This window comes from Homarus americanus, unplaced genomic scaffold (assembly GCF_018991925.1).
Source record: "Homarus americanus isolate GMGI-L3 unplaced genomic scaffold, GMGI_Hamer_2.0 scaffold26351, whole genome shotgun sequence".
NCBI lineage: Eukaryota > Metazoa > Arthropoda > Malacostraca > Decapoda > Nephropidae > Homarus > Homarus americanus.
Window position 1 is genome coordinate 5531217 of NW_024724368.1, and position 51834 is coordinate 5583050.

General features: G+C 41.3%; 1 protein-coding gene and 1 long non-coding RNA gene across 2 annotated transcripts; both read right to left on the minus strand.

Moving 5' to 3' along the window:
* Positions 1–251: 251 nt before the first annotated feature.
* Positions 252–13796, minus strand: LOC121864220. The gene is made up of 3 exons (XR_006088567.1): positions 13161–13796; positions 7065–7117; positions 252–666 (listed from the first exon to the last, which is right to left on the minus strand). It is a non-coding gene; the product is annotated as an uncharacterized LOC121864220 (long non-coding RNA).
* A 12-nt stretch (positions 13797–13808) lies between these two features.
* LOC121864279 (lectin-B-like) lies at positions 13809–14617 on the minus strand. The gene is made up of 2 exons (XM_042363366.1): positions 14541–14617; positions 13809–14250 (listed from the first exon to the last, which is right to left on the minus strand). Exons 1-2 carry the CDS (start codon positions 14615–14617, stop codon positions 13809–13811), a joined length of 519 nt encoding a protein of 172 aa, XP_042219300.1.
* Between the last annotated feature and the right edge of the window lie 37217 nt (positions 14618–51834).

A 51834-nucleotide genomic window follows, 5' to 3' on the forward strand; every position in this document is an offset into this window, starting at 1 on the left:
GGGGATGAGGGTCTGAGGTCGACCGCAATCCGGGATGAATTTGCCTCCGGACTGGACACACAAGTCGGCGCAGAGGCCGCCCTTGAAGTGGTCGTGGTACATGATCTTACACTGGGCACAGTTCTTGATACAGACGGAGACCTTGTTGGCAGCGGCGGCGGCAGACGGAAGCAGCAGCAACGCCATCAGCATCACGCTCAGCACCAGCAGGACCGACACAACGACCTTTCTGGAGCCAACCATTCTGCCAGCCACCACACCACAGGAAGGAAGACATATGTGTTATCTTGGTAAGCGCATACTATAACACATGCCTCGGTAATAGTTCGTAGATAGTAATTATATATTACAGAACTTCTTGTCATATATGTATTTAATAAGTTGGTACCTAATATATATCGACACTAGAAATATACTTCTACCTGTTGATTATTAACTTCTCTTGCCACTGAACCACTCATACAATGGCCGATAAAAAGTGAATGCTGATCACTTTCGTTAATTTACTAATATATTTTAAGAGGGAACATTATATACCAGGTGGAGGGAGGCGTGAGCCAGGCTACACGTTGTTAAGTAACCCACGTTAGCGGTCACCGACTCAACAACAACAAAATATTTATACTTATCTTCGAGAGGCTGGTCGTTACCTCCACTTTGACTCACCTGAAAAAAGAAAACCAAGAGTTTGTTATCAGAGACGTGGGAAAAACTCAACAGGGCCGCGTCTGTCACGTGCTCAGGTAACAAGGAACGTTTTAGTAAATGTTTGTTGTGCCAAGTACTGTGTGTGATAGACCGACACACCTGTTCACACGCGACACATTGTGCTGATTAATTAAGAATTTGACCTAAATAATCACATGTGATGCTGATAGATAATGATCATATTAATAATGATAAAATCCCTGTTTTTCCTTAAGATAAGAAATTTCACAGGTCATTGTCGAAGGAGTAGACGTGCAGCCTGGGCTCCCACCTGGCTCTCTGTTGTCATACTTATACAAGAAGTAAGAACTGCTAAACGACGGTTCTGATTGGCTCATTAAATTAGATCTTGTGATAGAATATAAATGTCCAGATAGTATTTTAAGCTGTATAATATCCACAAAGACTTATATTGAAAAACGTATTGTAAGAACGCAATATGTTTATGTGCGTGAGTGAGCATCTCACTGGCTGAAGTACAAATGATTTATTAACCTGGTGCATACATGAATAATTAATCTATAAGTAAGGCAGTAAAATTAATGAATTAATTATATGATTTCCATATATGAATAACAGCACTTAGTTTGTTTCACATCGACTGGTATCACAATGAAATATTGTACACTCCAGCATGTAGTTTACCCCTGCCTCTCTGATTAGTGGAGCAGCCAATCAGATGCCATCTTTTACTAGTGATTACTGGTACCTGCTGTCATTGAACAACAGGACACCAGCCTAGAAGGCGTCCAGTGTCACTGGCACAAAGTCAAGTAGTATTTCTACCACCAATTATGTTGTCAGTAGTCATTATAGTGAAGGTTCTGTATGTATGAATCACATTATGTCAGGTGTATTCTTAAGACTAACATGTATGAGAGTTGATGACAAGAAATATTCTTCATTTCTTACAATTATCGAAGACTGCCATAACACCATAACCACTACAGTACTACGAGGGTTCTAACTAACACACCTACAACCTAAGGAAACATTGGTTCACTCTTTCTGAAAACAACACATTATATCTTGCCGGCTACTAAGCTATTAATACTGCAGTAATTTGCATATCAGGTTGAGATAAACCTAACAAGGTGTCACACAGCCGCCCGTCCTGGTTCACTAAGCATAGGTTGGATTTATTTCACCCGGAGCGTCTTCGATAGGCTGTACCATCTTGATGTCAAGCCTAGCACGACCAGAGGCTGATAGTGGATGTATGCGGCGGCGACAGTCACTTCCCGAGCTTTGAAATACTGTGCACTGTAAATAATACCCACTATTAATACTAATATGAAGAAAAAATATCTCAGCGAGCCACATCACATGTTCGAAAACTCATGCATATAATTGAGGTCATCACACTCTGCTGCTTAAAATTCATAGATTACTGGATAAGAAGCCGCTTATCGTGTGTTAATCTATTCGTGGGAGAAAATAGCTGGGAGGACGTGAAGGTGGCAGGACTCGCAGGTTAAACCGATGCAGGTAATAGTAGGAACTCCTGCCTCAGTATATAAACATTACCTTCCTATCTATTACTTTTGCTAAATATTTATTATTACTTACTACTTATATCATCACTACGACAGGGAAACCTGCTGCTTACTCTTCCCAAATTGCATATAAGAAAAAGTAACCTTGGCCCTTGGCGTGAGGCCTCTCTCAATAATATTAAGCACAGACACATTATATAATATATATATATATATATATATATATATATATATATATATATATATATATATATATATATATATATATATATATATATATATATATATATATATATATATATATATATATATATACCTACTAGCTGAGGTATCCGGCCTCACCCCAGTTATTACTGAAACAAATTCCCGGACAACACACAGACAATATTTCTTATATATACAGGACACATATATGCAGTACGTCTGTGTGTGTGTAAAGGGGGCATCAGTAGTAGTGGTGTCAGTGTTAATACAGTATAGTACTATTGTCTGTTGCTCAGGTGACGTGCACCATTGTGACGCCATCACCCAACGTCCAGCCTCCTGGTGCTACGTTCTCCTCATAATAATTTTATAACCGTAAACATAACTAACACAATGCTAACAAAAGGCCAGCGCTAAACATGTCTTTGTCATTTGTTTGTACATGAATACATGCCTAGTTATTAACTGATGAGGAGAATTCCTCCACAAACATTGTAGTAAGTAAATAACTTGTAAGTTTTCCAACACTCTGCATTACAATGTGCTTGTCAGTGGCGCCGGATGATACCAGGACGTTGACTATCGGTACAAGAATCCAACAACCCTTGTAAATGATCGTAATGTGTTTCGTGTTTATGTAGATAATAACACCCTGCGTGGGGGGGGGGGGACTTGGGGCCAGGGTCATGTGTACCGCCGGGACGCCACCCACCAGTCACAGGAGACAGGGATTTAAGAAGAAATTAAGTCGCCGTTGTGTATCCAAGAAAAGCAGAAAACAAACAACATTGGTCAACAAACAAAGTGGATTTTCTTAGTCAAATTGGTGTAAATGAATGACACAAAAAATATGAATGTGATAGTTGGTGTTGCTTCAGGGCAGACTCTCAACATTAGCAGAAGAGTTAATATAGCAGCATCTTAATCACAGTCTAACCTCCATATCTGCAAGTTCTTCAAAATATTTTAGAAAATGCTCTCACGATCCATCATCATCTAAGAGCAGTCTCTTTAAGGCATCACGATTTGAGTTCACAAAGAACAACTCATGCTAAACAAATAAGCTCACATTTTCTTAAAAAGTAACACATTGCATTGACGTGGGGTACCCAGGTCATATACTGTCTTTGTTTTCTCTAATCCTTCTATAAAATTCATCGTGCAATAATATTTATGAAAATTCAAGCTCTTTGCAGCACTAGTAAAATATTGGAAAGGATGAAACATTGGCTCAAAGACAGGAATCAGGAATAGTTCTCAACTAAATAGAATCAGGCTGAAAAAGTTCTGAGTGGAGTACCGCAGGGATCCAGCTTGAGACCTTCCTTCTTTGGGATCTACAACAACTATTGACGAAAATATCTCCAGCGTCACCATGAAGTTACTGACAATGCCAAGATTATTGAAAAGTTATTAAGTCATGAAGACCTTACATAAATTCCAAATGTTTGAATGAATTCTTAAAATGGTCGATTCATTGGCAAATGCCATTAAAATAATAAAATGTACAATATAGTCAAAAGTATAACCACTCTGCTGATAGTATTTTCCTGACGTCTGCACTTACGGCAAGGGACCTGCGCGTCGTTGTCGAGAACAGCAACAAATGGGGGACCGGTGAAAAATAAAGAACGCCTCTCTGAGAATATTTGTTTGCACAGGAAAATAATCGATTGGCTCTGTATATTCTTTGGGTTGCTACATATAGAGGCCACACCTACTGCAATACTGGTGAAATACTATACCTCAGTGACTATAAATATTCCTCTAATTAGACGCTTTGATTATTTAAATAAGCTAAAGACTTCAGGAGTGAAGACTCTTCAAACAAGTCACGACTGATCTCGTATAAGAACATTTGAGGTCCTAAACAAAATCTAAAACACAAAATCTATTTCTTCAAGCTGTCGAAGGTAACCGAAACAAGCGGCCATAGATGCAAGACGTGATACGGAACACATGAAAGACAGTTCATCTTCACTATGGAGCAGCCAATCTAGTAAGATGTTTAGGAACAAAAATTCTGTTAACTTTTGTATTAACTTAGATAAAATCATTGGGTAAATGGGTCGAAAATAAATAAATCAGAGTTCTAATAAGGATTCCACATCAGATTTCTGGACTAAAAAGTGGTGTATGTAGACGGTCTGGCGGGTGTGTTTTAAAAGATATTAACTCGCAAGTCCGAACACGAATTCTAATTTCCCATTTGAATACTAAAGACACATATGAGCAATAATATATTTTCGAAATATAAATATTTTTGGTTAACGTTATGGCTTTCTTCCCTCCCTGACGTATGAATAGGAGGAAAGTGAAAGTATGTCAGATCTTCGCCGTTAGGAAATCCAAAAATAATTGACGACTAAACCCTCAGGCAGCTGGTGTGGGACGGACTCAAGAGTTGATGTCAGTCAGTATCGATCCCGCCAACACCAGGTCAAGTCGCACCTTGTTACTCTCTGAACCCCCGAGACTTGTGAGCTAATTCTCGTTTAATGAGGAGGTGTATAAGGGACATGACTCTAAGCTCCAAGAACTAATGAACACTCTAATTAAATGTTAGTTAATTACTGTATAGTGAAGCAAACTTAATAGGAAATCGTTCGATACTTTAGAATGTGTCTTATTTTTTGTTCACGTACAGTGTATTTGATTACATGACGTTAATAAAAAAGATGGCTGAAAAAATAGCATCAGATATTAGAGCGAACTTCAACAGTCAAAAACTAAATCATTCTACTGAGAAATTGATTTGCATTAAATCCCATTTAATAAAATTTTTACCTATCAATTTTTGTGGGATAAATTAGTTCTCGAAGTGTCATCTAAATCTACTCAAGTTATCGTAATATATTTTGAATAGTTAAGGATAATCTCTCTCTCTCTCTGAGTTACTATTCCTGCCATATATATCAACTTAAATAACCTCCAAGGATCAACTTATCACACATTCACCTTTTTTATATAGGTACTTTACATCCCGAAGAAAGACGTAGCTCTCCACATATCGCTACAGAAGGCCACATATTGATACGCAAGGCCATATAAACAGAAGCGATATGGAAGTCACATAAAAAAGGTTGCAATGAGAAGCCACATACAAGACCCACAAAGAATAGGTCACAAGAACGCCACCACTCAAACAGATAGTGGACCAAAGCTGAGGCCACATAGAATCACTTAAGGAGGCCGAATAAGGAAAAGCCACATCATAGAGGCCACACTTAAAAAACACAAAAAGAGGCCATACGAAGCCATTTAATGAAGCGCCGTAATGAATCCACATTATGATGGCCACAGTAGGAGGGAGGCCACGTATAAACACTCTTACCGTCGAACACTAGAGGCTACTACTCCCTGTTAAACCATCCGTCTCTCGTAGGCTCATGCTGGTGATGCCCCTGTCTTCTGCAGTAGTTGGGAGGAAAGAGGGATATGACCTAAGTAGATTATTCACGATGAAGACAGAGAAAAGAAGAGGAACAAGAGTATAAGACTGAGATAGATGATGAAGGGGTCAGAGAAACAGAGAGATAGGGGTTTGGGTGTAGTGAATTGGAAGTGGTGAATGTTTGTGTTTACGTTTGGGCGGGAAAAGGATTAATTTTAGGTGTTTTAGGATAAATTAAAAAGGGATTTGAAGGGAATCAAGCTCGTGAGTATTCTGAGGAAATTTAAGTTACTTTAAATCTTCTGTTTTAGGTATCTCTGGGAAGGATTTTAAATTAATGCTAAAAAAGAGGAGGTAAGATTTATGAGGATTGTGAATGAGGTGGTAAGGTTGTGTGTGTGCGTAAGGAAGGAGAGGGTTTGAAGGGTGACACGTCGACCTTAGAATATTGACAGTAACGAGGAAATGGATTATCAACTTCCTGAAGAGAAATATAAACAAAGTTTCTCTCTTCCTTAATATTCGGATGTTTAGGACAGGACACAACTCAGAGAGAGGTGATGAAGAACAAGAGAAACATGAAGAGAGGTGATACAGTAAGGGGAATAGGGGAAGAAGATAACAAACTAATACAGACAAAGGAAGATAGCAAATGAAGAAAAAAAATTTAATAATACACCAAAAAGGAATGAAAGAACATGAACAAACAGAAAACAGGAGAAAATCATGACAGACTGAGAAAGATGTGACTCTAGACACACAAAACTGGAGACAGATGAAGGTAGAGTCACCAGGTGTCTGTCAGTGAGGACCTGCAGGAAAAAAACACAGAATATGTTAGTCAGGTCGTGTAATATACGAACTAGTAAGACCAAAATAGCTTATGTGACTATATTACCAATTAGAAGAAAAAAAGAGGACAGAAGGTAAAAAGAATATCCTATTATGAAATACGAACACTTTTGTCTCCAAGTTCCCTGTGAATTTTGTTTGTGGTATTTAATTTCAACATCTGTTTACATTAATTTCTGTCATGACTTACCGTGTATACAGTTACCAGTCTGTGTACAGCTAGTGAAAATGGCTCTCCTCTCCTCTCTCTCTCCCTACCTAACTAAGATTCAGGTGTATGTCGGAATGCAGTAAGTTAAGAGTGTCTGCTATCCAATATAACTTACATTTCATAAAAAAAAAATCTACCTCACTTGCGGAACAGATAATGGAGCCTCATCTGTTGGAAGGGCAGGTAATAAAAGACTCACCTGTAGAGCGTGTTAGCGAGGATTTCCCGTCAAGTAGAGCGTCGCCAGTGGACCTGCCAGGGAGAGAAAGAGCAAAGTGAACCAACCAGTAATAACCTGTTGATGAACCACCCTACTAATGATCCATCTTAGCCAATTATTTTTGCCAACAAGATGAATAAGTTAAGTGAACAAAATAAACGTCTTTTTAACAACTGTAATTACTTGTATAAACAGGCACAACAACCATTGCTGTTTACTTGAAAAAAAAAATTGTAAAACTCTTCTACAGGTTAAAACACTTGTAAATCAGGCATTAAATTAGATTGGATCTGAAGGTTAGATAATATTTCTTAAGTTAAAAGCCATTACCTTCACTCTTTAAGGTCTATCCATAAATCAACAACTTAAATTTGCATGCTAATGAAAACGGACCGACTATAAATATTTACTTTGTTCTGGCCCTGTAGTGTACCCCACAGTGGCCATGTCCGTATTTACTCTTTATATTGTGCTTGATCAAAGAGGCAGAGAGAAATAAATGCTTTATTTTATCATTAAAGAATATGAATTTATGGCCAATATACTACACTACACTACACCACACTACACCACACTACACTACACTACACTACACTACACTACACTACACTACACTACACTACACTACACTACACACACTACACTACACCACACTACACACACTACACTACACCACACTACACTACACCACACTACACTACACTACACTACACTACACCACACTACACTACACTACACTACACTACACCACACTACACTACACCACACTACACTACACTACACTATCAAAGAACCAACTTGTATGTCACACATTTCATCACATTACCAGCACACGAACTTTGAATCAACTTGGTCTATGTACTTAATAAAGTGTCATACGTCTTCATGCTTAGTATATCATGACCATATATGTTCGACAAAACACACACACACACACACACACACACGGTTAATCAAATAACTTGCTAAACTTTACAATACACAAACAGACACACATATGCACACAAACAGCCTCCCTCCCTCCCCCCACACGCACAGTAACTAAATGACTAGTCAATATTTCACAACAAACTTCCTCGGTGAAGAAACCAGACGTCATCGAATCAAACCAATCAGGGTCTTAGGTGACGGTCTCTGATTGGCTACAGAAGGAAAACCTCCTTTTGTAACCAATCAGTGACCGTCACCTGAGACCCTGATTGGTTGATTCGATGACGTTGGAAACAGGAAGTTATTTAAAGCGAGGTACTGAGCGCGTCTTACACTCACTATACCTTGAGGTGTCAGTTACGTGTTTTAAGACTTAATAATTATAGCCGCAACCTTGACAACACAGTACCTCTATGTAATGTAAATTAGTTAAGGATTTTTTTACCCAGGTTAAGGTTTTTTTTTCAGAATAAGAACACAAAAGCAAATAAGCTAAGACAACGAAAATAATGAGATACACAACCTAAAAAACACATAATTCAAACCAATAACACAAAATTCAACACAAAACCACAAAAGAGACTGACCAACACATATCACAATAATGTAACACACGGCATAATTCAAAGCATCATATACAACAATTCAAAGCAACACAGATCACTAAGTAATGTAACACACACATGATTGCAACACATTACACGAAACAATGCAACACAATAAAAACCAACACAAATATATTACATAACTCATCTCGCATCACAACACAAAATACAACTTTATCAACAAACACAAGCAATACACATAATAACGCAACACAAAACGGAAAGAATGTAGCAAAGAAACACAAAAAGAATTCCATACACAATGAAGAGGGCTAACACACGTCAAAAGCCACAGTGCAACACAAAAATTAACAAAACATAAAACACTGCAATACACACATCCCAGAGCAACATACAATACAAATGATGACATAAGCCAATGCAACACAAAACACGGCGCAATGCAACAGAATACAAAACAATACACTTCACAAAACAACGCACCTCACAATACAAAGGAAAACAACACAAACACTATATAATGCACTCAGCAACACAGTACAACACAGAAAACATATTATAAACTTCCCTTTTCATACCACAACACAAGACACTGTAACACACAACACTAACGACTCAAATACTACAACACAAGTATAATACACCCCACAACACACAACACATAATACACATTGCAATACACTGAGCCATACAAGGTAGTCTGCAACACCAAGAAATGTACATCACAAAACACTATGCAGCAAACTATGCATAACTATGTAGTTGACAAAGCAAAACAAAGGACAAACTGCACTCGACAGTTCGCCTCTCCCTGCATACGACGACATTCACTACAGACTAAAATAATGAACTTCCTATAATACATAACTTAATCCTGGTCGTCCCTCGAGGTCGTGCATGTCCGGTCGTTGATGTGGTGGTGTAACCCTCGACGTGGATTGATTCACTTAGAGTGTAGGAGCTGCCACCAATAAAACAACCACGATGTGAGTTAGGGATGTGTGTAGCCCTGTGTCTTGGTGTAGCAGCTGCCACCCAAAAAAACTGACAGACTCTTAGTTAGCAAGGCGTAAACCCAGGAAGATCGAACGGCTTGCTAATCGTGCTGGCTGATTACTACCCGGGGAACACAATCATATAATCGATATGAACCCAGGTCCCCAGTCACAGCTGGGTCCAAGACACAAAGGGACAAAGCCTACCCAAAGTACCGTCCTGGTAATTGATGCTGGGACCACTCACCTACGGGGAGTGTTACACCACAAAATAATTCACCAAGAATAATAAAAGAATTCACTTATCCAAAAATAAATCGACACAAAAAAACACCACAGAAAACGTAGAATTTAATGTATTCAATAACACACCCCTCACCACAAAGTATTACGCAACACACGAGATAAAACATAACTAAACACAAAAGAACACAATACACTAGAAGATAACACGCACCAAACACACAATATACAGGGAGAGGGCGACCCAGCAAGTTGTTGGTGACCCCCTGATGAGATTTGTAGGCACTAGCTTGACCGAAAGCACCGACTGATTCAATAATGTCCAGCCAGGTCGACATTTCTCTCTTCTTGTCTGTCTCCCGCCTCTCTCTCGCAGTGGCAGACGATGCCTTTCTTCTGCAGTACTCACAGAACTAGTGTGAGTGATAGACATGAAGATTTTATTTTTTCTGGTTACGGTGGTGGAATGGTTGTCGTATTGGGTTGGCAGTCTATTCGTCTCGGGTTCGATTCTACATTGAGGAGGCAGTGTGAGCTACTTATATCTGGTGTGGGAGTCAGAGACGGTATAACTATATCACTATCAGTTGGTAGTAAGCACTCAATAAGTTCACAAACTTCTAGTCTATAGTTGGAGATTTACCTATCATGTCTCGACCTGTCTTTGATAAGTGACGCCAGGCCCGCATGATGACACAGGTGGCGAACAACAGGTGACATAGGTGAGGAATAACAGGTGAAACAGGTAAACAATAGCAGGTGACACGGGTGAGCAATAACAGGTGACACAGGTAAGGAATAACAGATGGCACAGGTGAGTAATAACAGGTGACACAGGTGAGGAATAACAGGTGACACAGGTGAGGAATAACAGGTGACACAGATGAGGAATAACAGGTGACACATATAAGGAATAACAGGTGACAGGTGAGGAATTACAGGTGACAGACGTGAGGAATTACAGGTGACACAGGTAAGGAATAACGGGAGACTCATCAATATATCATGGTGCACTAGACCAGCCTGGCTTGAGTACAGGTCATACGTCCTGGACACACCCTCATATGTACCTCCTTCAGTCCATAACAAGGTGAAATAAATAATTAAGTGTTGTGGTGGGAATTTTTCGAACTATAAAAAACAATTCACTGTCCACGTGTTATTCATTAATTAATGGCTAATACGTCCTGAGCTGAGTGTCAAACATCCTTTCCATCACGACTCGGGTTGTATAGTTTAGTGTGGAAAAGTCAAAATAGACTCGTTAAGTCTGGGAAATTACAGGTATAATTGGTGGAACTGTGAGTCAGTGTGGTTTGGCGGCAATTACCATGAGTCATCCACAATAAAACATTCAACATTACAGGCTCACGTCTCACCCCAGGCCGCCGCTGTCGCCGTTATTAATTAAAGAATGTCTATCGGCGTTAATAATCCCTCACACAGTGATGTCAGTCCACCAGCATGTTTGATCTCAATCATGTTCAGGTATAACAATAATTTGATGAGGACATAACTGGATGTGTTGTACGAGAACTGAGTAAATGTCCATTACCCTGAGGACCCCTGGGCTTAGGACGCTGAAGTTAGTTGAACTTTATTTTCACAGCAGAAGATTGTGCATTCGAGGATCAGCGTGATCTTCAAATTTTACGAGTGAGCTGAACGTTTTGGTAAATAACGCCATTGCCTGAAAGAGTTCTAATCTTACATCGCCAGGTAACACGTCCGGACCCAACATTAACCTGTTGCATGTTTACTGTATTCGGTCCCGTCTAAGCAATGGGTGAGTTTTTGTTAATCTTTCGCCAGTGGAAGAAGTCTTATCAGAATAATATGGGCGAGATAATAGCCATATTTATTCTCAGAAGTGACGCTTATTGTGATAAAATTATGCTTAATAAATAACCAAACATACCACATTACCCCCTATACGTATTCGCACAACGCCTCTGCCGGGCATCACACAATAGATGCCAGGGATCGCCAGCTCTTGCTTCCCTCAGTAGCCATGAACTTCTCCATGCTGTAGATGCCAACAATGTTTTTATCTCGTATTACCTGCACCGTAACGGTATTCTTTGTTGTCGTGCATTGTCGTGTGGCACAGCACCACAGCGGTCACCTACACGATGACTGCAGTATGTTTATAATGGAGCTTAAAAGACAAAATTGTACAATATTTGATAAAAAATGATTGACAAGTGAAGGGGATGGAAGACGTGTCACCTGTTATTCCTCACCTGTGTCACTTGTTATTCCTCACCTGTGTCACCTATTATTCCTCACCTGTGTCACTTGTTATTCCTCACCTGTGTCACCTATTATTCCTCACCTGTGTCACTTGTTATTCCTCACCTGTGTCACCTGTTATTCCTTCCCTGTGTCACTTGTTATTCCTCACCTGTGTCACCTGTTATTTATCACCTCTACCACCTGTTATTCCTCACCTGTGTCATCTGTTACACCTCATCTGTGTCATCTGTTATTCCTCATCTGTGTCACCTGTCGATCCTCACCTGTGTCATCTGAACTATGCTGTTAAGTTTCTACATTGTATGACAACCATATCCCATGGTCGACCCAAGACGTAAACAGATGGTACCCATTAAATGCACTTTGTCTTTATATATCACGTGGTTCTATTTAATTCACATGGGTCTTGTTTACATCACATGAGTCTTGTTTGTGTTAAATAGTTGTCTCTGCGTCAAATTGTTGTTGGGGTGAAGGTGGGTAAGATACTCCCACGGTTACTGTAATAATTCTGTCGTCAGTATGGGTTGGGTCATGGTATCCACAAGTAGAATTCATTGTTTTTTGTAGAATGCGGGGTTGACTCAGCATCTTTGTCCGAAAAGGAAGAGTTCAAATTCTTTTTAGCCATAAAAGGTATAATTGGACGCCTCACTCCAGCATCCGACCCACCTAACCACTTCACTAGCCTGGCCCACCGCGGGGTTACCGAGGGGGTCAAGATGGGGCCTCTCACCAGTATAATAACACACACCCGCATCAGTAGTCATTATTAAGGCGTTCCCGGTATTACGATGAGTGAGTTGGGACCCCGGAACACTATCACCCATGGCGTACGTGTTCGAGGGGCGTTGGATGTGGCAAAACAACACAGCAGTTGATAATGTTAATAAACAGTTTGGATCAGTATCGAAGGTGAGGTGAGGCGAGCATCACCACAGTCTGCAATGGCCAGGTTTCTCACCGGCATCGAAAGTAGTAAGTGGGACAGGTAATAAAGTGAGGCACTCTATTATTACGACTCCAGGACGACCATCACGATTCATAGACTACCAGTAGAGTAGCAGGGTGAGGTGAAAACGTACCTAAGGCGCTGAGACCAGGGGGGCCAGTGATGGAGCGGAGAACAACACTCACAGACACACTCGACTTGGCAGTAACTGGAAAGTCAGGCTCTTGCGTCACTGTAGCTCCATCTTACGTGTGCTAAGACCCCCAAGTGTGGTAAACTTGTCTTAAAGAAAACGCTGGCGGTGTCTACTATTTATATACTGTAATGTATGTTGCTCACCATGAAGTCTTGAGAACTGTTTATCTGGTTCAGTGGTAAATACTCGACTCTTAAGTTCAGTGTCTGGAGCTGCACCGCGAATCTTGAAGGTGAAAGTGCGGTCACTGACATGGGGCACCGTAGTCATGTTACTCTGTCGTTTGTTACACAACCACAGTGATCTGTTACACTACCACAGTGATCTGTTACACAACCACAGTGATCTGTTACACTACCACAGTGATCTGTTACACAACCACAGTGATCTGTTACACTACCACAGTGATCTGTTACACTACCACAGTGATCTGTTACACTACCACAGTGATCTGTTACACTACCACAGTGATCTGTTACACTACCACAGTGATCTGTTACACTACCACAGTGATCTGTTACACTACCACAGTGATCTGTTACACTACCACAGTGATCTGTTACACTACCACAGTGATCTGTTACACTACCCACTACCACAGTGATCTGTTACACTACCACAGTGATCTGTTACACTACCACAGTGATCTGTTACACTACCACAGTGATCTGTTGCACTACCACAGTGATCTGTTACACTACCACAGTGATCTGTTACACTACCACAGTGATCTGTTACACTACCACAGTGATCTGTTACACTACCACAGTGATCTGTTACACTGCCACAGTGATCAGTTACACTACCACAGTGATCTGTTACACTACCACAGTGATCTGTTACACTACCACAGTGATCTGTTACACTACCACAGTGATCTGTTACACTACCACAATGATCTGTTACACTACCACAGTGATCTGTTACACTACCACAGTGATCTGTTACACTACCACAGTGATCTGTTACACTACCACAGTGATCTGTTACACTACCACAGTGATCTGTTGCACTGGATCTGTTACACCTTTAGCAGAAGGATTGAGGTAGTGAGAGAGTATTGAAAGAGGCGGGATAGGATAAGAGCGAGACGGTTGCTGTGGTTGGAGCAGAGGAGGGACACAAGAGATACGGGCAGTGTGAAGATGATGACAGGGGTAGTACGGTACCTTACGGTGGGGAGCGGCGAGGGAGGCGTGGTGGTGACTGGCGCTGAGAGTGCAGGGCGCCGCCTCTTAGCTTCGCTTCCGTCACCCGCGGCTCCCAGCTGTCCTTATCCTCACCACCTGGGTCTTCCGGCTTCCTTGTAATACCCACTCTGCCTCGCACTCAGCCACTCCCCCTACTCCTTCTGATGCAGTTGATTCTGGTGCTGTTGCTGGTAAGAAGCACATGCGGGCTCCTCTCCACAACGAAATATTGTGATGAAATAGATGCTTCTCCTTACATTACCTGCTGCCCTCTATGACAATACCTTCCTGTTATTATTTCTGATGCATTACACAACGTGGTGACAGGTTTGTGTTGTCCTTTCATTATGTCTTATCAGATTGTAACGAGTTCCTTAAAGGTCATTTAACGTTTCCTTATGACATCCAATATTACGGTTGACTTACTCTCTTCCTGTCAAACAACACCTCATCTTTCAAACAGAAGGTGTAACGTAGAGATGTCTCAGCCAGACCAAGACTGTGAGGCCATAATGGAGGTGGAGTCAGGTGTTATTTCTGTTATATCCTGACTTGTTCACTCAGTGGTCCTCCTGCTCTAGCCACCACCTCGAGCCGGATGTTATATACACAGTAGCACGTGGGTACACGGGTTATGATACTGACTGGCAACCAAGAGATGAAGTCTTCGATTACCTAGCAATGCATTTGATATAGTATTCCTAGAGTGAAGATGGACCAAAATATCTAACAAAGAAATACTGGGCTTCATCTGTCATTTTTTTAAATGTTTTCATGTAAAGAAGCGTATTACCTGATGTTACCCTTTCTTCTTTGGCCCGACTCACTTCCTTCCCTCACTCTTACTACCATACAAACAATAACAACAACTTCCCTCACTCTTACTACCACACAAAGAACAACATGACCACCATTGCTGGGAGGTTATGGCGCCCTTGGCCAAGACAGTGGCCAAGGTGTCCATATGAACAAATGGTACGAAAAATCCCCAGCCATAACATTAAGGAAGTTAGGTATCTCGGAGGTAGCAGCAGGCCAGTGCTCTAAATGCATAGTAGATAGGAAGCAGAAATATTTCAAGCAAACGTCAAAACAATACAGCAAATTGTACAAATGAAAAAATTGTAAATCTCCATAACAGAATAGTGAACCCTTGAGATATACAAAACACCTCACTGCCCCAAGGACTGAGCCAATTTTAATGTAACTGGGCATTTGAAACACTTGATTTGAAGTGAAAGTATTTCCCTGTCCTAAAGATGACTTAGCTCTTAAATACGATGACTTAATCTCCTGAGTATGACGACTTAATCCTTGAGTATGATTACTCTCACCCTTGAGTACAATAACTTAATCCCTTGAATATAAAGACTTCAAACCTTTAATTACAATGTCATTGTACTCATTCCAGAATGGATCACAGGACTGAGACGCTGGAAAAGAAAGCTATTTACCCTTGAGGTGTTGCTATTAACCTGGAATATACACGATGAGAGTAACACACCAGTTGGACACTTTACTGTGAAGTTAAGAGCGATGTATGAGTAGTGAATTGACACATTTGGCCACACTACCACCAATGGAGCAGGGAAGTGTGACCTCCTTTGATCCCGGACAAACTCCTGACAACGACGAGGCAAAGTCCTGATGATGCCTAACACGCCATGATGTGTGGTGGGCGTGGCTTCGCTGCCACTCCTCTAAATACTCCAAACATATTCTGTTGGACTAAGGTTTGGTGTCTTCATATTAACAAAGACGTATTATGTTGATTCTAAAATCCAGAACCTTACGTTTTAGTAAGTGATAAAACAAGATATATTAAGCCGCCCCAAACAATGATCCCTACCTGTTTAGTCTAAACCTTCAATAATAGCAATAATAGAATAACTGAGGCTATTCCACTTGAAAGTGCACTCACAAGCTCGCAAGGTGGGGTCCGATGGATGTCAAAATAAGCACTGAGACTCCTGTTGTCTCGATAGGATTGTCAAATCCTTCCTCCGCTGTGTCATATTGTCTAGTAAAAAAAATTGCAGATGCTTTTTGTAGCGACTGTACTGTACATCTATGCCCTTATCTTTTCAGGTATGATAATGGCCTCTAACTTGTTGAACGATTCTCAGAAGATATGATTTGTAGATCGCATTCGAGCAGTGACTTTTCGAGAAGTTCGTGACGTTGGTGTTGCGTTTGTTTCACGTACTTAGGTTGTTGTGCGCCTTGGAAGGTCGGAGGACTTTGTGAAAAGAAATTGACGAAAGCCAAATGAAAAGTGTGAGACCGAGTTCCGCGGCTGCAGTCCCGAGGCTCACTCTCAGGAATCGAAGAACATCATCCTGGATGGGTCACGCAGCTAAAAGAAGAGCTGCGGGGCTTTGGCCAAGGAGATTCATCTCTGACGCCGGATGACAGTACGCCGTGAGACGAATCGACATTTTCGCACCCAGCAGGGTCTAAAGGCCTAGCATGAGCTGGCGAAGCCTCGGAAAACCGTAATGATCATTGACGACAGGCTGTGGTTCGCGGATTATTTCAGTGAATAGGACAGGTGCAATTTCCGCTATGTCAGCGACAAGTTTTCTCTCACGTGACCAAGAAACCAAATTCTCAAAATAACAGAATATGGTCAAAGACTACCGATGACATCCCTGACTAAGGGCACTACTGGGAGTTACTCAAAACTCCTGACTGCGTGGGCGTGTCTGTCCTTTTCACCGGCCTCCACAAGATGTGGGTTATGAAGCACCGCGGCCAGGGCTGGGACGGAACGTATTTCAGCCAAGAGATCCTCGCCCAATGCATCATTCCGTTCTTGAAGGACCCTGCGAATTTTCTAGACATCGAAGATTCCTGCACTACAAAGCCCCCTGCATGAAGACTCTTCTAATATTGTAGCTGTTACGCGACAACAGGGTAATTCAACAGAGTAATTCACCAGACTTGAACGTGTGTAAACGTGTGGGAACCATCCTGAAGGATCCGGTGGAAACCCTGATGTTGAACCCTCAGCCACGCGATTCTGCCGTTGGCCCAAGGAGCAACACATCGAAACAATCCTACAAAATCTCGAATACAACACCGACCATCTTAAAGTCTCTCCTCACCTCCTACCCTTGTCGACGAGTAGCAGTCAGCCAATTACAAGGAAGAAACACCAACTAGTGAGTGGTTTTGTTTAGACGTAGCATTAAATTGTCTGAAAGATGCCTTATTTATTTTTTTATACCTCTATCAGTTTCATCTGTGCAGTGGCAGAAGGCAACATTATTTGTGCCATCGCGAATATTTGTACTTACAGACTGCTGAAGCCCGGCAAAGCTATGAGGTACAGGTACAAACACCCTCACTTAATCTGGCCTTTAGACTCATCACTCGTCAGCTGTTAAACCCAAATATACCACGACAGGGAATGGAAATAGCTCATCTTTCTTAAGCTGTCCCTTTGTCTTCAGGTGTGGGTTGTATGGACACTAATAAGTTAATTTAGATTAATTTTATCACAATGTGGCCCTTTAGTTACTATTGTTGTTCAGTAGATATATTTCATCTGTCCTCAGTAGACAGAGGTGTCATCATCTGTTATCATTGTATTTTAATTACGTACTGAACTCTAGATACAATTGACGGAAACCTTACAGTGTCTTTGTAGTTTGTTGATGATAATAGAGTTAGTTCTATCTCAGTCTAGGACGAATTGAATAAAGTAGTGCAGAATACTCCACACTGTAATGTTTCAGTGTACGCATGTTCCATCTCTCGTACTTTATATCCGGGTCCCGTGACAGCTGCCGAGCACGTCTGTCCTCCTGTCGCATCCGGGCTTTGACATCACACTGTAAGTCAGTAAGTGTCGTATTTACCTTACGCAAGTTCTTCCTCACGATATTTATTGTGTAGAATATACAGCTTTTTTATTCTTGTTAGCTACGTCAATAAGGTTTTCATTATACTTTTTACAATGTTCTCAAGTGTACAGGGTATGTAGTTATTGAGGGGCTTGTGGTGGGGATGGTCAGACCTAACCACGTATAGTTATGCTGGAAGGACAAGTCACGAGATATCTCGGTATTAATACAATAGTCAGCTGAGATATCCCCAGTCTAGTAAACAGTTATTTTGTTCAAGCAATGATGACTTTTAACATCATTAATTAACGTTTAACACAAAAAAATTCTTGTCACTAACACTAAATAATGAGGAGACGACGCTGAGTTTACGTTTGGAAAGTTGTCACTCTCTCACCTCCTGGCGTGATGGTTCTTGCTTCAAGAAACGCCAGAGAGCCTCATCAGACCAAAACAAACAAACGCGGTTAATGAAACTCGAGACAGAATTAAATCTTCCTGAAAAAAACATTCGTATTTAATCGTGTATAAGGAAATATAATTTATTGTTTAAGTCTAGTTTCAGGTGTTTAATTAATAACGATTCTAAAATTCTGAAGCCTAAATCACTTAATGCCTGACATAATATAGCATTTGAAAATCGTCTGATTACAAGGAGAGAAGCACTTCGGTTAAATATCAAACTGAATTAAAGCTACATACATTATGCATGAGATAATGAACGGAAGTAGAAGTAAGTAGCCATGTTGTAAGAAAAAACATGAAAAGTGAACTAAGAGAACGCTTGGCCAGTTCGCACAAGATATTACAAAAACGAAAGACGATAAAAATCAACAGAGTAAGAATGAATGCACTCGAGGGTTCTTAAGGTAGATGACTTGTGAAAATCCAAAAGCGGAGTGACACAGGCTGTTGATACACACACACACAGACTCACATACGCACATACTTGTAAGGGCTTGAACATGAAAGTCATGCTCTTTGTACATAGTACATTGAAGAACTCAGGATATTATATTTTAGGGTAATTTCCCACAAAACATTCACACAATAACAATTTATATGTAACATCCGCCTGTACACCTGCTCGTTTATGAATAAATTTAAATATTTGTGTACATGTAATTTTTTGTTTGTTTGCTTTGTGTTCAACTTTGTCATGTCACTCAGTGTGTGTGTGTGTGTGTGTGTGTGTGTGCACGTACAAGGTGGTTGAACGGGTGCTGGTCTCCTGGTTCTTACCCCTCAGCAGTTGATGAGTTAGTGGGTACTCCACTCACCCACCTCCTCGGCAGGATGCTTCTACCTAAGAGTTGTTCTACCACCTGACTAGCGCATTCAACAATATAAAGAGAGGGAACCCAATCCCCCAATCAGGTTAGGAATCAAACTCGTGTGACTTTTCGCCTGTAAAGTTAGGTACCCATTCGCAGCTGGGTGAACTGAGAGATCCCTGGACGATTAACAGTGAATCCTCAAGACGTCAGACGAGCGCTGTATCTATTGTAACACTCTACCACAGTCGTACAAAATAAAACTGAATGATGTGAACACTTTTATATATAAATATATTTTTTTATGTTTCTACCGTAACTAGAAACAGTTTCCTCCCCAGATACAAGAAATAATGAATTAGCGCATCAACTTTATAAATCAGCACTCCCCTTCCCCCTCACCTCGCCCCCTAGCTTTCCGTGTTGAGTTTGCGTGGCGACTGTCGCTTCCTTATACAGAAATAGGAGTGAAACCGGAAGACTCTACCTGTGTTTAATTGTATTGTGTTAGTGAGGCCGCCTACAGAACACAGTTTCCTCGTCAGTCACCAGGTGTGTTATATAAGACACACACACCTGTTATCAGTATCCAGGTGTGTTATATAAGACACACACACCTGTTATCAGTATCCAGGTGTGTTATATAAGACACACACTCCTGTCATCAATCATCAGGTGTGTTATATAAGATTAAATCACAATTTACCACCCAGAAGTCGAGAAAAAAAATTGCGTTTCCTCATTGGTCAATATTGCAGTTTAAGGAGGAGAGGCTACCATCACCTGCAACACTTCCTTTGTGATTTATTGTAAGTAATAACTTTTTAGAAAATACAGTCTTGTTATTGGAAGGTAATTTGTTGCCTCTGTAGTGTTGCTTTCCAAGAAATTTGTTTGGGTAAGAGACTCCTTTCCTGTCAAGTCAACTGAGTTACAGCACACACACACACACACAACACACACACACACACACACACACACACACACACACACACACACACACACACACAACACACACACACACACACACACACACACACACACACACACACACACACACACACACACACACAACACACACACACACACACACACACACACACACACACACACACACACACACACAACACACACACACACACAACACACGCGCGCACACACACACACACAGGGTAATCACTAGCAGCAAGTGGTGGTGGGGTGAGAGACGTATGACCCTCAAGGCTGGCTGCTTGTTCCTCTGACATTCGAGGTGTTGTTGTTGTGTGAGTGAGGGGGGGGGAGGAGGAGGGGGCTCTTAACTGTTCTGGTTGACACAGATAATACCTTACCTCTCAGCGAGTCGAAAACATAATCAAGAGACACTTCCTAACACCCAGAAACTGATAGACTTCCACACGAGGTTTACGAAGGTCAAAGCTTACATGTGAGATTCCAGAAGACCTGTGTATAGTCAAGGTGTTACGAGTTCCTATAATAAAGTATTTCTGAAGGTGGACCACACATGTTGTCTGTGTGGTTTTATTCTACAGCGGCGCCAGGAAGGGTGTAGTAACTCCTACTTCCTGACTTTACGCAGTGAGAGTTGTCATAATTAACAGACTTATTTCTCATGTAATCTTATTCGAATATCTTAGTTGTCGTCCAATCCAGTGGTCACTAGTCTCTCTCAGCTGAATCTTTTTGTTTCTAGAGATACATATATTTGGGCAACACTACATAATATACACAAAGATGCAATCACTACGGGTTCAGCTTCACGAGTCATGTGTGCACGGTGAGGCTTGTACTCTCACTGAACGATAGGAGTTGTTGGAGCCCCAGTCACCTGACCTGTACATTATGGAAAGGATGTTGAAGAGTTGTAACGTCAAACAATAATGGACTGGACCTGTAGGAGAGATTTATGTCTATTGTACTTAACTATTACTATGGGAGGTGTCATCTAATATGTCTTTAATATACGTACACATGCGTTGACAAATGAACACATCCTGTAATTAAGGACATCCAGCGTTTTCCACTTTATCAGCATCTCACACTATTACATAACAATGAATATTCGTCTGAGTGAGATAGAAGGAAAATATATCCCAGTTTAATACCTTGTTGTTATCATGGATCTAATATTTACTACCCAATATAAACAATAGCTGTTCCAGGTTACCAAGACGACCACTGTACTTTTCGGTAATTACATAATACATGAAACAGTCCACAACATGACGTCTTGCCAACTAAAGAGACACCAGTCAGTGTTAGTGACCCGTCAGCTTATAGTCAAACCTTCCTAAACATCCAACATTAATTGGATTATAAAATGTCATTGCTATTTCGTTACTACAGAGCAATTCTCACAACATTAACTCCAAGCTATCGACGTATTTGACGTTTACTTAATGACATCAGTCTTTTGTCTTTGAACAATTTCAACGAATTATGCTCAAGTGTAGAGAAGTTAATACACAACAGGAATCACAGTGATGAAACAAGACCTCGAGTTATATCCTAGAACCGGGTTGCTTGACTCTACAGTACACAACCTCAGCCATACTTCAAAGAACATTGGAAAGCAGATTCATATTTCTTTCTTTTCCTAGGCTAAGTAATACACTTGTACTGTTGATACACACAGTGAACACTAATATTAACTTTCGTTGTCAACTATGAAAGATGGAGTCTGGAGACTTTCTTGACGGTAACATCCCAGGAAGATAAAGTTTTCACCTCATTGCTGTTTTCTAGGGCAATATAGGATAAACGATTATATAGACGCGAAATGAAACTAAAAAGTAGGATTTGTAACTAAACTTGATACACTCAAGTTAAATGCGTTTTACCTATTTTATGTAGTGAGGAGCTACACTATTATACTCACTTCTACAGTGTTGGTGTTAGTGGTACAGTCTCTAGTCTTGTCTGTTTACTTCTGCCATCTCTTGCGCCTGTGTATAAGACAACAATAGAACGATTTCCCTTCAACTTCCTCTAGTTTGTAAGTTTGTCCATCCGATATAGAACATAATTGAAGCTTCTTGATTAGTATTTCACTGTATTTACTCACGAGAGATCGTTTGTTATTTAAAGCCAGAGATGTGTACATGATAGTGCTTGTATGTCTGCCTCCTCGTTATGTATACGTGAGAAAACGCGAACAGTAAGTAAATCAATATGGAGGTGGAGTACCTCTATCTCACACTCAGGGGTTGTTGTGTTCAAGGAATGAACCAACGTCAGTACTGTAAAGTGATCCTTGGTGCAGTGAGTCCTGGTTCATCTGCTGAAGGTTCAGAATCTTCATTCAAGCGTGAAGATGACTTGACGGTAAGAGAAGAAACAAAATCTAATTCTTATATGAATGCAGCCAAAGTTTCTGACTACGAAATATTGTGGGACTTACCAAGTGCTGACTGAGAATTGTTGATAAATTGCTGCCATAATATTTTTCATAATTTATGAGAGACTGACTTAGGCTCACTGAGACTCAGTCTCATCCTCATTTTGGAGACGTGTCCACATAGGAAATTTATTTTATACAACCACCAATTTATAAACGGTAAGCTTACAAGCAACAACCTACATAATGAAACTGGAGAACGAAAGGCAGGTTTATAGTCACCCCATGACTACAAACACATGTGAGGTGTGAGGAGGAACCACACGAATGAATAGTGAGGAAAAGCCACACGTGTGAGGTGTGTGGAGGAGCCACACGTGTGAGGAGGGCCAAGTACCGTGTTAGTTCCCGGGTCAACAACAGAGGTAGGAAGCCGCCGGCGGGTCTCCTCCTGCAAAACATAACTTCTCTCCAATCACGACTACCACCTTAACTTCCGGGTCCTAGCTGGTCTTTGTCCGCTGCTGCCGTCCCGTTCCTCTTTGTTTAAGCATCGCCTCACATTTCCGCATGATACGATATCTGTCGTGCGAGTTCTTGTGGAAGACAGTACGTTTCCGCGTCGTATAATAACGGCGTTAAGGAGTCCTCTTCGGCGTGGAAGAGCATAAACTTGAAGATTTTATGTGTTGTGTGGAAAATATGTGTTTTTATTTTTCGTATGATGGGGGTGAGGATACTGTAGCCACACGGGGAGCAGCTATGGCCATATTAGGGTGTGGTGTTGAGGCAGTCAGCCCAGTAAGCCATCTTGGGTGGGTTGCATCATACTCGACCCACATTTACAGACACTATTACTATTTCCAGTTTGTGAGTTATTCGCTCTAGGCTTGGTTTCAACTGTACACTGCGGTCTGTTTTTTAATTGCTCAAACTTATCGGAGTTATTTACACCATTATGGAAACGTATTCTCCGGATCTTAACATCTCGAGAAAAAAATGGAGAAATATTCACAAGGATAAGGAAATAAAGAAGAGGAGGAGAAAAGGGCGGAACAAGAAGACTCGGCACAAGGAAGGAAAATAGACGAGACCCACAAAAAAAACAAAAGAACATCATGAGACTATAAAACTCCTCCATGAACCACAACACTCGCTGCCATGAGCCTTAGCAACAGCTCATCATGATAATACCAGAGACATAAAATTACTCGATAAAATGATGAAGATCCCTCCTTCTTCCTGGCGACCTTAACACACACACACACACACACACACACACACACACACACACACCCCGTCCAACCACTTCGATACGCTCTCTTTACCCTAACCTAAATCACTTATCAAACAATACAATATTATTCCTACACTCGAAAACAAAGTAAAAAGAAAAAGCATTTATTTTTTATATCGTTTTTAATAGTCTTGTAGATGGCACCATTAAGCCGTGAGGTTGAGAGGTACATTATGTGTGAGCGTCATAGATAACTGCAATGTTGAAAGGGCAAGTTTTTCTACCAAGGTCACGAAATGTAAAGGGTAATGTGGAGGGTACCGGTGTAGTGTGGAGGGTACTGGTTTAGTGTGGAGAGTACTGGTGTAGTGTGGAGGGTACTGGTGTAGTGTGGAGGGTACTTGTGTGTGGGGAGGCACTTGGTTTAGTGTGGAGAGCATTGGTGTAGTGGAGGGTACTGGGTGTAGTGTGGAGGGTACTGGTGTAGTGTGGAGGCAAATGGTGTAGTGTGGAGGGTACTGGTGTAGTGTGGAGGGTACTGTGTAGTGTGGAGGTACTTCTGTAGTGTGGAGGGTACTGGTGTAGTGTGGAGGGCAATGGTTTAGTGGAGAGTACTGGTGTAGTGTGTGGAGGGTACTGGTTTAGTGTGGAGGGTACTGGTGTAGTGTGGAGGGTACTGATGGTGGAGGGTACTGGTTTAGGTGTGGAGGGTACTGCTTATGTGGAGGGTACTGGTTTAGGTGTGGAGGGTACTCGGGTGTAGTGTGGAGGGTATTGGTTTAGGTGTGGAGGGTACTGGGTGTAGTGGAGGGTACTGGTGTAGTGTGGAGGGTACTGGCTTAGTGTGGAGGGTACTGGTGTAGTGTGGAGGTACTGGTGGGTAGGTGAGAGTACTGGTGTAATGTGGAGGGTACTGTGTAGTGTGTGGAGGTACTGGTGTAGTGGTGGAGAGTACTGGTGTAGTGTGGAGGGCACTGGGTGTAATGTGGAGGGTACTGGTGTATTGGGAGTGGTACTGGTTTGAAGGTGGAGGTACTGGTGTAGTGTGGAGGGCACTGGTGTAGTGTGGAGGGTACTGGTAGTGTGTGGAGGGTACTAAATTGTGGAGGGTACTGGTTTAGTGGAGGGTACTGGTTTAGTGTGGAGGGTACTGGCTTAGTGTGGAGAGTACTGGGCATTGTGGAGGTACTGGTAGTGGAGGGTACTGTGTAGTGTGAGAGTACTGGTGGTAATGTGGAGGGTACTGTGTAGTGTGTGAGGGTACTGGTGTAGTGTGGAGAGTACTGGTGTAGGAGGGCACTGGTGTAATGTGGAGGGTACCGGTGTAGTGGAGGGCACTGTGTAGTGTGGAGGGTACTGGTTTAGTGGAGAGTACTGGTGGAAGTGTGGAGGGTACCTGTAGGTGTGTGGAGGGTACTGGTGTAGTGTGGAGGGTACTTGGTTTAGAGTGTGGAGAGTACTGGTGTATTGTGGGAGGGTACTGGTAGTGTGGAGAGTATTGTTTAGTGTGGAGGGTACCGGTGTAGTGTGGGAGGGTACTGGTTTAGGTGGAGAGTACTGGTGTATTGTGGAGGGTACTGGTGTAGTGCGTGAGGGTACCGGTGTAATGTGAGGGTACCAGTGTAATGTGGAGGGTACTGTGTAATGTGAGGGTACCGGTGTTGTGTGGAGGGTACTGGTTTAGTGTGGAGAGTACTGCTGGTTTAGTGTGGGAGGGTACTGGTGTAGTGTGGAGGGGTACTGGTTTAGTGTGAAGAGTACTGGTTTAGGTGTGGAGGGTACTGGTGTAGTGTGGAGGGTACTGGTTTAGTGGAGAGTACTGGTTTAGTATGTGGGAGGGTACCGGTGTAGTGTGGAGGGTAATGGTGTAATGTGGAGGGTACTTGGTGTAGTGGAGGGTACTGTGTAGTGTGGAGGGTACTGGTTTAGTGTGGAGATACTGGTGTAGTGTGGAGGGTACTGGTAATGGAGGGTACCTGGTGTTAGTGGAGGGTACTGGTTTAGTGTGGAGAGTACTGGTTTGTGAAGGTACTGGGGTATTGTGGAGGGTACTGGTAGTGTGTAGGGTACTGGGGTATTGTAGAGGGTACTGGGGTAGTGTGGAGGGTACTGGTGTAGTGTGGAGGGTACTAGGGTCGTGTGGAGGGTACTGGTGTAGTGTGGAGGATAATTCCATATACCCTCTTTTGGATATAAGTTCTTTCAAGCGAGAGTTTCATAAGGAAGAGATGAGATGATTACTGTGAGGAAGCGCCAAGGAAAGTGTTTCAAAAGACTCAATGAATTTGTGTCACCCGGCGTCCATACTAGTGTCGGGACGCCTGCATCCTATCCAGACGGTTGAAGGAACATTATAATACAGTACATACAGTATATATTCCTGTATGCTTCAACGAAAATCCTAATGACATGTAAATTTGTACCCCATCGGTTATATGGAAGGTCATGGGTTGTGCATTGCAATGGTTTCTTTGTCACAAGCAGCCGCAGGGTTAGGTCAGAGAGGAGCTACGTAGGCTGTCTAGCGAGTACAATATGACAGAAATTTCGTACATGCATAACCTAAGGAAGCCCCTTCTGGTTCCATTAGCTGTTTCCTACAAGGCCACTCCCTCTCCTACTCAACCCCTACGACCAGCCTTGCTTTTTATCCTGCCTTAAATTCAGTGGGAGCCTCCGTCATCTGAATGGAAAATCGCTCAAACTGACCCATGACAACCATTTTGCAACTCAGATGATATTATCATAGCGTCACTTGATTCCAACAACCACCTCACGCCTCGTTATGAGGTAACTAGCTATCTTCACCACCACAATCTTAATCCCTGGATGACAAAGGTAATCGTGTACTTGTGAAACACCAACAAAATCTTTTAAGTCTAGTCAACTATTTTGGCAACTGATTCCTAAATGTAACACTGGAACCAAACCATTTACATCGGTCCTCGGGTAAATTAATATATGGAAGACTGAGCATGTGAACACCGTCGTGTGTCGTGCCAGCTGCCTCTGACCCCAGAAAAGGGACACCTTATCGCCTCCTATCTTGACTCTCCCTGATTCTTTTCATTCCGCTGAATTATTCATTTTCAAAGACGTTGTCGCCGGTGTCTATACAGGTATGTCCCAGAGAGAAGAAGGAGAAGACCTGGTTATCAGATACTACAGCAAAACGCTCGAGGAAACACAACTAAGGAATTCGCTAAGAGACAATGAACTAGAGCCAGTGAGAATGGCTTCCCAACATTTTAATGAATATATCCTAGGACGACAGTTTCATCTATCCTTATTATCTTTATATCGTCTCCAGATGCAGGATGGTCTGGTAAACAGTATCCTTTCAGAGCTACTCTCTTTCACCCTTGTAGTTACTCCTCGTCATGGTAAGCAACACAAAATGCAGGTTACTTATCGTGTCTGACCAATAACTTGAAAATCAACTTACAAACCTACTGTAGTTATCTAAAATGTCAACGTAATTGATGGATCCGTCATTTTATTACGAGTAATCAAGATGAATAAAAACGCAGCCTTCAGATATAACCCTTGACATTATTCAGCCGATAAACTCCCAAGATGGTGAGAATATAATTAATATCACTTGGCTAAACCTGCTTCAATAAAGTCATCATCTCTGACATACCTTCTCTGACCAAGTCTATCTCGAAGACCTTATAATTTGTAAATGTCTGATGATATCTCTCCCTTGACGCCTGAACACGTTCTCCACCTCACACAAGACTTCCATGTCTGACTGAACAACACATACCCGGCGCTCCTACAGGTTTTTAGATTCCCAAGGCAGAATAAAAAAAATATTAGAATGGCCGCCTACCGAGGAAGGGAGTTATGGCATCCAGTCAGTTAAGGTAGACAATGAACCGCGACCTGAGATGAGATTCTCTTAACTCGTCTGGTTATGGAACAAGTTAGAGGAAACCTGACTCTGGGGAGGACTCTTCAGAGGGTGTGGCAAGGCAGAGTTTATTGCCCAAACCAGTATTACCGGCGTGTAAATATTATGCCTAAATGACTCATCAATATACAGTGCTGCCAACATCAACAAGGCTATTATTACAACCCCTGTCATCAACAACATTATTATTATTATTATTATTATTATTATTATTATTATTACAACACAATAATCATCAACAATCTAATAAAATCTACAACAACATCAACAACAAAACAAACAACAACAACAACAACAACAACAACAACAACAACAACAACAACAACAACCCAACAACATCTACAACAACAACAACAACAACAACAACCCAACAACATCTACAACATGTTCAACAATATAAGAAATATTAAAAATAACAAAACAACAACACTAATAATAAAAATAACATCAACAACACAAGTAAGAAAAACAATAACAAAACAAGCAGCAACATCAGAAACAACACCAATAACAACACCAAAACAACAACACAAATAACAACGACAAATACAAACAACTACGCGAACATCAACAACAACACAAAAATAACAACAACAACAAGTACACAGTATGAGGGCCATCAATAGTGCAACTAACATCGATGACAGAAGCAGGATGAGGAGGAGGAAGAGAGGGCATGAGGGAGGAGGAGGAGAGGGCATGAGGGAGGAGGAAGAGAAGGCATGAGGGGAGGAGGAAGAGAAGGCATGAGGGGAGGAGAAGAAGGATAGAGGGGTAGGGAGGGAGAAGGATAGAGGGGGGAGGGAGAAGGAAGAGAGGGGTAGGGAGGGAGGAGGAAGAAGGATAGAGGGGTAGGAGGGAGAAGGAAGAGAGGCTGAGGGAGGAGGAAGAGAGGAGGAGGGAGGAGGAAGAGAAGGCAGGAGGGGAGGAGGAAGAGAGGGTATGAGGGAGGAGGAAGAAGGATAGAGGGGTAGGGGAGAGGAGAGGCATGAGGGAGGAGGAAGAGGGCATGAGGGAGGAGAAAGAGAAGGGATGAGGAGAGGAAGAGGGCATGAGGAGGAGGAAGAAGGAAGGGGGAGGAGAGAAGGGAGGGTAGGAGGGAGAAGGATAGAGGGGTAGGGAGGGAAAAGGAAGAGGGGCATGAGGGAGGAGGGAAGAAGGATAGAGGGTGGAGGGAGAAGGAAGGAGGGCATGAGGGAGGAGGAAGAAGGTTAGAGGAAGGAGGGAGAAGGAAGAGAGGCATGAGGAGGAGGGAAAGAGGGGCATGAGGGAGGAGGAAGAGAGGGCATGAGGGGAGGAGGAAGAGAGGGCATGAGGGAGGAGGAAGAAGGTTAGAGGGGTAGGAGGGAGAAGGAAGAGAGGGCATGAGGGAGAAGGAAGAGAGGGCATGAGGGAGAAGGAAGAGAGGGCATGAGGGAGAAGGAAGAGAGGGCATGAGGGAGGAGGAAGAAGGATAGAGAGTAGGAGGGAGGGAGGAGGTCGATCACCTTGGTGGGCAGGTGCCGGAGAACCATCATGTAATTATAGGGTGAAGCTCAACCTCCGGCACACACACTGCGTTCCTGCTTCATACATCATCGTCATCAACACCATCCACGTGGCTGTCTCCACTTCCTAGCTTACAGCTTCCTCACGCGTCAACTCTCTCTCTCTCTCTCTCTCTCTCTCTCTTTATCCCGCTGCGCTTTTTTTTTTTTTACTTTCTTGTTTTTTCTTTCTTTTCTCTGTTTGCTGATTTCCTGTTTTTCGTGTTTTTTTTTACTTTCTTTTGTTTTTCTTACTTTCACGTTTTTTCTTTCTGTCGTTTTTCCTTACTCTCCTGTTTTCTTACTTTCTTGTGCGTTTCTTACTTTCCTGTTTTTTTTTCACTTTCCTGTGTTTTTCATGTTTGTGTTCAAGATGTGTAAGGGGTATGTAACGTTACCCCTGTAGTACATCCTTACGTTACGGGTGTTTGGTCATGTTTACCTCTGTTCTATTGACCATATTGTACACGAAGCCTGCTACAGCGTCACGTCAACAGTTGGTCACCGAAGTCATTAATTTCAACATTCATTTTTACTAGGTGTATATTTTTAAATAACCTTGGTGTTAAATTACTATTGGTCGTTAATCATTTGCGTTTAACATATTGGAAGTTAATCTTATATGTTTAACTTACCACCGAAGGTTAATATTTGTGGTTAACTCATCATAGGAGGTTAGTCTTTGTGTTTAATTCAACTCCAGGTGGTTAACCTTTGAGATTAATTCAATTTAGGAGATGGTTAACCTTTTGTGATCAGCGTACACAACGGGGAATCCCAGGTCTTAGAGCAATCCAGTTCTTGTACTCTTTCAGTTCTCATATTTGCTGGATGTTTAATTTGTCTCTTCCCACGATATTTCTCTCAGTTTCTCTGTTTCCTTTCTTCGTTCGCTTCTCTTCTATTTTATTTCCTCATGCCATACATACCTTTCCTAGAAACGGATAAAAACTTTGACCGTATAAGTGTGGTAAAAAATGGTAAGGGCGAGGTGGGGGTGATAAGAATGACCACATCCCTGAAGGGTTTAGTTACGGTCACCTCTACAGATGCTTCCCTGGACACTGAGAACATACTGGTACACAAATAAAATCCTAAATGTTTTGCTAGTTCATCTATTAATAGATGCACAATACAGTTGCATTTTAGTGGGAATATAGGCATGTGCAACATTAACTAACAGAATAATCACCTCCCAACGCATACATTTAGTTAGTGATGCAGACCAGTCATTATCCTGAAGGCTACGAGGCGTAGGGCAACCTGTTGTAACATTCTCAGAATTCAAGAAACTCTCTGAGTGAAATGAATACCCTTGTTCCATTACGTGTACACGCTCATGTACACACTGACGATTATCACTAAAACTTATCATATATATATATATATATATATATATATATATATATATATATATATATATATATATATATATATATATATATATATATATATATATCGCTGTAGGTGCGAGTGATCCGTGTGTATGATATATAAACTCTCCAGCCACTCTCGGGCGACTCCTCCCCCAGTGCTGAGATGAGTTTCCTAATTGGAATGGTGTGGTAAACTACTGTAGGTCCGACTGCCGAGTACCAATTTCAGTCATGCAGGTGCTGACTGCTGTATTTTTGGAGCCGATACCGAGTATACGGTATGAGGGTCGGCTTTACGTCTGGGAGTGTTAAAGTCCTTAGGGGTGTCCCTGTGCAATGCATGGACTGGAAAATTCTGGTTCGTGAAGCCTGTTAGCGCTTTTATTAATGTGAGCATACTTGTAGGGCAAGGGTTATTAGCCAATGTTGTGCTCCCTTGATGAGTCTGTGCTCTGTCGGGTAATGGATGACCGAGTCTCTCAACACTCTGTGGAACAGGTCGCTTATGTATGAAGTTAGACAGATTGCTCAGGAATTGTCTGCTGCTCTTCTACTATCAATCTTGAAGGTCAGGGTGACATTTACTGATTTCCAGTCTTGAGATATTTTTTCCTTGGTCCAGAATGATCATCATTATCGAGCACAGACAAGGACTGGAGGTAGGAGGATTCAATTACACCCGACCAAACGTGTCAAGACTGAGAATCTTGGGATATAAGGATTGTTTCCCCTTTATTACTTGATTGGGGGAACTTTGCCCAGTGGTGAAAATTTGTCCGGCGGGGTTTGTAGGCATGCCTCATGCAGGAGTGTGGACATAATCACTTGGTCAAGGTGGGTAACACAAACACGCCACAGTATGCGCCAAAACTTGTTTCCAGCACACGTTTTAGGACATAATAAATGATGTCCTTGTCCACATATGATTATTTTAATGGTTCTTGTTAACTCTGAATGTCTCAACGTGAGTCGGGTTAGTGTGAGAAGGTTAAGCAAAATTAGTTATTTAGGTTAGTTAGGCTGACTAGATTAGGTTACCAGACTGTTATTGGTTATGTTAGCTTTTTAGGTCGATTGAAGAAAGTTACATTGGTTAGCTTGGGTAGGTTAAGTAATGGATCGATACATTAGTTTCAGTGGTCAAGTTAGTTTAGCAAACGTCCAGGGTCTCACCCTTACATTACAGATTCTTGATTGAGCTGTAAACACATGAGGTTTTCAAGTCCATTAAGCTCGTGTAGAAAATGAAAGTCCCATTGGCCACAAGACCCGTTCAGGGAAGCATGATTATTGCGCACTATATACAAAGCCTTCAATACAAAAGGAGGCAGTTAGGTTAGCACTGCACTAGATCCTCTCCCCCCCCCTTCACATCCCTAATAGTAAAGACAGGTACCCATTCGCAGTTGGGTGGATTGGTAGTGCCCCGTACGTGAACCACCAAACCTCAGGACAGGAAGCGAGTGTTGTAACCAACTCAACCACCAGTACTGTATACTCAAGTTGTGCTGAAGATATCAAATTAGTGCGTGAAAAAGCTTAAGTTCTACACAGGAGGGTAAGTCGTCCTTGTAAAGGTCTAAATCGTCCTACGAAAAGTTTTGAGTCGCCTTAACGAAGGATTAAGTAGTCCTACTAAAAAGTTAAGTTGCCTTAATAAAGGATTAAGTTCTTTTAATCAGGAATTAAAGTCGTCCTACTAAAGGGTAAAGTCGTCCTACTAAAGGGTAAAGTCGCCCTACTAAAGGGTAAAGTCGTCCTCCTAAAAAAGGTTTAGGAAACAGCAATAAAACGAACATAATATTGGCTCATATTATTTATTATATTTTAAAGTGTACAGGAGCCCCTTGTTCTCTCAACACTGTTTTTTCCCATAATAATATTTTTTCTTCAGCTAAATTTGCTCTCAGAGTGCAGCCATTAAGAGAAGAAGCATATAAACTCGTAATATACATGTGTCAGAGTGTGTCATCTGGTCTACCCCTCACGACACTTACAGTTAACACCATCAGTGGTTCATTATGTAAACAATCTCCTCATCAGTTCTCTTTATACTAAACGTAGTGACCAGCCTTCACTATAGAGTCAAAAATTATGCAGCTCATTCAGAAGTAACATTGACCTAAGGGAAGGTTATGAAAAATATGAAAGGCGGGGAAAATACATTCAAGTGGTATTAATTGCAGGAGGGATATAGAGGGAGCTGATGACGCTGCCACACAGAGGTGAACACTGACGGTCTACAGTGACGTAGGGATGTGGGGTTATTATCATCTTGTGGCTTATGACAAAATTGGTAAGACAGACAGACATTGGAGGAACATTCCTTTTTTTTAGCACTGTTCAAGATGTTCATCAGTGTCGAAACAATTGTGTCTTGGTAGGTAATACTAAGGCTAAGTGAACTCAGTAGCTTGAGGGGTGAACAACTTAACTAAAGGTAGCGTCAGTATAAAAATAAATATAACTATCTTAACAGTGTGTTAATATATAATCTGTCACATATCTTATAAAAATAATACTGAGGAAAGCTTAATATGCATCACTTTGGTAAATAAATAATGAGTACAATGTTACTGTCGCCCTCACGATAGTTCTCAGAGATCAGCTGTTAGTGTGTTTATGGCAAGTGGAAATATTTTTATATAAGCTAATTAAGGATTATGAGAATCTACACGTCAGTAGTCCTGCAGATGACGTGACTAGTCACCAACAACGTCTGGACCCACACACATACACACACATCAATGAAAACTACTGACCGACTAGAAATGAAGTTCAATCTAGATGTTAACATTTCAGAAAGGGTTCATTCTTATAATATTTGTTTCCTTCGTGCTAGATTATATCAAGTTCTGTTTGAGACAGAAGCCTACAACGTGTGTCGTGTGAGCCAGTGTAACAGTGTATCAGTGTGACTTCCCTGTTTTGTGAGTACACAGGTAAGAATACTAATGTCCTCTGGCGGGGACGGAAAGTTTCACCTGTAAGATGATAAGAAGTAGATTTGTGAGATCTTTAAACAGAGCACTAGATACGTTTTTAAAATACAGGTATATAAAAATGTAACTTGTGAAACTTAAGAGAGAGATGAGTCCAGGGAAATTCTTTGTGTAGAGAACAGGTGAAAAAACTGTGCAAGATAAATAGATGTTTTGATTTGATTCTTACACTGACTTACAATAATACAATAAATATTGTGGCACATAATAAACACGACTCAGAGACTAACAACAAATTAATGAATCATTACTGTGATTAATTACATGGCAGGTGAATATCGGCAGCAAATATGAGTTTACTGCTGAGGAGTACAAACGGAATGCTCAAGTCGGAACAAGAAAAAAGTAATCAGAAATAAATGCAAGATGTCAACAGAACCATGACATTGTTAGAAGATCAAAAGGAACCAACAGAACCCTTGACGTGACGAAGAACAATAAAAAGGACAACAGAAAGAGGACACCGTTCTACATTCTGCTCAGCTCGGCCCAGTACTTGATGAGACGACTGGACAAGCCATGAGCAGACAAGGAAACATACCCCCTCAAAGAAAACTAAAATATATCCTATTGAAGTGATTATTCACACGCAGCAAGTCTTTGACCCTTACTTCACAAGGTAAAATATAAATAACTTGTCTGTGATTATTGAGAACCCTGGAGGCTCCTGGGGGGTTGGGGGGGACCCTTGGGGTGGCTTAGCTTTAGATGAACCTCTTGAGGAAGCGGTTGAAGGTGGCAGGGTTGTTACAGTCCGGGATGCTGATGCCCTGCGTCATGATGCACGACTCAGCACACGCCTGGCCATGGAAGTAGTCGCCATACATCTCCTTACACTGCCCACAGTTCCTGAGACCACCACCACATTACTGTACACTGAGACGCTTCTACTACACTAACCTCCACTCGGATCACCTGAAGCTTAGTCCCCTCTCAGCTTTTTTCACCTGATGATTAATGCTACCTTGGGGTTAGGTTAGGTTAAGTTAGGTTAGGTTAGGTTAGGTTAGGTTAGGTTAGGTTAGGTTAGGTTAGGTTAATCATCTGTTGAAATAAGCTTTGGTGTCTAGTCTTCAAGTGATCATTACCTCGACTCTCTTTACCTTTGAGGATAAATAGAGTTACTTCAGGCTACTCTATTACTCTAAAGCAAGATGTATTTAACTCCTTCTACTCCCTTACTCTGTTAGTTCTACATACTCCTTTACTCTAAGTTAAGATATACTCTATGTAAGATACAGCTCAACCTACTCTCTTACTCTAAAATGAAAGATAAAGAAAGGAGTCAGTCTATCTCACCTGATGCACATACTGGTGAAGGTTGCCGCATCGGATAGCGTCGCCAGAGTCATCAAGACCACCACAGTCATCACCACCACCACCACCTCACGCTGTCGAAGAGAGGAGGAACCTTGTAGAGATAGGACACACACACACACATACACACACACACACACACACACACACACACACTTTAGTTAGTTTAGGATGGGTGTATTAGAGGTGTCAGGAGTGTCATGTTGTCAGGAGTGTCATTAGTGTCAGAAGTGCCGTAGTGCCAGAAATGTCATAGCATCAGAAGCGTCATAGTATCAGAAGCGTCATAGTATCAGAAGTGTCATAGTGCCAGAAGTGTCATAGTATCAGAAGTGTCATGGTGTCAGATGTGTCACAGTATGATAAGTGTCATAGTGCCAGAAATGCCATAGTGTCAGAAGTGTCATGGTGTTAAAAGTATCATGGTGTCAGAAGTGTCATAGTATCAGAAATGCCAGTGTCAAAAGTGTCATAGTGTCATAAGTGCCATGGTGTCAGAAGTGTCATAGTCCAGAAACGTCATAGTGTTAGAAGTGTCATAGTGTCAGAGGTGTCATAGTATCAGAAGTGTCATAGTCTAGACTGACACTGCTGTTAGTCTGATATTTAAGCGGTTACGTCTTTATTTCCGAGATCTCACGTAAGGTGAGGTCACTATACGTCACCATCACCATACGCCCCATCACCATATGTCACCATCACCATACGTCATCATCACCATACGTCACCATCACCATACGCCGTCACTACCATACACCATCATCACCATACGTCACCATCATCAAACGTCACCATCACCGTACGTCATCATCACCATACCTCATCATCATCATCATACGTCACCGTTACCATACGTCACCATCCCCATACGTCATCATCATCACCATACGTCACCATCACCATACATCACCATCATCACCATCATCATACGTCACCGTTACCATACGTCACCATCACCATATGTCACCACCATCATCATACGTCATCGTTACCATACGTCACCATCACCATACGTCATCATCATCATCATACGTCACCATCATCATACGTCATCGTTACCATACGTCACCATCACCATACGCCGTCACTACCATACATCATCATCACAATACGTCATTATCACCATATGTCATCATCACCACACGTCATCGTCACCATATGTTACCATTATCGTACGTCATCTTCACCATACGTCATCATCACCATACTTCATCATTGTCATACGTCACCATCACCATACGTCATCATCACCATACGTCACCATCACCAAACATCATCATCACCATACTTCATCATTGTCATACGTCACCATCACCATACGTCATCATCACCATACATCACCATCACCAGACATCATCATCGCCATACTTCATCATTGTCATACGTCATCATCACCATACTTCATCACTCTCATACGTCATCATCACCATACGTCACCATCACCATAAGTCACCATCACCATACATCGTTATTACCATACTTCATCACTGTCATACGTCATCATCACCATAAGTCACCATCACCAGGCATCATCATCACCATAGTTATAGTGTAATTAACGAGAAACATTCTGTAATATAAATAATACGATCCTCCTCTTACCTCTGGGAGTAGGTGAGTGTATGGCTAGCGAGGTAAGGGAATAAAGTGATCCTCTCTTGGGTGGTACAGGGGAAAAAAACAGGGTGGCAGGGGAAAAAAACAGGGTGGCAGGGGAAAAAAACAGGGTGGCAGGGAAGGGATGGAGGGAGGAGGGGTGGGGGAGAGGGTGTGTAGTTGAGGACTCCTTCACTGCACGTCAACATCTTTGTGCCGGAAGAGGATAAGGGTCCAGTTTGCTCGGTATTTTACTTGCTTGTGTGTGTGTGTGTGTGTGTGTGTGTGTGTGTGTGTGTGTTACGGATATCGATTTTATTTGTATGCCTTGGTGATGAAGCGATCCCGTGTATCTGTGGCATCAAGTTCCCCATGTGCTCCACCCGCTGTGTCAAGCGATCTTTGGCCCCAAGCTCACACACACACACACACACACACACACCTACCATTACCACCCACGGATGTACCTGTATCTAATAAACACCTGTGATTTCCTTACCCATCCTGCAGGTAAACTCCTCAAGGTAACGAAGGTTTGTTGGGACATAACCTACAGTCCCATTGCATCTCGTACTCAGCAAATTATCACAGACTATTTTCTTAAGACATTCATACGCTAAGCCAGTATTGTAGTCAAGTATTTTAGACTCACAACTACACCTGCTTAAGTTTATTATATTTAACCAGCTAAATACACTCTTGTAAAGTTCATACAGTAATCACCAACGAGTGCCTAGATGCGGGGGAGGTTTACACAGGTGAGGGTAGCGTCTCACACAATAGATGGGCCGAGGGCTGCTGTCTCGTTATTGTCAACATCAACAATGAAGTGAACTGGTGGTGTCTATACGGGGAACGATGATACACCTCTGGATCGGCCTATTAAAGTAGATCGGCTGAATATACCGTCAGTTACGTAATAAACATTTCAAGTAAGTTGGATCACAAAAAGCATCGCGCATGATGAAATGTAAGCGGTATACATCATATACTTTTATTATTAGTAACAAGTAAAAGCCTCTTTATAATTTGGAGTGATGTACTGTAGTTTCTCTCTAGTTCTTGTAATTATTAGTTTAGGCTTTTGAGTAAACACTTTTTTGTTAGCTCAGAAAATCGATACAATTGTTATATTTTGTTCTGATTACGTGGCTATAGTGCACACACACACACACACACACACACACACACACACAGACGCCAGACATTATTACAATGAACGATATTCCACTGCCTGAATCCTAAACAGACCTCACTAGTTCTAGATTCAGTAAAGTCCAATGCACTGTATTGTTGAGTTAAGATAAAGGAAGATTTTAGAGTCACCTGAAAATAATATTATTTTCAGCGTAAGATGTTATTTGTGCACATATATGTCAGAATAGTGTAAATAATGCGATATACGTAATAAAATATGTAACTTTGCACGATTTTCCTGGTATTGCGCTGAAGAGAAGGTAAACAGCTGTGAAAAGTTCGTAAACAGTTCCAGAATTCGTGCATATAGAAGGAACACTTACCATCCACACTTAGTAAACGTGAGAAATAGTTGGGTGTGTCGGTGCCATGGTTAGGTAGAGTGTTACATAGTTGTTGAGGCGCAGTAATACATTTTATAACATTAACATCAGTCATTCTTATAATCGACCTTAGAATAAAAAAAAAATGGACAGTCTTACTGGGATATAACTACAATGTCAAGAGTTAATTTTTCTTCCACCCATAAATTCGTGCGAGGAGGCCAAGTTGAGTCCATTTCAGCCAGTGACGGGATGATATTTACCCAACAGATGATCCCCAACGACGATACTTAAACGCCCCCTCCCTCCTCCCCCTCTCTGCCCGTTTTCCCTTATGCTCAATACTGTCTGGGGACGAGATACGTGCCTTGTGTCTCTGGGATTGTTATTATTCCTTATTTACATTTCGCTGTCGCTCTTATGTTTTTATTTATACTAACTAGAGTGTATAAGTATTCTGAACGCCTCCGGTTTTTAGTGTAATGACAATGTTTCTCAGTACCGCTTTCTCATGAATTATTTCCTGGCGAATGAGGATTTTCTTTAGAAGGGTTCATTGCACTGTTTACCATTGTTTGTATACCTGATTTGTCCCATTGTTTGTATACCTGCTTTGTCCCATTGTTTGTATACCTTCTTTGTTCCATTGTTTGCATATCTGACCTGTTTGTTTATATACCTGCTTTGTACTGAATATCGTGTTCCTGAAGACGCTGAAGTTGTGAATGTAAATTAAGTAAGATAAGACTATATACTGTACGCCCCTTTAGCTGTGTCCTCCAGAAAATGTTGCACAACTATTTTAATAACGAGCTAATATTAAACTTCACTCAGAATTGTGTTGAAATAATATGACACAACGGACGAAGGATTTTGGCAGCCTTACAGAGACAACAGGAGTGGCAGTGTTCATTCTGAAATTCATCAACCACCCCCAAGTAGAGATAGTTTTTGAGTGAGTGTATCTATGAATAAAGACCAAGCTGTTCTTCACCATATTGAATACCAACCAAATATGTTAGGTTGTTAGTGAACTTGATCATCGCCGAAAAAAGGAAGAGAAAAATAAGTTGGGAAATTAACGATCCGCTGATGAGTCGGCTTGTTTTTTTTACCGACTAACGCTGGGGGCGCTGGTGTCCGTCCTCAGCCCCGTTGATTACATCCTTCAATATGCTGAGTTGATATATGTAGTGACACAGAACGTACTTGAAGTAAGTTAAAGTAAAGGTGGAATACTTACAGAGAAACTATGTAAATGAATCAGAACAGGCAGAATGAAATAAGATATTGACACATAAGATATATCTATAAAAAAAAGAGTGTGAAATTAAGACTGACTGAGAAAGACATATATAGCCATGAGAAATGAGAGTAAATAATGAATAATACAAAATGAGAATAATTAAAAAATAATAAAAAAAAAGTTGAGAAAGACTTAGGAATACTAGTGAATGAAACAATAATGAGAATTAAATAGGACTACAAAGAGCATTTAAAATAAAGAGACAAGTAGAAGTTACTATTATATATGAAGATTTAGCAGTAAGTTGAACCCATCAGTGTTACGATTATTAACATTATTATTATTGAAAGAAAATTATCACTGTATTAAAAAAAGGTACATTATAAAATACATCCATTAATACAGCTCTGTCTCGTGGCAGGGTACGAAGGTCTAGCTCAGTGAAGATTCTCTATCACAACTTATGTCGAAATTATTTTCATCAATCTGACGAACAGACAGACACTAATGATACAACTGATGGACATTCTGAAGGTTACAAGTGGAAGATATTTTTAGCTGTAACATAGAGGAAAAATCTGGGTTTCCTCAAATAGATTTTAGGCAGTTTACAGTCAGTTAAAGGAAGCCAGTAAACGATGTGACGTGTCCCGCCTTCCACCCAGTACAGTACGTTCATTTCATGATGATGTAATACCCCCCACCCCCCCCCCCTCCCCTAAAAACTAGAAATCATCTACTTCTTCTTGAGCAGTTAATTGTACTCTTAAATCGTCTCCGCTTTTCAACCACAACTTAATGATCATCTTAAGGGCAAGGGGTTTCTCTGTGATATAGGATTATTGATCAGGCCTTAAGAGAGCACCCCTCCCTGGCACACGTGGAGCAAGGGCCCCTCTGTCATCGGAGGCTGTGGAGGGCATTAAACACCAGGTGCTGTTGAATGCTCGTGCTGGTGTTGTTAACTGCTAGTGCTGGCAGAGGGTCGATGTGTTTACAACTGCCCCGTCCATACACCCTAACCCACGTTACCTCCACCCACAACAAGAAAAATACACCTTCACGCTACACCTACACCCTCACCCACACTACCTCCACCCACAACAGCACACAAGCCTGGTGTGTTGGCCTGACTGGCAAACAATTAGATACTTTGAATTGGTGATCTGGTGGACTGGGAAACAGACTGGTGCCCTGAACAGTAACAACACAATATATTTTGTTTAGTTTTGACTCATACTGTACACCTCCTCTCCCCTTCCCCTACAGTCTGTCTCCAGGTGTCGCGTGAAGTGCTTCTCAGTGTACTGTTAATGGAACCTACCATACTTATTTACCATTTTTGTTTACCTGTACTGTCTATATACATTATTTGTATACTTGTATTGTTTGTGTACATTGTTTATATACCCATATTGTCTATGTTCAGTGTTTGTATACCTGTACTGTCTACGTTCAATGTTTGTATACCTGTACACTTATACGACAGGTACACAAGCAATGGTGAATCAATGTGAACTTGTATGAAGATTTTACAGAATACATATCAATTTGTCTAGTGTTAATAGTCACCATGCTGTAGTGCTGGCCTGGCTTTATTATTTTTAAACTGTGATGAACAAGGGGAGGCGGAGCACGCATGACAGTGTCCTACATCCCTGCCTGGCTATGGTCTAGTACACACATGGAGCATTTACGAGTCAATTCAGGGCGTCAGCTGAGTGGGTCTGGAGTCACATATCACACACAAGTTGATTTCGATATTTATGACCCAGTTAACTTTTTACAAGAAGCCCGAATTCGTCCGTTTATATTTCTGCTAATAGTTAATATCCTATTAATCAGAAGCTGGAGAGAAAATAAAATAAAAACGATGTATATTTTAATTTTCGTTGACGAGTAAATCGGTTGAGGGTCGTCGGTGAAATTCATTCTCGATACTCAGAGCCGGGAAACGTGACGACCTCCACACATACCCCGACTGTGTGCCTTCATTTTTTTCTTTTCCAACACAGTCTCTACTTAACGGGGAATAAAACAAAAGAAAAACTTGACAGGTAAATTTCTCTTTCTCTCTCTGTTTCACACACCCGTTGCGTAATATTGCAGCGTCATCATACCCTGTCACCTGCCAGCCTGTATGAGTGTGATGCTGGGAATAAAAAGAAGAAACTCTACCATGTTGTCACTTACTACTGTGTGAGATGATGGAAATATTGTAGCTAATCTATATCAATACCTCATGCCAGCCACTTGGTCCTCATTCCAACACACCGACACTTTATGACAACACTACCCAGTACGTCTTTGTGATTAGTTTGATAAGAAGGTAATTAACCATAGTAATGATTAATTTATCGATGTATGTAAACAAATCAACATTTATTTAACAGTCGACTTAAGCGTTGGGGAAAGAAAATAGCGAGTAATATTTTTTGAAACGAAGTAAAAATCATAAATGTTTTAGCTGATTTTTATTGTTAGGTGTCACTGTTACTGCACATTATATTCTTATACAGACTGGGGGTCATGATCATGTCGACGTAGATGTTAGTGAACACCAAATCACACAAATCTTCACATGTCAACTCACATGTACGGGTCTAACTTAGTATTTACCAGAAAAAATAAATCCAACAGCATCTAGTTCCGTCTACCTCCTTCAGGCCGTCCAAACCACCGAGATAACTATTAGAGTCAGCAGTTGCTTCACTAACAGTCAGATTTGGTTGGTGTCTCATGGAAGGTGTAAACAACGGCTTTATGGCATCATTACAAAGTATAGTGCTGACAGTCACCAAACAATAATCTTCAGTCTGGTTAAGAGAGTGTGAGTGGGCGCGTGGGTGGAGGTGGAGGAAGAAGTTGTCGTTGTGGTTGTTATAATGTTATTATTGCACTTGAACAATGAAGGTCTATAAGCGTGTAACAAGGTTAGTAACACATTAGACCAACAACAATGAAAAGTTATGAGAGATAGAACTCCCTGTATAGAGGAAGAAGAGGAGGAGGAGGAGGAAGTCTTCCCGGGTGACAAGAGAGGGATTTATCCGTCACGTTATGGATCTGCCGACGGCTCGCTAATGAGGAAACTGTTCGGATCGCCTTTGACTAGCAACACGATGTCTTTACCAAACAAATAATGACCAAAGTATGTCACTAAAACCTTGTCTGATGCACAGAATATCATACTAATGTTTCCCATCAGAGAACTACACACACACACACACACACACACATGACGGATACCTGAAATAAATGGAAAACACTGGATGTTGACTGTACTTTATTTAAGGGTAAGATACTGTACTACGGTGAGTCGGGTTAATTAGGTTAATCTAAATTAAGGTAAGACAGGATGTGTTAGGTTTAGTTTCTCCAAGATTAAGTTAGTTTATAAACAGTCGAGAAGCTCCTGGAGGAACACCACAAAGGTTCCTGGAGGAACACCACAAAGGTTCCTGGAGGAACACCACAAAGGTTCCTGGAGGAACACCACAAAGGTTCCTGGAGGAACACCACAAAGGTTCCTGGAGGAACACCACAAAGGTTCCTGGAGGAACACCACAAAGGCTCCTGGATGAACACCACAAAGGTTCCTGGAGGAACACCACAAAGGTTTCAGGAGGAAGACTACAAAGGCTCCAGACGGAACTACATAACCCATATTTAAATCAATCTAATCTAGCATAACCTAACTTTTTTTTTACGGGATAAGCCCACCAGGGCACAGGTAGTACCTCCCTGTTTGATAGCTGCCTACTACCTAGCCTAACCTGCCCTAGCATAATCTAACCTAACTTGATCTTAGCTCAAACTAACCAAATCTAGTATAACCTAACAACCTAACTAGCCTAGCCTACCCTAGTATAACCTGACACTGTAACTAGTCTAACCAAATAACCTAACTAGCCTAACCCACCCTAGTATATAACCTAATAACTCAACTCAACATAGCACAAACTAGCGTGGCCTTACCTAACCTATTATAGCCTGGCAATGCCTAACTTAACCTAACCTAGACTATCCTAACTTAAATTGGCTTAATTTAACCTAACGTAGCCTAGCCTTACCTAACAGAGCATCCTCAAAGAACCAAAAGCTGGTGGCATTTTGCTCGCTTTTGTCCTTGGGTAAACTTTCTGTTGGAATTTCTCTTCCATAAAATTGTGTCTATACTGTCAAGTCCAGCAGCTACCACTAGTCTGTTAATGCAACAAGATACCAGGTGTATTATCCGAGGAAGCGAGGCACACCCAGGGGCAGAATAAACAACGTCAGAGGGGGAAACATCTTCCAAACCCGGATAGATTCTGTCTCTCTAGCCTTTAAACTGCCATCTGCCTTGCTCTTGAGCTGAACGTCAAACACCCGCCCCCACAATGAGCAAAGTTCTCTGCTCTAGCACTCCATCACCATTACTTCCAGTCGACCACACTGTAATCCGCTGCCAACCCTTCCTCGCTACCCCCGCTGCCAGACGCATCTTGTTTTCTGACCATCACACAGCTCTGGGGGTTAAGTGGACGGCTTACAAAAGATCTTCTGAGGAAAGACAAAAATACAAAAATGCTGGTCATGGTTAGAATAGTGTCCATTTGATCAGTTTCCATTGGAGTAACAACACCCCAAGAAGAGACCGACTTGGGGCAGAAGTTGATAGTAAAGTCCGTCGTGAATATTGTTGTGTTTAAGGAGTCATGTCGGGAGTTTCAAAGTTGTCTCTGTCTCGTTTACTGGTGTGTGTGTGTGTGTGTGTGTGTGTTAAACGTTTATAGTGTGCTTAATGGCCTAAGATTCGTCCCATGCTAAATGTGGACCCTTGACATTATTCCTTAAAAAGGTAAAGAAAATGGCGTACTAATGAGGTCTGATTATTGTTTCGTTGTTATCCCATCAAAGCGTTATAATCCGCGCTATAAATAACTCTCTTTGTCTGTCTGGGCGCCCAAGGAAATATTTCATCACGGACCACGAGGGCAGACGAGGATCGCCTTACAAAACACAAAACACAATTCAAAAGTTTTGTTGCAATGTCGGTCTGATAACCCACAGTGCGGAAGACACTAAAAAATTTGGGAGAAATAACAAAACTGAACTGGGGATAAAATTCATCAAACACAAATTCTTCATCCTTAGTATTATGCATTTTATCCAGAGACCAAGACATTTATAGGATAATATTTGGCTTTCGTGTTTTACAATGTACTGTACTCTCAGTTCTCAAATGTCAGGCATTTTAGTTTATTTTTAGCTGAGCAAGTTTTAAAATAACAAAAAACTGATCAGTGTATAAAGTAGACGGAGGAGGTCCTGTGAGGAAGTGAGGAGGGAGTGTTTGTAGGAGGTGGGCGTCTTACCTCGGAGCACAACCCGAATACCAACACAAAATAACGGAGGGCAAGTAACTTTATCTGCAAGTGTTTAGGGAAGTTAATAATGTGGAGTGTACTTGTGTAGGGGTGATAAAGGTTATGTTGGCTCTCTCTCTCTCTCTCAACACACACACAAGAAGAAAGGTATAATATAAGCATGAGAGAAAGATATTAAAGAAGGTGAATAGATTAGGTCTCTCCTTCTTGACAGGAAACTGGCTCAAGTAGTTCATAAGCTTTCACTGTCTTCCGGTGCGGTCGTAAGAAGCTCTTTGGTGAAATCCGCGATTTTCAGACATGAATTTGATAACGTGTTTGAGTTTTTCCTGCTATGACGTGGATGAAATCCCGTGTTGTGATCGGGTTAATGCCGCTGTGCCCTCCACTCGCAACCCCTGACTCTCTCGTAGTTGGGGAGGAATTGTTCATTGATTTGTTTCATACTGGATAGTTTTATACGCTCGCCAGTCATGTGGTCCCTGACGTCCTCTTAGTTCCGGACTCCAGCACTAGTCTCCTCCTCCTTCTCCCCCTGATGCTGCTGCAAGTGTAACTGTTTACCATTTTATGACTTCAATAACAAGATACCATGACAGAAACGAGCGAATTCGTTCTTGAAACTCTGTGGTAAAATGTATTTGATATCGAATTGTTTCCCTTTGTGCAAATAACTCTTTCAACCTTTGTTAGATGTAGTAATCTCTGTTTGCTCATTCTGATTCACAGTGTCCTGACTCAGTAAGTAGATTACCCGCTTCATTAAGTACATGTGCTTCAGAGGTCTCCATCAGGGCCGAGTAAGAGGTAAACTGATCCTTAAATATACAAGAAACCGAGCAGGAAAAAGTTAACCGCGTCATGATGACCTCCCTTATTTCATTCCAAAAACACGAGGGGAATTTTAAGAGAGTTGTTGAAGGAAGCGGCGACGTCCCAACACCAATACACAGCCTAACTTGATCTTTTAGGTGATGAGGACGTTGGAGTTACGGGCCGAAGGAGAGGCCAGGTTCTCCCTCACTGATTGAGTCACGTGGTAGAGGTTACCGCCCAAAACAGTTTGATATATATATATATATATATATATATATATATATATATATATATATATATATATATATATATATATATATATATATATATATATATATATATATATATATATATATGCCGAAATCACATATAATTCACACCCCAGAAGAATGACTCAGGTGACCCGTCGATGGCCATACCCACACCTCGCTAACACACCTTGCTCACTCTTTCAATATAAGTCCGATTCAAACAAACTAACATGACGTCTCTTCACGGTTTTTATTAGCAATGACCTGGTACCAAGACCCAATAAATAAATGGCTGAAACACAAAGTTTGGTAGTGTCAACAAGTCTGATGTAGTCGGGTGGATACAAGTGCTGTCATGGTGCATTTCTGCCCTAGACTACCCGCGCTGTGCCACTGTGGACAGAGGTTAATCGATGGGACAAAGGGGACAAAATGTGGCCGGTATAACTACAGGATGGAGATGGACGAGCACCAGCTGTTCCTTGTGACATTGTAGTAAAGTGAAGTGTTGAGGCTTTACTCGTTTATAATAAATAGCAGAGCAACCATCATATGCCTTAATCTCTGTCTTGTAAAAAGCAGTTCATGTTATACTGTTTCTCTACTCTCATACCACATTGATATGTTTTTCTACAGGGCACAGCTTTCATAGGTATATTAACTGTAAGAGAGCCTGTCGCCGGGGTGTGAGGTTCTGGCTCACCACACGGTGAAGGTTGAACAGCGCAGCTCCTCACACAACTATCCAGAGTATTATTTAAGAAACGTTGTTAAATCTTGCAAGAGTCTACCAGCACATGTTGTGACAGCACTAAGTGCGGTGAACTCCTTCAGGTTCAGGCTAGGCTTGCACTCCTCCATGTGCTGTCCAGTACATCCTTAATACCTGCCAGCGGTGAGAGCCAGAGAAGTGAGTGACCGTCCGAACGAATCTCAAGTGAGGAAACCAATGAGGAAGTTCTGCATACATAAACTAAAAAGCACAGCCTTATACAACAACAACTACCTGCAATCACAACCTTACATAAGAACTATGATGTCGTGACAATGACTGGGTTAAAAGGAGAGAATACGTCTCACATCTGCAAGTTCACACAGTGTCTCACATTCGCTCAGAAATGAACACAGCAGCTGGGTCATAAATTGTGCTTGAGGCTCACAAAGTCTGGAAGTAATGGTGTGGAAGACGAGATACTTGAACGCTTCACTACCTCAGAGATAAATTTAACATGCTTAATTCAGAGCCATTCTCTCGCCGTTTTAGTTTGTGCAAAAAATAGTAAAAAACGACCTTGTATTATGCACAGTTTCATAAGTGAGAGAGAGAGTGTAGATGGATATATTCAGTGAGTTAAGTCTGTCAGAAATGATACGTAGCTGACTATATTACTTTTAGCTACGTCACTAAAATTCAGTATTTTATATAACAGTTTTCTGGGATTAAAATGTCTGAACATTACGCCTCATCACTCTGAAGACAACAGTCGTGTTTTCTTTTATCAACCTCAAACTATTTTCCTACCAAACCTTTAACAAAAACAAAAAAAATTACAGCAAAGTTAACCCTGTCGAATAACAATAAATTTATGGTATCTAATGTATGCCTCGGTCTTGTACTGCATGTTCCATTTTCCCAAACCAAAGAAGTGATTACAATAATAAAAATAATAATAATGTGTACTGATATATATATATATATATATATATATATATATATATATATATATATATATATATATATATATATATATATATATATATATATATATATATATATATATATATATGTATATATATATATGTTTCTTTTTTTTTGCGAAATAACTTACAAACAGGCTAACCAGAGTTAGAAAAAAAGAACAGTACCATTTAACTGTGTATCAATCAACACGAGCCATCCTAACCTAACCTAACCTCTCGCTTAACCTAACGATAAGGTTAGGTTAGTTTAGGTTGTCTGTTTGTAAGTTATTTCGCAAATTTACCGGCATGCATGCCATGAATTTTGCAAAATAACCGATTTTGCAAAAAACGTAACAAAAACAAACATTTGCAGGTGGAGAATATTTATTATTGTAAGACTTTATCAGTCGAGGAGTATTGATGGTGTAACCGACCTAAAATATTGCCTACATAAACAACAGGGAATTTGTGGCCAAGTTCACGCATGGCTGATTCTAGGGACCACGGTTCACTTCAGTCTGCTTGCGGTGTCTCTGATAACAGCCCTTTATTCTTTAATTGTATTTGGTCGCCCTGATTGGTAAAAGCATTATAGGCGAAAGCTAACTCACTCGAGGTGTTCTTTAACATGAAGTGCAATGAAGTTTTCTTGTACTGGACATTGTCAAGGGTAGAGAGGCAGAAATATAATGTGTTTATCGGCAATTTCTTGTACAGCACTTCAGGGGTATTCTTGCGTTGACGCGTGTTTCTATAATTTTCATTTCAGCATTTCATGCAGACTGGCAGTATTAAATCAAGCGCGAAATCTGTTTTGATCTCACTAGGTAACTCGTTGTTTTCTCAGTCCTCAAATTAAACATCATTTTAGCTACACATTATATCAGACGGCGCTGAGAGTAATCAAATAATCCCATAGTAAGTCTTAACTACCCAAACCGTACGTGAAGTAACATTACTTTGGTTAGCTTTGGTTACATGAGATGCCGATTCACTAAATTTCCCGACAAACCCCGCAGTATCTCCTGTGTGAAATGATTAACCCGGCAGCCTCTTAGAAACAAGTGGTGTAATGATCCATGAAGCAAACAGTTTAATGGTGTTTTAACCTCCCATCATGTCCTCCAACATCTATTCTCTATGCTCTTATTCTTTGTAGCAGACGAACTGTGAAAACTTGACTTGCAGAAGTGAAAATCCGTGAGGCAGAGCTGCACTTGTCACCTTCATATTGTGTACTAGTCATTAGTGTACAGTATACACCTTAACCCTCACCACTGTGTACATCATAACCTTCAGCAGTGTGTACAGGTCATGATGGGGTGTACATCATAACCTTCAGCAGTGTGTACAGGTCATGATGGGGTGTACATCATAACCTTCACCAGTGTGTACAGGTCATGATGGGGTGTACATCATAACCTTCACCAGTGTGTACAGGTCATGATGGGGTGTACATCATAACCTTCAGCAGTGTGTACAGGTCATGATGGGGTGTACATCATAACCTTCACCAGTGTGTACAGGTCATGATGGGGTGTACATCATAACCTTCACCAGTGTGTACAGGTCATGATGGGGTGTACATCATAACCTTCACCAGTGTGTACAGGTCACGACGCTGTGTAAGTCATAAAAGGGTATTTCTAATAATAAATTGTATATTTCTGAAAGCTATACTGTAATTACTACCGTCGTCAAACCTTTCTTTTGTATCTCAGAAAATGTTTAATGTCAAATAGGAGAATATGAATTCAAAAAGAGAGAGAGAACCTTTAGAAATGACTCAAAACTCACTGAATAAATTTGAACCAAAATAACATGGGCCAGCAATGCGTCCAACATTTTACAAGCAAGAAAACATAAATTCGTGCAATATTTAAATTACTCCAATGAATTTATGGAAAGTTATTACGCTGGAAACATTTTGTCATGGATAAAATCTCGTGGGATAGAAACGTATGAAATAGTTCATAAAAATGTTAAAGAGAAATGTCCCTTACACTTCCTAGAGAGGGGAACAACCTATCGACTGGTTCCCCCCTCCCTCCTTACTTATTGATTTTGTCATACACACCTACGAAGGCTTGTGAAGCAGTTTTTCTTGCATCTTTATTAAATGTTCTTATGTCTGTCTGGCAGAATTGGGAGGTTTGCTATAGACGCTCACAGGAAACATCTGATGATCCTGGGACCAACATTGAGCCTGGTGTTAACTGTCTTCTCAACTGCCTCTCTTATCTAAACTTCTTTCTTGGTTTGTTTCCTTCAGCATGTCACTAAATGCCTTGAACACTGGGGTGCTTGCCGATACATCAGTCGTCGGTAGCAACTTCCAAGCGGTCTGCTGCAGCCATTAGTTTGAGGAGGTCCTTACAGCAAAACATTAAACACTCGACCAAGAGCCAGCAAGAACGCTTAAAAGAATATTTCTATTGTACCGGCCTCATTAAATACAGAATCATAACACTTCTGGCTGGATCACGTGAGCCATGAATCAGTGGAAAGTGTCCAGGCTTGATCAAACCCCTGAAGCAGAAACTTTGATTCTCCCCGAAATAAATTTAATGAGTCTAACGCTGAAGGATACAGACGGATTTTCATGGATATGAATCTTGAAGTTAACCGAATGTATCCAGAAAGGCAGAGACTTGGGTGGATGAATGAAATTAAAAACTGAGTCCCCAGAGAGATACAAAACCTTGGAGAACGCTTAGAGTGTTTCCTCATATATGAGGACGGTACTTTGACTGATTGATTGATTGGTCCAGGAAAGATGGTGAAAGGCTAAGTGACAATTAAGTACGGTACTCCGCGACACGCTAAAACGTAGGTGTGTAGCATTATGACTGATATGTCATGTGATGATCTGGCACGCGTGCACCGTGACAGCTGATATTACTCAGAAGGTCCTGTTCAGCACCAGACACTCGCCGTCACATTTTCGTAAACTTTTAATCAGTGAACAGATTTCAACCTTTTGTTTCTAGGAGTAGCCTGTAGGTGAGTGTGTGATGTGATTTAAACATTGCTTTGTTAGTGTGTGTGTGTGTAATGGTCAACATGCTCGCCTCGCAAGCGAGTGGACCCGGGTTTGATTCCCGGGCGGGCAGGGTGAAACTATGGGCAAGTTTCTTTACGCCATTTGCCTCTGTTTTTGGTAACAGTTATTGGGAACCTGGATGTTAATCGATTTGCGAATCGTGTTCCGGGGTAATGGTTAGCCAGTGCAGTTGGCGAGTTGTCCGGTCTTCTCGGACTATTCCTTGACACTGGGTCATTCAACTCGGTAATTCAGGGTATGGTTGTTGTGTTGGCGACAGTTTCTGTACCTTAAACAAATTCACGCCTAAGTGGCCCTGGGGATGACCATCCTCGAACACAAGGGCAACCCATACTTTATTATTTACTACTACGTATATGTGTGTGTGTATATGTGTGTGTGTGTGTGTGTGTGTGTGTGTGTGTGTGTTTGTTTATTTCAGTTTGTGTTCATGTAAATGAGTGCACATGTATATATGTATGAATATTACATATAAACGACGAAACAGCTCTGCAATAAAAAGAACTAGACCTGCCTCCTCCAATACCACCACTGCAACATTAACCACTCGTTCACACACTAACAGTCCAATTACTCGGCCACAACTACCCTCCAGGGAGCTGCCCCTTACCCCGAGTTAATTTATTGGGTGTTGTACAAAAACAGTAGTGTCAGCAGTAATGTTTACACCAATAACATACGAAGCGGCATCTGTCAGGTCGCTGCCCTATACCCCCTGTTTATTTACGTTCCACCTAACAATGACTCGGTTATTGCTTTCCTTCTTTAGTTTGATGTCTCTTGCTCTGCTCCGTCCTTAATTGTCACCATTCTTCTCTTCAGTCTATTATATTTGTAATCAATTTCTCATTCCTTCTTATCTTCCTTTTTCGCTGTTGTTTTCATAAGTTATAGGTCTATGTAAAAACTTAAACCTCATGTCAGGCTTGTAACTAGTACCAAAAGTGGGAGAGAGAGAGAGAGAGAGAGAGAGAGAGAGAGAGAGAGAGAGAGAGAGAGAGAGAGATTAAAAAATGAGGCAATATTCTTTCTGTACTTGC

Bases quoted from the DNA above. Each gene is read 5' to 3' on its own strand.
- LOC121864279 (XM_042363366.1), bottom strand. From the start codon at position 14,617: ATGTGCTTCTTACCAGCAACAGCACCAGAATCAACTGCATCAGAAGGA. The intron at 14,251-14,540 runs GTGGGTATTACA...CTTCTGCTAAAG, and splicing joins GTGGCTGAGTGCGAGGCAGA to GTGTAACAGATCCAGTGCAA.